Source organism: Equus quagga, chromosome 13, assembly GCF_021613505.1.
Source record: "Equus quagga isolate Etosha38 chromosome 13, UCLA_HA_Equagga_1.0, whole genome shotgun sequence".
Classification (NCBI taxonomy): Eukaryota; Metazoa; Chordata; class Mammalia; order Perissodactyla; family Equidae; genus Equus; species Equus quagga.
In genome coordinates, this window is record NC_060279.1 from 44,534,634 (window position 1) to 44,597,102 (window position 62,469).

At 48.8% G+C, this 62,469-nt stretch overlaps 2 protein-coding genes across 5 annotated transcripts in view; one reads left to right on the forward strand and one right to left on the reverse strand.

The window, feature by feature from the left end:
- Nucleotides 1–3,368: 3,368 nt before the first annotated feature.
- On the forward strand, nt 3,369–37,289 carry GPT2 (glutamic--pyruvic transaminase 2). Of its 4 annotated transcripts, none has more exons than XM_046682938.1 (12): nt 3,369–3,556; nt 3,916–4,180; nt 11,248–11,337; nt 13,546–13,654; nt 18,040–18,173; nt 20,254–20,497; nt 24,269–24,348; nt 26,329–26,465; nt 29,980–30,154; nt 31,694–31,849; nt 32,901–33,013; nt 34,815–37,289. In XM_046682938.1, exons 2-12 carry the CDS (start codon nt 3,938–3,940, stop codon nt 34,903–34,905), a joined length of 1,572 nt encoding a protein of 523 aa, XP_046538894.1. In that variant the 5' UTR covers nt 3,369–3,556; nt 3,916–3,937; the 3' UTR covers nt 34,906–37,289. The 4 variants fall into 4 exon arrangements, with proteins under 4 accessions (XP_046538894.1, XP_046538893.1, XP_046538892.1 ...); XM_046682937.1 differs by lacking the exon at nt 3,369–3,556 and adding an exon at nt 3,558–3,691; XM_046682940.1 differs by lacking the exon at nt 3,369–3,556 and adding an exon at nt 8,556–8,641 and having other exon boundaries at nt 4,049–4,180.
- Nucleotides 37,290–49,327: 12,038 nt separating this feature from the next.
- The window catches only part of DNAJA2 (DnaJ heat shock protein family (Hsp40) member A2), a 13,883-nt gene continuing 741 nt past the window's right edge, over nt 49,328–62,469 (reverse strand). Inside the window, exons 2-9 of the mRNA XM_046682780.1 lie at nt 61,634–61,693; nt 61,109–61,332; nt 58,214–58,294; nt 57,831–57,964; nt 57,155–57,351; nt 51,953–52,097; nt 51,696–51,823; nt 49,328–51,104 (exon numbers count right to left, since the gene is read on the reverse strand). Of these exons, the coding sequence (XP_046538736.1) occupies nt 50,913–51,104; nt 51,696–51,823; nt 51,953–52,097; nt 57,155–57,351; nt 57,831–57,964; nt 58,214–58,294; nt 61,109–61,332; nt 61,634–61,693 (1,161 nt within the window). The 3' untranslated portion in view covers nt 49,328–50,912. The remainder of the gene's footprint in view (nt 51,105–51,695; nt 51,824–51,952; nt 52,098–57,154; nt 57,352–57,830; nt 57,965–58,213; nt 58,295–61,108; nt 61,333–61,633; nt 61,694–62,469) is intronic.

Here is a 62,469-nt window from a genome sequence, read left to right on the forward strand (position 1 = left end):
CCTCATATACTCCAATATATCCTATTGCTTGCCAGTTTTATTTGTCACAGGTAATATGCTAGGTCCTGGGGATGCAGAAGAGCCCTCCCGTTTCTTGTCACCCACACCCTGGTCCAGGCCAACAGTGGACCTTGTTGGTGCTCCAGTTCATCCTCCTGTACCTTCCATTGCCCTCCTCCAATCCATCCTCCATGAAGCAGAAGTTTAAACATAAATATGATCATATCACTCCCCTACCTTAAGACTTCCAGAGGCTTCTCATTGTTCTTAGGATGAAAACCAAAATTCTTCCATTTAGGACCTGCCCTGCGCGTCCTAACATTGCTCACCTCTGACCCCTGTCTTCGAGCCTTGTCCCTCTTCACTGGGTGCCTATAGTCTCTAGACTAGCCTTCTTCGAGTTCCTCAGACCTGTAGGCCTTCAGTGGTCCCTGGCCTGGCATGCTGTCCGCCTCACCAGTGACACTGAGATAGAGTGAGGTACAAGACGGATATTAGGGATCCACTCCTGTAAGAAGAAGTGGGAGGAGGGAAGATCAGGCAGAGAAAGAAAAACTGTGATGCAGGCCTGCCAAAGCCTCAGCCAACCTCCTAGGGAAACCCTGGAGCAAACACTGCCCCAGCACCTCCCGAGTCTGGCTCAGTCACTGGGGATGGGCTTCTCCCCCAGGGCGTGGCAGCAAGGCAGCTCTGGGCAGGTGAGGCAGACCCCCGCGGCACTGACAGGAGGAGGCCGTCTGCTGACCACACCCTCTTGGTGGAAAGCAAGTTCTCCCTTGATGAGTGAGGGCACATCTCCGTGTCCACCACACCTGCCAGTACTGCTATCTCTTACGTCCTGCCAGGGCCCTTCCTCTGGGAAACCTTTGCTCAGATCTCTGGGCTGGAAGTGCTCATAAAACTTTGTCCTTTTTCTCCTCAGCAGTTAACACAGTTTGTAGTCACATTTATGTGTGCGACTATCTAACTGATATCTGCCTTCCCAGGAAACTGTATGTTCTGTGCAGGCAGGGGCCATCTGTGTGACTCACTGTCGTCCCAGAGCTCATGCCAGTCCCTGGTACATGGCAGGTGCCCCGGTAGAACTCGCCGAGTAAGGAATGAAGAGTAGTACCATGTCTTGCCAACACACGACTCTCCCAACTGTGTGAGTCATCAAGAGTTTGCTGTGTATTGAAGCTCTCCTCCAGCTGACAGGGAGGGCATTCATGATCATTTCAATCCAGTTTTATCTTTAATATTTAGGAGGCTGCTCCTGCCTCACCCCAATCTGATCTAGAGGGCAAAATTAAGGCAAAGTTCACACTATTACCACCGTCATCATCACACCTACCACCCAGAGCCTTATAAGGGCTGCGTGTGGTGTGTTGCAAGGGGCAGCTCAAATTTCCAAACCCAGAGAGCGGCACTGGGTTAGGAATCACAGCTCCTGCTCTACACTTAACTGTGCCACCGGAACAAGTCACTTAACCTCTCTGAGGCTCATCTGTAAAATGGGGATGATGTCTATCAGTTTCAATGCAGTGATAAGCAAGAAAGTGCTTTGCAAACTATAAATTGTGTTGCACAAGAAAGCAAGGGAGCTTCCTCCTTGTGCAATCATGACAGGTTGGGAAAGGACATATTTGGGACACTAACTTGTTTTCTACAATGATGACGTGGGAGCCCACGTAGATGGGCTGTGTTCTGCGCACTGTTTTTCCCAGTTGTGCAAGTGGATTTGTGTTTACCTCTCTAAGCCCACCCTCCTTCCCAGCTCCTGTCGCTTCTGATCAGGAGCAGAGACAGCAGGAAGTACACCAACTCTGGGTGAACAGTGAGGGACTGTGTTTACATCATATGCAGGTCAAGGTTAAGTGTGTTTTGGCAGTGGAGGGGAGTGTGAGGGGTGTGTATCTTCCCAACTGGACAGAGAGGGTAAGAATGTGACACTGAAGGCAGCGGAATCCTGAGGGAAGCTAAGCTCCCTGGGGGAGAATCTTTTACCTGGAGACTGAGTACCTGGCCACCGAGACAGAGGTTGACGAGGAGCTAGTGTAGACACAGGTGCTGGGGGTGGAACCAGTGATAAGAAGCCCAAATAACTTTCCAGGGCCCTCGGTGGGTCAAACCAGTTCGCTAACCCGGGAACACTCAGAGAGGTCTTTGGTTTCCCTTGTTCTCCCCATCCTCTTTTTCCCTTTATCGGTAGTCAATTTATTTAATCAAAGTACATGGCATTCTCTTGACAAGGATGAATGAGAGCAACCCACACAAGAGGCTCCAAACTCGGCTTTTACACAGCTCCCTCAGTGAACTTTCTCCCCAGCGCCAGAACATACATATGTTACCACATTTTACAGGTGGCAAAACTAGGCTTAGAAAGGCTAAGTAACATGATGAAACCTAGATTTTCCAGTACTTTCTCCCCTACGCTGCTGTTTTTTAAGTGCCTCCTGCCCCCTACTCTCATAAATCTAATGTGAGTGTATTTGTTGGGGTCAGGGAGCCCTGGGCTGTTTTTCTGCCTGAATACACCTAGACACAATTTCCAAGATGGGAAGGGACCTTGGAGGTCATTTAATCCAACTTATTTTGCAGATAGAGAATCCGAGGTCCAGAGAGGGAGAGTGACTTCCCCACATCCTGCCGGCCTGGGGTCTTCCAAGCCTAAGCTTGCCTGCTCCTGCTCTGGCTGAGCCACAGTGCCTTTGTCTGGAGACAGCTTTGCCAAAAATAACAGCCACCCTGTGCTGAGCATTCTATCTTCAACAAATACTTACTGACTGCCTACTACGTGCCGGGAGCCTGAGGCGCTGTGAGTACGAGGAGCAGGAATAACGCTGTCCCTGCCCTCTGGAGCTTATATGGTTCATGGGGGAGGTAGACCACAAGCCAGTAAAAAGTATCCAAACAAGATAATTTCAGATGCTTGTAAAGAAATAAAAAGAGGTAATGGAGGTGAGGGAGGGCTTCAGATGGAGTCGTCAGGAAAAGCCTGACCACTTGGGGTACGCCAGGTGCTGGTCCTTTAATTCTCACAGCGACCCTTAGAGACTGGGCAGATCTCCGTTTTGCTGACAAGGAAATCGATGTTCAAAGGGTTAAGGGTGGCAGCCAAGTCCCAAACTCCTGATCCCTACTTCCTACCAGCCCCCGTTGAGCGGCCGCTGCCGCCGTCAGGCCCTGGATGATGAAACTCGGCGCGAGGACTGCACCATCTCGCAGCCTGCGTCCTTGCAGGTGTGGGGGGCGGGGGGCGGGGGAGGGAGTGTGGGGAGGCGGGAGGTGCCTCCAGGGAGAAGCTGCAAATAGCTCGAACTCCTCAGCAAGGCTGAGCGGACAGCCCCAGCCCGGCCCCCACCTGGCTCTCCAGCCCCTCTGCCGGGACAAAGAGCCCGCCCAGCCCGGGCAGAGCCAAACCACCGCTCCCGCCTCTTGCCCGGCCCGGAGCGGGTCAGCGCGGGGCACTATCGGACTTGTAGTTCGGCCACCTCTCCACCCCTGCTCCGGAAACAGACTGGGGAACTACAAGGCCCAGGAGCCAGCGGGCAGGCGCGGGGCGGACTCGCCGGCGGTGGGTGTGCGAGCTCAGGGGGCCAGGCGGTGCGGGCTCCGGGTGCTGAGATGCGACTGGGGGCGCCGGAGCCCGGGAGCAGCTCCAGGCGTGCGCGCTAGTCGGGCGCGGTGAGGAGCGGCCGGGCGGCTACAGGCACGTAGCGTGCATGCACTGGGCGCAGCCTTTGCAAAACTCGGTTGTGCAGCGCTTTGGCTCTGCAGTGGCGCGGTGGCGTGTCTGAGGCGCCGGGGGAGGGGCGCCCAGCCCCGAGCCAGGCTGGCACCGCTTGCTGAAAGAGCCCTTGGCTGGGCTTGGGGGACAGGTGCCGGCTTTGGGCTGTGCGCGACGTGTTTGTTCTCTTTCTCTTTTTGTGCCAGGGTTTCTCTGGGCGGGCGCGCTATGCAGCGGGCAGCGGCGCTGGTCCGGCGGGGCTGCTGCCCGGGGACCCCCGGACCCTGGGGCCGTAGTCAGAGCAGCGCGGCCGCCGAGGCCTCCGCGGTGCTCAAGGTGCGGCCCCAGCGGAGCCGGCGCGAGCGCATCCTTACCCTCGAGTCCATGAACCCGCAGGTGAAGGCGGTGGAGTACGCGGTGCGGGGACCCATCGTGCTCAAGGCCGTCGAGCTCGAGCTCGAGCTGCAGCGGGTGAGCGCAGGCGCCGGGACCGCCGGGTGGGAGGGCCACGGGGGATCAGGGGACGCTGATGGGAAAAGCAACAGCTGTCCCCTTCTGGGGTCCGCCCGCGGGACTGCCTTCCACCCCCGTGGCCAGCTTTCTTTCGGCCAAGCTTGGCTAAAACAGGAGAACGCCCTCCTCCCATCCCTTCACCCACTAGTGCCCGGCACCTGGGACGAAGTAAGGTCCTCAGATACGGTTCACTTGTTGAATTGAATTCATCAATTTTAATTGAGCGGCCCATAGTGCCAGGCACTGCTTGTTATGTGCCCATCCTACCCGCGTGGAACCGAGATCCACTGGGCGGGGGGAACAGCCACAAGCAATGAAGAAATTAACAAGAGAATTTCAGATAGTGGGTGAGTGCTTCGAAGGAAGTAAAATGGAGGAGCCGTGAAATGGGGGTGCTGGAGGGCTGTGGTGGGAAGGAGACCGCTGTAGGTAGGAGGGGAGGGAGGAAGCCTCTGAGGAGAGTTGGGTTTGTTCCCGAAGCTTTTTCGCTCTCTGTCTGAGACCTTTTGGGTCATTCTGTTAGTAAAGAGTGGGGATTTGGAGCGGGATCCTGCTGATTCCTTCCTTTAGGCCTTCTCTGGAACCTTGACTGACAGCCACATTTTGTTCTCTGTCTGAGGACGCAGTCACCCCCAGTGGGTAGTCAGAGGCTTGGGCCTTTTGGCCTTGGTAGGGTGGCCCTGGGACTTTTTTCGTCTTGGTGGCTGGCTGGCTGGCTGGGATCTTGGCTTGAGTTCACAGCTGTGTGTAAGGTGACCACACACCCAGAGGTGATTTCTGCCCCCTGCGACCAAGGTGGCTGGGGGTGTAAGAGATGCCCCTGTAGGATATCAGAGTTATAACCTCAGTGGGATTCAGGAGGCAGAGTCAAGGCAGAAATGTGAAAAAAGTCAGTACTCCTAAGATTTGTAAGAACTGGTGAAATAGTCACCCAGCTGCTTGCTCAAGATAGTTCTGACCCACAAAGGGGGTGGGGGAGGGTTCCTTGATCTTGCCCTCAGAGGCATCAGAATTGGTCTCAGGGGCGAACTGGTCACTTAGTGTCCCTTGAATGCATGGGAGGAAGTCATGGTGGGACCATGACACTTGGTCCCCATTCCCACGGGGACTTTAGGAGTTTGATGAGCTCATGGCCTGCTGAGACCTCAGTGGGACAACCAGTTCTGCTGACTCAGGGAGCTAGACAAGTCAGAGTCCAGTGTCTCCCTCTGACTTCTTGCAGGGCTAAGTTTAAAGTTTGACCCGCAGAAGGCTGGCTGGGTTTCTGTGCCTTCCTGGCCCAGTGGTGGTCCATGGGCAGAGAACACTGGTTTTTGCTGGTTTGCTCCTTGTTGATATCTGGCAGACTACAGTGGGCCCTCCTTGAGACAACAGTCTCCCTGTGAAAACAAAGCTGAGATTAAATTGTTCCCGGGTTATCACTTTACAGCTGATTTCTCAGGTTCTGGGAATTATCTCTACATTTTGCTAAATAGCAACTTGGGTGTAGGGCTCTGTGAAGTATGAGGATGACTAGGACAGAAAGGGGCACTATCTTTGCCTTCAGGGAGTTGACTGCCATCTTTTGCTCTGGGCCTGAGCCTTTTTTCCCCCAATTCTTTAAAGATTGGTGGGGTTTTTTTTAGCAAGCAGAGAAAATGTGAGAGCAATCCAGGTTGGAGCAAGACTGTGAGCAAAGACAGGAGGTTGGGAAGTTCCAGGCCTTTGTGGAAAGGGGCTGGTGCTGTCTGGAGAGTAGTGGCAGGGCATGTGGGAGACAGTGAGATGGAAAAAGTGGACTGGAGTCTTGTGTGCCAGGCTCAGGACTTGATGGTGCAAAGTTTTGGTATGGAGTGGAGAACAAGGAAGGATTTCCGGCAGGGTATGGCCCGATGATTGAGGAAGACAAATTTCTTGATCATTTGGGCCGGAAACCCCCTGTGATTTTTGAGACACATGCCCCACACTCCCGTATCCTGGCCCTGAGTCAGTTGAGACATTCTTTTTGTCCACCTGCATTCTCTGGTGCTTTCACTCAATCTCATGCCTTCTTCTCTTCTCGCTTGTTGAGTCTCAGTTGCCCGGCTCTAGGTGCTGGAGATATGGCTCCAGCCAGGCCGGCAGAGCCTCACTTAAACCTTTCATTCTTAGGAGACAGCCGCTCTCCACTCTGCAAACTTAAACAGTGCCCCTCTCAGAGGGCTATATTTTCCCAGTCATTTCTTTCTTTTTTTTTTTGGCTTGGCTTGACTTTGCACAACTTCAGTTTTTCTACCTCTCTTTTGAATTGTGTTGATCAAAATGACTGATATCATAAAGGCTTTGATTTGGTTAGAGATGGGCTGGGCAAGGATTTGTAGGGAGTAGGGTGACTTGGAGTGAGTCTCATATCCTCCTGAACTTTGATTTCCCTAGTGTATAAAAGGAGGGAGGTGGCCTGGTGGGCCCAGGGTCCCCCCTGCCATGACTTTTGTGCCTCCTTGTCCATCTGAAGGTGTCCTGAGGAACCTGGGATGGCCCCCAGTGGTACCAAGACCTTTATGCTGCCTTATGGAATCATTTTGCCAGGTGCTCTGAAAATAGTACCGGCTGTTTGGCTGGACACGTGGCTCTGGTGTTTGACTTTGGGGTGGCTTGCTAGGCGAGTCCCATCCTTCTTGCTTCTGTGGGAGGAGTGGAGAATGCTCAGGAGAGCCTGAAGGAGGAGGGGAAGTTGGGTAAGTAGGTGTGAAAGGGGCCATCCCCGGGGGCCTCCTGCAGCCTGGTCTGCGTGCTCTCAGGGAAGCCCTCTTTCTCCCTGACCACAGCTCCAAAAGGGAGAACTGATCAGCTTTTCAGCCCTGATGTTCATTGGGAGCAGTACTTAAAAATAAGCTGCAATTTAGTAGGAGTCTGGAAAAGATCTGTCAGTTCTCCCTCAACCTACTTCTTTTTCCCTGGCTTTACTGGGGCAGGGGAGGAGGTTGGCACAAGTGGAGACAGAGGGATGACTTTATTTCTGTTTGTGAAAGTACACCCTGTCAGAGCAAACATTCATAAATAGGAAAAACTGGTTACTACAGTCATGTGCTGCATAACCACCTTTCGGTCAAGGACGGACTGCATATGTGACAGGTCCTGTAAGGTTAGTACCACAGCCTAGGTGTGCAGCAGGCTATACCATCTAGGTTTGTGTAAGTGCACGCTATGGTGTTTGCACAATGATGTAATCACCTAACAGTGCATTTCTCAGAATGTATCCCTGTCGTTAAGCAACACGTGGCTGTCCGGTTAACATCAGTGTGTGCTGCCTCTAAACACAGGAAAAAACAGGATACTAGAGCTCCTGGTTCCGGTTAGCCAAGAGCCAAGACTGGGAACCCTGGGTGTGCTGAACACAGGCAGTGAAAGCTCATTGGTCGTTTTCTTTAGAATTTAGATGCTGCTTTAAAATAAAGCAATTTGTAGTGTAGGCTTCCAATGGGATGAACCTCCCACCTGCCCAGGTCACCATGGACCTTCGCCCTGAGCTTCGCCTTCATGTGCTGTGGGCCTCAGACAAGTTGTTCAGAGCACCTTGGCCTCAGTTTATTCCTCTGCAAAATGGGGCCAATTTCTCTCTCCTAAAGACTAGTTTGAGATGTTAGCGATGATGCAGCTGGAAGCCAATTAGAACTCTTAAGAGTCTGTTCTCAAGTGAATGAGCGTTCCTTGGGGAGAAGCGCTGAGGGCCCCCTTCCCTGGCCTTCCTCCTGCGTCCTGGGTCTGGGGACACGCTCCACGGAGTTGGCTCTCCTGCCTGGGCCTTAGCCTTGCTGTCGTGAGTTATCCTGTTGGGAGCTCATTCGAGGTCATCCCTGCTTCTGCAGATGTCAGCTTCCACGGCTGACCCTCCCACGGACCCCTCGAGCCCAGGGGCGACACCCAGCCTTCCCTGCTACGCTGGTTGGGAACTCAGCCCTGGGAGCTCCCACCTCATTTCTTAAGCCTGGGATCGGGTTCTACCAGCTTTGCTTGTCTTTCCGTGTGGTCGGGGCCAGGCCCTGTGCGCAGTCTCGGTTTCCTCAGCTGTGTAATGTGCCAGTTTGCGGGGACCGTGAAGACTAGTTGGAGTTTGTCTCTGGGCCCTCACTCTGGAGCTCTCTGTAGGACTTCTGCCTACCCCAGTCCCGTCCATTGCCTTGGGGTCTTTTCACATGGGGCCCTCTCTCCGTCCCCTGTGCCCTGCCTGGGCTCTGAAGGGGGATGGCCCCTCCTATCTCACTCCTGTCACGGGGCATGGGTAATCCATAAGTATTTGTTGAATGAGAGGGAGGTTCTCTGGGGAGTAACCCTCCTACCAGACCTTCCCCCCACTTGTCACATGTAATGACAGGAGCCGTCTCTTGCTCAAAACTGCCTGTGCCTATTAGAATCATCCACCACCTCTTGACTCTCATGGTGATCCTGGGGAAGACGATGGTAAGTCTTTTTTCCTTCTCCCCAGTAATACTTTCTGAAATATGCCATCCCCAGAGCCCGGGGACCTATTGCCCTGATCGCTACTTGAGCCAAATGGTGGGAAGGGAGCCACCCCTGGTTAGGACTTCATCTCTGCCCCACAGGGAGGCAGCTCTGGGTGGGATGTGTGCCAGTGGATTAGATAGGAGAGCTCTAGGATGCTGTGAGAGGGAACTAGGATGCTATGTGCTGACCTGGCAGGCTCCTAGGGGTTGTGTTGAGGCAAGGTCACCGTTGGGTGTGCCTGCCAGGCCTGGATGAGTCACGGTAGGCAGGAGTCTGCCTCTGGCTCCTTGGTATTTCCCAGCCCACATAGACCTCAAGTGCCTAGATGCAGGAGTCTGCCCAGAACAGCCTCCTCTGTATGGTGGCCTTTGGCTGGGTAGACTGGTCCCCTGCCCATTCAAGGGAGCTATTTTCCCACCCCCACAGCTCGTCCATCAGAGCAGTGTCTGGGGTCTGCGGGCGTCCAGATCCAAGAAAGGGGATGTTCAGCGTTCCCAGGCTCCTTGTCAGCAGGTCCTGGGTTGGTTGAGTCATGCAGGGGGAGGGCACGGGAAGGAACACCTAGGGCTCCGTTCCAGGCATCATTCTCTCCCTGCACTGAGCTAGCCGAGGGCCCCCAGCTGTATGTTGGTTCCTGACCCTCGACTGTGACAGACTTACTCCCTACTGAAGAATGGACTGTGTCACGCCTTGGAAATCACCTGTGTTCAGCTGGCCAGTCCTGCGGGGCTGTTGTGGTTCAGTCAGGCTAACAGAGGGTTCCATGCCAGGAGCCTGGGCCACTGTCAAGGGGTGGGTCAGTCTGTCCCTTTGTACACAGTGGCCTGGGTCACTCCCACATCCCAGCCTTCTTGGCTGTTGCCTTTGAGATGAGCCCTGAGGCCACATACCCCACAGCCTGTCTACAGGGTGCCTGCTCTGACTCCAGGCCTAGCCCCGGAGCAGTGGGAGCACTGGCCCTCTGGATGCCAGCGGCTTCACGGGGCCCCCAGGGACCTCTTTCCACGTTGGCCAGCCCTGAAGAGCTTGGTAGGAGGGGCAGAAGGGAATTAAAAGGCCTCTTTTCCCCCCAGGAATAGCTTTTGGAGACTTAGGCCCTGTTTGTGGAGGTGCAGGGCCATTTCTGGGGTGCCCCCCTCAGCCCCCAGGTCTCCTGGCTGCAGAAGCAGCTGAAGAGCTTCTGTGCGGAGGGACGGAGGGGACACACGAGGGCAGGGGGCCTGTCTGGCAGCTGCTCTCTTCCCTTAAGCCACTTAAGGTGTATATTACTGATTTAAAAACGATAAAGTTTTCTAAAGTTGCTTTTATTCACACATTGTGTGAAATGGAGAAAAAGACAAATGTCAAAACCATAGAATTGTATCTTTAAAACTTATACTTAGGGTGCCTTTGGGGAAGGGGCAGCTGGAGACGGGAAGGTAGTTGGGCCTTCTACCCGGGCCACTGTTGGCACTGCCGCCTGCTCGCCCCACTGCCTTCCTCCACCGTGACCCTGTGACCTCCTTCCTCGTGTGGGTTTGTCAGTTGGTGACATTTGTACTCTGCCAAGCACTTCCATACTGTTTGTCTCAGATCATCCTTTCAGCTGCCCTGGGACGTCCTTGAACCCGCTGTTGCTTCTGACTCTGCCAGTGGCTAATGCTGGATTTATCAGGCAGCTGTGTGGAATTCCCACATTTCCAGATCCCCACAATCCTCCATCCAAACAGCGTCTTCTCATTTGCAGCAGCCAGGGTGTCCTTCAGTCACCTCCACAGTGACGCTGTCTCCAGGGTCTCTGAGTTCCTCCTCTCCCTGTCATCTCTTTTTTGTGCTAAACACAGTACTCAGATAGTGACCTCAATTTTACTCTTCAGCCAGTCTTTTCATCCCGTATGCTTTTTTTTAAGAAAATGTGAAAATCAGCCCACATTCTTCAAAGCCAAGGTTGCAAGGGAATGACTGAGAGGTCCCTGCTGATGTATCTTCTGGAGGGAATAGTGACCACAGTGCCCTTAGCCGTTTCCTTAGGCCATCAAGTGGAGCTGCCCTTCGGGGTGGTGGCAGGGGGTGTGGGACCCTCTCCCTGACAGCTGGCTTCTGCTGACCCCTCCTCTCTCCCACCACATTTGCAGCAGGGCCCCCCTTTAGATACCCCTGTGAGGCAGCGGTCAGGCTGTGGACCTGCAGCTGCCTCAGGGTGCCCTAGCGGCCTGGGGAAGTTCCTCTAGCCTTTTCAGAAAGTGGGAGACGGTGGGGCATAGTGGTTAAGAAGAGTGATCTTGGATTCTGGCTTCAAATCTCCAGTACTTGTATTTATCAATTATGTGACTTTGGACAAGTTTCTTAACCTTTTGAAGCCTCAATTTCCTCATCTGTAAACAAGATTAAAATTGGTTCTTCCTCATGGGGTAGTTGGGAAGGTTAAATGCAGTCAGGCATGTTAAGGGTTTGGCACTATGTCTGACACCTGATAAGGCTCAAAATAGGGTTGCTTATTAATATCCCGTGGGAGCATTGCATGACCTCTGGAATCCAGGGTCTGAGAGTCTCTAACCACCTGTTGCCTTCTGTCTGCACAGGGTATCAAAAAACCGTTCACTGAGGTCATCCGTGCCAACATTGGGGACGCCCAGGCCATGGGCCAGCAGCCAATCACCTTCCTCCGACAGGTAAGCTGGCCCTTGGGAGCAGTGGCTGCTGGGAGAGCACGGAGCCGGAGGTGGTAGGGCCAGCCATCTCCTCTCACCTTTGCCTCCTTGCCTGTCAGGCCGCCTCAGGACACAGCAGGCACCAGAATCCCAAAGGGAGGTGCCATTGAGGTAGCAGACCCCTCCCAGTGCCTGGTGTCCCCTGGTTCTCTCTCTTGGCCTCCTCCCCTTCCAAAGTTGTCCTAAATCCACTTTGGGGCTGCTCTAGTGTACAAGGCCCAGGGATGGTCTTCCACGGTGCATGGTCCTGGATGCTACCTTCAGAGCTTGGCTGGTGAGGGCACCAGAGAGGTAGGCAGGAGAAGTAGAGGCCCAGTGGGCTGGGAGCTGGTGTATGGAGGTCCAGATACAGATTCCCAAGTGAGACACCCCAAGTTTGAGTGTTGGCTCTGTTGCTTACCCGCTGGGTGGCTTTGAACAAGTGGCATCACCAGAGCACGGCTTCAGAGCACTGCTGGGGGCCTCATGAGATGGTGAGCCTAAAGGCCTTGCCCGTGGCCAGCAGGAGAGTATGCATGGGCAGCCACTGGCAGCTGCTGCTCTCCAGGCTGCCTGCCAACGTGACCCAGCTCACCCGCGAGGTCTCCAGGAGGCAGATTTCAGTGTTTCAGTTTGAGTACCAACTACAAGGATGCCGCATGGGCTGACACTGTGGGATTGGTGGACTGGAGGGGAAAAACAAAAGGCTGGAAAAACGCCTTAGGGCTGCCTGAACAGAGGCTGGAGACTAGCTATGGGGAAAGCTTGTTCCGGTAGAAGGTAGAGGCCCGTTTTGGAGAGAAATATGGTTCTTGTATGTGGCTCAGGTTCTTAGGCCGGGCCAGCAGGGAAGCTGAGCACCCCAGCCCCCTTTTCCCTGCCCGTGTCTCCTGCTGCAGAGGCTGGCACAAAGGAGGGGTGACCGTGCCCCACTGTTTGGGCGGGGGGTGTCGGGGGGCCGAGGCCTCAGTCTGCAGCCCCTCGGGGAGTTCACACAGGGTCTGGGGGAGAAGAACTGAGGCCAGCACTGACCTGAGGAACGCCCACCGTGCCTCACTCCCGTGGCCACTGCTGCTGACCTCAGGAGCAGGCCGGCTCCCCTGAATATCAGAGGCCCCAGGCTGGGCCCAGGGTGGGGAAATGCGTCAGAGCAAACAGAGAAAAGGAGACCAAACAGAGGGGTTCTGCCAGCGAAGTAGAGGCGGGAGAAGGTCGGGGGGGCCTTGGCTGTCCTGGAAGCACAGAGCTTTTGAGGGAGAGGCCGAAAGTGGCCTCTCAGCCACATGTGCCTGGCCTCGGACGAGCAGGCTCCTGTTGCCTCAGCCCCTTCTGACTGGCTGGCGCATTCCCAAATCCAGTCCCGTGACTGGCCGCCGCAGGCGCAGCCTCTCCACCTGGTGCTGGCCTCCTCCAGCCTTCACCATCTCCTCTGACCTGCGCAAGTGCCCCTGGGAGGAGGGCAGGCCAGGTCACCGCCCATTGTCCAGATGAAGAAAAGATGGGCTCCAAGAAGCCAGCACCTGCCCAATGGCACCAAGCTGATGTCAGAGCCATGAGTCCAGCCCCCACTCAGTGCCCTGGCACAGCTCCTAAGCTGCCAGCTTAGACTTGCCCGGTGAGCTGGGCTTTACCAGCACTTTTGCAAACATTTCCTTGCTTAATCCTCTTAATTTGTGAGGTTAGGGTGATTTTCTCTGTTACAGAGATAAGAACGGTGACAGGGTCTGACCAGGAAAGGGGGTGATGGTGAGGAAAGAGGAGGCGGGCCGGGGGTGCAGGGAGGGAGCTCGGGTGTGAGTAAGGAGGGGCTCTGTGCAGTCCTGCTCCTGTCAGCTGGGGAGTCACCTTCCTGCTCAGCCCTGGGCCCTGCTGCCTTGGGTGTGTGAGCTGCTGTCCTTTGTGGAATAGTTGGGGCCAGGGGCTGAACAGCCAGCCTCCTGCTCCCTGGGTCCTCTTCTGGCAGCCCACCCGTGGGCTTCAAGCCCAGGTCATGATGTACCCCACCTCTCCCCATCTCCCCATCTGCTGCAGAAAGCCCACTGTCCTCCTCCCCGCCCACCCCATGGTCCTCCAGCACTGTCCCTAAGAGTCGCCATCTTCATGCCATCTCCCGACCAGTGTCCTCGTGCTCCTCCTGGGACTCTGGGGTGGGGAGCGCTGGGAGTCCAGCCTGCACCTCTGTTCCCCCAGGTGATGGCACTTTGCACCTACCCAAACCTGTTGGACAGCCCCAGCTTTCCAGAAGATGCTAAGAAACGAGCCCGGCGGATCCTACAGGCTTGTGGCGGGAACAGCCTAGGTGAGGCCCTGACTTGCCAGGGCTTGACGGCGTGAAACAAACTTGTGTTCTCAGTCTGGGCCCCGGCCCCCGCTGTTGCAGAGGGTTATGCCTGTGAGTGAGTGTGCGAATGTGTGTGGGGCGGCTGACATGCAGAGTAGATGAGAAATAGTGTTCCTCTCCTGGCCCGAGCTCTGTTAGCCTCCTGTTTGCTGAGCTGATGAGGAAGGTGCCATCTTTCGGTGAGTTAGGGCACTTCAGGTGCAAGTGCCTGCATTTGGCTGGGTCTTGGTTATGCCTGAGAGCCAGCTTCAACAGCCGAGCCTTCCGTCAGAGCAGAAGCTTTAACCCAGTGACTGGCCTTGGCCACAGGAGGCCGAGTGGAAGCGCAGTGCCCAGCTTTGTCCAGCCTTCTTGCCTCTCTGTGGCCCCCAGCTCCAAACACATGCCCACATTGTCTGGTGGCGGTCAGCTGCTGGGGAGGGCAAGCACCGCAAGATGCCTCTGAGCCCTGTGGGTGGCCTCCTGCGTTCCGCCTGTGCCGTCCACCCTCCTTTTCATTGTGTTGCTCCTCTCTGCTGGGAGCCCACACCCCACCTCTGCCTCCTACGGTGGGAGCACACCCAGCGCCGGAGGGCTCCGTGGAGGGAGGCCCCAGGATCTGGCCTTAGATGTGAAAACGGTATGCTCTCCCCTTCTCTGCTGAGATGGATTTCCAGCCTCTGGGTCTCGTGCTCTTTGTTCTCCTTTCATGTTCTTTTCTGTTTACTTTACAGAGGCGATCCAGCTTCCCTTGCCCAGAGGAAAACAGTTTTTCTTAGAGCTTTTTAGGACACACACCTGAATGTTCTGGAATGTGGCACAGGGATTCTTGTGGCTTTCTCAGCAGGGGATCAGCCACCCTTGGCCTCTCTGTCGTCTCCCTGCCTCTCCCCTCCCCTTTTTTTCCTCTGTCCCTTTATCAAGAGCATTATGCTTACTTTCCTGGCTGTGGTCACCCCACCAGCCCCCTGTCCGAGTCTGGGCTCTGTCCTGAGTGGCGTCCCTCTCAGGAAAGGGCCAGCCGCCCCTTGCTTTCCTGCCTGCCACCCTGGATGGGGTGTGGGCCAACACCTTGTGTGGCAAGGCCTAAACCACAAGCTGGCAGACAGCAGCCCAATAGCCCAGAGGCCTGGCCTCCAGGCTCCTTTCCTCCTGCACCCTCTGCCCAGCCCTGAGAACAAAGGTGCTTCTCAAAACCCAGTGGCTCTGGGCCTGAGACTCCTGGAAGCCTCAGCTGAGAGGGGGAGAGAGGGCGGTTGCCGCCTGCGTGTCTGACGTGACCGTCTGGAGAAGGGGGAGGGGATCTTTGTTCCACCTATGAAGCCTCATCAACAAGCTTGTGAAACTCGGTGTCAGCCAGTGCTGCGGGAGGAGGGCTGGGAGGCCATGTCCATGAGCCCCTCTGGGTGTTGTAGCAAGAGGACTATTTGCCTTTGGGGTTTGGGGCCCGCACTGAGTTCTCAGGAGCTCCTGAGGACAGTGAGGTAGGTGCTCTCTGGGCCTCTCTCCTCGTCCTTGAACTAGGAGGACTTTGTCCTCACCTCCTGGGCTTGTGAGGAAGGTTGGCCTGTGCTGAAGCCCCTTGTCAAATATGGAGAAGCCCCGCCCAGGGGTCACTACCAGGCCCTGCCCATTGCCGGGACAGTGGGAGCTGGTGTTCTGTGCCAGCTAAGCCTTGGGCAGCCTGAACACCTGCCCGTCAAAGGAAAGGAAATAGAAAATGTCATCGTGCCTCAGGGCCACCCTGACCCAAGTGGGGATTGTTAAATGAGTGCACGAAGTCTCAGAGCTCACCCAGATGTGTTTTTATCATGCCCTTTAAAACTATTTATTTCCGGGCCTTCATTTATTTTCTGTTTGAAAATGGGTAGTTCAGTTATCAGGTGTTGAGGTAAAACTTAGACACACCTGCAGGAGGTGTGAGATCTGTGACCTCATCCAGCCCCTCCCTGATCACACACTCTGTCCCAGCACTGCAGGACACTTCCCAAACAAGGCAGATGGAGTTCCTGTGCTCGCAAAGCTCTCTGTCAGATCTGGGAGAAACAAACATTAAAAAGAATTCACACAAAAACATAACCCCTAGTTTTCATGAGTTCTTGGGGAAAGAGTAGAGAGTTGTGGGGTTATAACAAGGGATTCTAATGTAGAGGGAGGGTTTAAGGAGAAAGTGGTATTCAAATTCATGTGGCAGATGAGTAACAGAGAACCTGCAAATGCTTTCCAGATCGAGGAAATGGTGTGTGCAAAGGCCCTGAGGTTTAAGAACTGAGTGTGATAGAGTGAAGGGGTCTGGGTGTGGTGGTATGCAGTGAGGCTAGGGAGTTTGGAGGTGGTGATGATGCCACTTTGTAGGCTGTGGGAGGGAGGCAGGCTGCCATCAGTCTTGGGGCATTGGGTCCTAACCCAGAGGGGTGGATGGGGCCCAGCAGGGAGATAGATGCTATAGCAGAGATGCACAGAAGAAATAGATAATGGTCCTTGCCTTCAAGGAACTTACATTCAACATGGGGAGGCAGGGCTTCATCTGTATAAAATAAAATAAGTGGAGAGAGGCTGGGCTGGGGCAGTGTCTTGAGGATAAGCCCTCTGCAGAGAGACCACATCTGAGCTCTGAAGGATCAGTGTGGTCTGGAGCAAACAGAAGATCTAAGGGAAAAGGGGGGAAGGTCTGCAGCCTGCAGGAGCAGGGAGCTTGCCTGGGGGAAGGCTTCGAGTGAGTGAGAGGCGGGAAGAAGAGGAGGCTCAGCAGGCCCAGCATTCGCACCTCCCACTTTGTAAATTTACAAACTATTTCAAACGTGTTGGAGATATGTAGCACGAGACTGCACCCGCCACCCAGACTTGATACACTTAATGTTTGTCATTTGACCCTTAGAGAACGGGTCCAGCCCGCCCATTTTACAGCTGTCCTGGGGCAGGGCGAGCCCAGTGCTGTGCAGAGGCTGAGGCAGAGCCCGGCTGGCGCTTCTGCAGGGGGAGCCTTAACTGTGCGCCTCCTGGTGCAGGGCCAGGACTGACCTGCGCTGAGACCCGGAGAAAATGGTCTCCTTTCCAGAGCCCCAGCTTGCCTCCTGGTGGTGTTTCGCAGTAGCCTTAGAAGGAACGGGCCAGTTTTCTTTATTTTTTTTAAACATTTTATTTTTTTCCTTTTTCTCCCCAAAGCACCCTGGTGCATAGTTGGATATTCTTAGTTGTGAGTCCTTCTAGTTGTGGCATGTGGGACGCTGCCTCAGCGTGGCTTGATGAGCAGTGCCATGTCCATGCCCAGGATTCGAACCAACGAAACACTGGGCTGCCTGCAGCAGAGCGCGTGAACTTAACCACTCGGCCACGGGGCCAGCTCCCAGTTTTCTTTAAATGTGGGATAAAAGTCAACGGTGTAGAAGGATATCGAGTAAAACATCTGCCTTCCTCCTCTGACCCCGGCCTGCTGGTGCGCTTCCCTGGAGAATTCGCCTCCCCAGTTTGTCTTCTTCCAGAGAGATTTTGTGCAGGCGTGAGGACCTATTTTGAATTTCTTTCTGAAAACATAGTGGCCTGACATTTAAAAAAACATTTTATCGAAACAGTAAAATGCACATATATGAATGTACAGCTTGAATAATTTTTGCACACACCTGTGTAACCCTGACCCAGATCCAGATGTTGAACATCCCCAGCACTGCAGGGGCCCCTGTGTGCCCTTGATAGTCCCCCACCCCCTCAACGGCCACCACTGTTCTACCTGCCAGCACTGTAAATTAGCTTTGCCTTTTTCTTGAACTTCATGAAAATGGTGGTCTGGATTTTAATCCTAAATGGCAGCCTGAGGATATTGTTGACATGGGGTGGGAGTAGGGGGTCATGCCCAGCAGGTCCAGGGATGTGTGGTTAGTGCTGGTCGGGGCTGGCAGATGGTGCCGTTTTGGGTTGACCCATTCTCTCAAGTTCTGTGGACCCCTGTGGAGGCAATGGTGATAAAAGCATAGCAAGCCCAGCTTTAATGATTTCTACTGTCAAGCCCGTGTATAAGTCCCAAGAGGGGGTAAAATAGCGACGGGCACCATTTAACTAATTAGAAGCCAGGGCCTAGGATACTGCTTGACGTATAGTAGGTTCTCAGTAAATACTGGGTGGATGGATGGATGGGCGGTGGATGAACAGATGGGCGGATGGATGGTGAGTAGGTAGGTAAGAAGGTGGATGGATGGATGAGAGGATGGGCGGATGAAGCCGGACATGTGGTTAAGCAGCTTGCCACAATTCCAGAGCCCTATCCGAGACCTCCCCAACTCCCTCCCCCAGTTAATTATATGGATATCACAGACCCTATGGAGCCAGACACCCTGCCTCTAGTCACTATCTTGCTGGCTGTCTTACAGGGTCTTACAGTGCTAGCCAGGGTGTCAACTGCATCCGTGAAGATGTGGCTGCCTATATCACCAGGAGAGATGGCGGCGTGCCTGCAGACCCAGACAACATTTACCTGACCACCGGAGCTAGTGACGGCATTTCTGTACGTGAGAGGGTGGCTCATTGTTGTCCAGTGATCACTCACACGGCGAACAGCCTTGCATGTTAGGGCCAAGCGTGCAAGCCCACTGGCAGGGAGACAGGCCTGGGAGGAGGGATTGGCCACCCTTTGGTCCCTGCTGTCCGCCCCATCCTGGTAGCCTGCTGCCCTTACCGCATTCACTCTTCATGAACCTGGATATGACTGTAGCCTTAGTGTCCTCCCAGAGTGCACACCAACAGGTCCAGCTGAGGGCACATGAGGGTGCCCGTCTTTCTGGCGTCACTGGCCTTTCCATCACTCATCACGTACTGCTGTTCCTCCTCTGCCAGGCACTGTGCCAGGTGCTGGGAGACCGTGGGGAACCAAACATGTTTGACCTCTGCTCACACACTAGTGCTGGATCAGACTGGCATTGATGTCATATAACTAAGTGTCACATCACAAGCTTTCCGTTCCTCTTCTGGGTGAAGAGGACAAAGTGCTACGAGACAGAGCAGCAGGGACTCTGACCTGGGGGCAGGGGCAGAGGGTTTCTCCAGGGGAGGCTGAGCAGATGGAGATCCGGCAGATCGGCAAGGCGGGGGCAGGAGTGCAGTGGGGAGGCCTTGAGCTGGAGGGAGGCCGCCTGTTTGGAAATGGAGGGTGAGGGCCCGTTACCAGGAATGGGCTGGAGAGGTGGATGGGCCTTAGAGGCCACACTGAGGATTTGGGTTGTCCTCGTAAGAGCAGTAGGGAGCCACTGAAGGATTTGAAGCGGGGGGCACATAATTAGATTTATGTTCTTAAGTCTTAACTATGGTGGGGGGGGTGCATAGTAGATGTGAGGGAGTATTGGAGGCGAGAGAAGAGGTGGCTGGGGCAGGTGTCAGCTGTGGATGGGGTGAAGAGGGGCTGGTAGCAGTGGTTACTTAGTAGAAGGAGTCTGAAACCCTGGGTCTGAGAGCTGCCTTCCGTCCCCAGCCCGTATGCTCTCCCCAGCGCCTCGGCGGTGCCAGGTGCCCTCAGCTCACTTACTCACCCTACTCGGGAGCGTGTGCTGTCTGAGCCCTTCCTTTAATGGGGTTATCTTTGTCTTTGTCGCATGGCCTCCAGTGCTGCTATTTTTGACACTTGTTGAGGGCTTTAATCCTTCCCCAAAGCCTTTCAGATGCATTAAACTCTTCTTGGAGCCCGTGAGGACACTGAGGCCCAGAGACATTAAGTGGTCTGCCTGCTCTAAGTCAGCATCTTGTGGCATTTGGGATTCTAGTGTTGGAGCTCAGGCCCCCCAACCATGGCACATCCCATGGTGTTCTGCTGTCGTGGCCCCTCTCGATTGCTCGAGCAGCCCAGGTACAGACAGAGGTCCTGGAGGAGGGGAGGGAGGTGCCCTCAAGATTTAATGAAAAGAATGAAGTCATGGTGCTTTTGAATACAGTGGCGTTCTTGCAGCAAGGCACTGAGTCTGAGAAATGACTTAAGTCCCTGGTGGGGACTCGCCAAAAAGAGGGTTTAGCTTATTAAGTCAATGAATTACTGCCACCTCCACCAGTACCCCACAGGGTTCCCGTGGCTGGTTTCCCAGGAACCCTGCGGATGTGGAGCCCACGCAGTTTTGGAAACAGCTAGGTTGAAGCGCCACCTGGTGGTAGTAGATGGGTATTTTATCCCATTTCAACAACCCCTTCCTTGTCCGGCCTCAGCCCCTGACAAGACAGACTCCTGGCCCCACCCCAGACATACAGAATGAGTTTCAGGGCTGAGGTCAGAATAATTCTGAGCCAGGGCCAGTTTGCAGACTATTGCCTTAAAAGACCTCTAAAAAATACTCACTAGCATCAATCAAGTCTTTCACTACGGGCCATGCACTGTGCTGAGAACTGTAAAGCATTTTATTTTGCCTGTTCCTCACAGCACCCTCATTCTACAGATGAGGAAAGCGAGGCGCGGGGAAGTTGAGTGACTCACATGGGGTTGCACTGGAAGCAGGCAGTGGGTGGCTGGGGAAAGGCTGGAGTTGGGGCCTTCCGGAGTTGTCTGCCCGTCCGCCCCGCGGGATGGGAGTGGCCATGCCCTGTGAGATGTGACTTCTTGGTTGCAGACAATCCTGAAGATCCTGGTCTCCGGGGGCGGCAAGTCACGGACGGGTGTGCTGATCCCCATCCCGCAGTACCCCCTCTACTCGGCAGTCATCTCCGAGCTCGATGCCGTCCAGGTGAACTATTACCTGGATGAGGAGAACTGCTGGGCCCTGAATGTGAACGAGCTCCGGCGGGCCGTGCGGGAGGCCAAAGAGCACTGTGACCCCAAGGTGCTGTGCATCATCAACCCCGGGAACCCCACAGGTCTGCGCTTCATTTCCTCGCCAGTTTCTTGGGCGGGCGGGCAGAGCCCCTGGTGTACTGGATGTCTGGACTCGAAAGAGTTAAGAAATAACACGGAGTCCTCTTTGCTCCCAGTTTCCCCATCCAATTCCAGATTTGCTAACGTAAGGCTGTAAAATTTGCCACAGGCCACTTAGGAGGTGAGCAAATGCAGGCGTTTTCTTGGGCAGGGTTGTATTATTATTAAGACCAGTTTTTTTCCTGTTTTTGTATTTGCGAAGAATCTCCTCCTTGAGGTTACACACAAACCATTACCAGTAATCAGAGGCCTCATTTTACCTTTCCTCCTAAACCAGTTTTCAGAATGCTGGCCTGTGCGTTTTTGTTTTCTTTGACACAGCATTGCCATGTATTTTGAGGCCTGGAAAGGAAATGCTGTATTAAAAACAAAAGCAAACAAACCAAAAAACCTATTTCCAGAAGTTGAAAAGCCCTCCTAATTTTGCATATTTTTCTTTAAAAAGAAAAAGGGGGGGCACAGTCCTGCCTGTTTTGATCTTTCCAGGCCGCTGGCTTTATATGCTCACAGTGCTGTTGGGATGCTGAGAACAAGAGCTCCTCTCTCCTCCTTTGTTGAGATAAATTGGGTCAGGGCCAAAATGCCTTGGAGTTGATTATAGAATCTGCTTCTTGGGAACATCAAATGATGCTTCAGTCAGCTGGAAGCACCGCTTGAATTCCCAAATGCAGAAAATGGGTGCAGCTGGCTGTGACACTGGTTTGTTTACACCAGCTGCTTGGGGGAAGGGGTGAAGATTCTAACCATGATACAGTAGGAAAATGACAGAGCTGTGTTCTCAATCCTGGTTGCACGTTGGAATCTCAAAGGGAGCTTTTAACAATGCCAAAGGCCAGGCCACATCCCAGAATCTGAGGATGGGGCCCAGGCGTCAATATTCTGTGCAGCTAAAGATGAGAAGCACTGCCCCAGGACAGAGGCTCTCAAACTCTAGCTTGTTAATATACAACTGCTGGGCCCCACTCCCAGATAATTCAAATGTAATTGGGCTGGGGGAGGGCTCGAGAGTTTGCATTTCCAGCAAGCTCCTAGGTGATGCTGATGCTGCTGTCCCACACTTGGAGGAGGAAGTCTGCCATCTTAGGAGATACTCTGCATGCTTACTTTATATCAGAGTTGGTGACTTCTCAGCCAGGTGTTTACATAAATCTTTTCACTTGGCTGTCTGGGAAGAAAGAACCGCACCAGAGACTTTCTGTTTTAGGCAAAGCATTCATGAGAGTGCATATTAATATAATTCATTTTTAAAGAGTAACTTGATGAGGGGGCAGCTGGTTTTGCTCTGTCTTAATGTGTAAAATTGAGTCAGCTACTAGAAGATGGGGCATAGAAAATAGAAACTGACCTGTGGTGACCACGTACCTTGTCTGGACCACTCACTGACCACTTTGGCTAAAAGGTGTCAATATGGACTGGTATGTTAAGCCCGGGCTCTTTGGGTTTCAAGACAGAAACCCAGCTCAAGGCTGAAGGGAGTGGCTCATGGAACTGTACAGTCCCAGGGGCAAAGCAGCACACCTGAATCAGTGTCATTGTCGCTAGGAACCTCAGTCCATTTCCCTGCTCCCTTCTCAGGAAGCATCCGTCCTTGGAGTGGCCTTCGGCAGCTCCAGCACTGCCCATCAGCTGAACATCCCCAGCAGAGAGCCTCTCATGGTTTCAACAGAAGTCCCAGGCCAGATTCTTTTTGGCTCAAGTCTTGTCACCTGCCCATCCCTGAACCAGTCAAATCACTGAGACTCTGGCTGGGTCTGTGTCCCTTGCCCCATGCTGGAGCGCAGAGAGAGGGAGTTCCCCATAGGACGGCTGAGCTCTGTCACTCCAGGGGAGCCTGCTGGGCAGGCAAAAGCAACAGATGTTCTGGCTAGTTTGCAGGAAATTCCTTTGGCCCAGCCTCTGGTGAGAGGCTCCTGGGAGACCCCTCTCCAGCCTTCAGGGCCTGTAGCAAAGCCACCTCTCTCTGAGGTGGTCTCCTGTCTCCCCCTGCTGGGCACAGCTGTGCCCTGGCCCCTCTAAAGCCATATATGACTCTCCCTTCTACACCACTGCATATGCTGTCCATCATTGGCTCAGCAGGCGTGTTCTGAGTGACTGCTACGTCCCAGGCACTGCCGAGAAATAAGCTCTGTCCTTGTCCCCAAGCTTGCATTGCACACATCAGTGAAATTAGCTGTGTACAGTGGGTCTCATTCCCTCTACCGTGCTGCTGGCTTTCTGAGGCTCTGGGCCCTGCTCGTTTCCTCTTTGCACTCCCCCTGACATCATGTGCACATGGCTTTGATGTTCTCGGTGCTCCAGTCTGTGCTTTCATTCTGACAAGATATAGTTTGTGGGATCACAGGCATGGAAGGGCAAGACCAGGAGCGTTTGCAGGCAGGCTCTGCCCTCTGGGTAGCCACCCCGTGTCTGTCTATGGGAACAGAGGCTGATTCCTTGTAGAATCCAGGGCTACTGCCCTTCCGGAATCCAAGAACCTGAGCTTGCTTCCTGGGGAGCCTGGCTAGTGCTTGAACGGCAGGAGAAAAGTTGATCCCTTTGTAAAGGAATTGGTTCATTGCTTGGATAGTTCAAGTCTGAGATCCTGGCTGAATCGTACCATGCTCTTAGAAGACACTTCTATATATTTTTTTTCACGCATTCTTGATATTCTTGCCTAGACAAGAATATAGGTGTTTTAATTTTTAACAAAAAGGTAACATACTTTACATACTGCTCTGCATAAAGATGTGTATATATGTATATATAAATAATACGTGTGCATATATATACACACGTGGACATGTGTAATGTCCCTAGATACACGTATACCTGTAGGAAAGAAACAGCCTTTATGAGGAGGTCAGCCAGCCTGACTGTAGTGGTGCTTTTCCAGAGCACATGCGAGCTCCTCAGACATCTCCAGGGCCACGCTGACACAGTCTCAGGAAATACTGGGCAAAGGCTCCATTTCCACCTGTTTGCATTTGTTCCTTTCCCCATCTAAACCCGTGGCATTTCCTGTGAACTGATGGATTAATATTTTGCTATTTACACTCGTTTCTCTGACATGGGTGGTGAGTGTTTCCACTGTCTGTGTTGAGTCACCGTCAAGGGGGAGCCCCTGAAAGGGAAACTGCAGACACAGCCGCTGGCAGCCCCCCGAGCTGGTGTGCAGGCTCATTCATGTAGCCCGGCAGGGCTTGTGCTGCAAATGTTTACTGAGCACCTGCTGAGCACTGGCTGTGAGGGCAGCCCGTGGGCTGTGCCGGCCTTGTCCCTGCCTTGCCGAGCCGTGTGCCTCTCTGGGGAGACGCGGCCCTCCCTCGGCAGTTACCGGTGTGTGGGAAGAGGGGAGCTGAGCTGATCGATGGCACTCCTCTGGTTTTACTGGCCTGCTCTTTAGGGTGCTTCGCTGCCTTCTTCTCCTCCAGGACGACAGACAGACAAACACACCCTTCTCCCCACACACCTCTCATAAGAATGACAAGGAAGTTGGGTGGGAAACACTACTCTCTCCGCCTACCTGGCTTTAGTGAGGCAGAAGGAGGGGGCTGACCCTCCAGCTATCCCTGGAGGTTAACTACACCCCCTCAGGCACAGCAGCTAGGGAGGGTGGGCCCTTAGGGTCATGAGGGAACACAGGACACCTGAGTGATTCTGGGTGGGATTCTTGCCTGGGGACAATTTAAACAGCATTACAACCTGCATTCTGGTTTTGTTTGGGGATTTTCTAGGTCAGGTGCAAAGCAGGAAGTGCATAGAAGACGTGATTCACTTCGCCTGGGAGGAGAAGCTCTTTCTCCTGGCCGACGAGGTAAGAGCAGCCCAGCCTTCAGAGAGGGCGCGCTTTCTCTTCCAGGGGAGAGGCCAGGCCTGACTGTTCTGGCCAGAGAGCTTTCTAGGTGTTGGAGGAGAGATTCTAAGTGAGGACGAGGATGTTCAGTGTTACAGCCTATGAGACTGTGGCCTAAATCATCCCCATATTGGTTTAGGCTCTTGGTTATAAATTTCAGAAATCTAACCCAAACCACTTTAAACTTAAAAAGAAAAAAGGTGGTGGGCTGGGGCCAGCCCGGTGGCACAGCGGTTAAATGTACATGTTCTGCTTCAGCGGCCCAGGGTTCGCCGGTTTGGATCCTGGGTGTGGATATGGCACCGCTTGGCAAGCCATGCTGTGGTAGGCATCCCATGTATAGAGTAGAGGAAGACGGGCACAGATGTTAGCTCAGGGCCAGTCTTCCTCAGCAAAAAGAGGAGGATTGGCAGCAGATGTTAGCTCAGGGCTAATCTTCCTCAAAAAAAAAAAAAGTGGTGGGCTCACAGGTGTGGGGCTGGACCCAGGGCCTCAAACAGTATCTTCCAGATTCTATCTCGTTCCATCCTGCTGCACTGGCGTCATGCACAGGCCTACCAGCTGCCCAGCCTAGAAAGAACATTTCTTCTTGGGAGTTCCGGCAGAAGTCTCAGAGTTGGGCCTCGTTGGTGCAGCTTGGGTCAAGCTCCCACTGCTGAACCAATCACTGTAGCCTGGTGGCTGCAATATGCAAACTGGCCCTGAGCAAGGGGTGGGGTCTCTGCCCTTCCATCCCAAACCTGGGGACAGAGAGCAGGGGAGGGGTGCTCCCTGAGGGCAAGTCAAGGGGCTCTTAAGAAGGGAGGGGGTGCTGGATGGGCACAGTGCTGTGATCCTGTGTCCCCTTGTGCTTCCATAACCATCGTCTCATTTAGTTCTCACAGCAGCCTGTGAGGAAGGGGATCTTAATTAACCCCATAGCTGCTGCTGCTGCTTGAACCCCAGTTCTGGAGCCAAGGTCTGCCCTTTCTTTTCCTGCTTTGCAAGGAAGAAATTGAAGACCTGTCAAATCCCATTTTCATCTCATCTTCTGCGTGATTTCTGGTTAGCCGTAGCTTCTGGCACACTACCTTTCTTTGCTCCTTAGCACCCCCCTACTCACTCACTCACACAGATACACACACACACCCTTACCCAGCAAAGTGTTGTCATAATTACCAGCAGATGGGCCTAAAATCTTCATTTCTGGAGGAGAGAAGGGGCAGCAGAGTGACCCAGGGTTTTCCTCCTGACCTGGGCAAGCCCCTCCCCTCTAGGTCTGGGAAGGGGAGGAGGAGCTGGACTCCTCCTGGCTTATTGAAGTGGGCGCTGGGCTGACCCTCCTGCAGCCCCACGGTGCCCCAGAGAGCCTCGGCCCTGATCCCCGTGGGGTGGGAGGCTCATCTCCAGGGCAGAGCAGGGCGCTGCCTGCTGCGTGTGTGCCATGTAGCCAGGGAGGAGCATGTCCACAGTGGTGGGAGAGACTGACAGTGAGAGCAGACAGAGGACGAAGGAGTCCCAACCGGGCAGGTGTCCCCAGGGCTGAGAGCCACACGCTGGCTCGTCAGGTAGGGAGGCCAGAGCACAGGTGCAGGAACTGCCTTCCTCACTCCTCTTGAAGGAGGTGAAGCCTGCACTTCAGGAAGAACACTCACTCTGGCAGCTGGGAGTCCTTGACAGTCGCTGGTCAGATGAAGTAGAAAAGAGATCTGGAGACTGGGTGGGGTGAATGTGGGAGAAATCAAGTGGACGTCCGGCCCAAGTCCTTTCCTCCTCACTTGTTCTGGAAAGTTTCTTCGGGCACATTCTGGCTCGTGCCTGGAAGCGTCCTCAGAAGCTGGGCTTCACACGATGCAGCCTGACTGCAGGTTGGCCCTGAGCACTGTGCCTCCCGCGGAAGCGCCTGCGTGGCTCAGCCTCTGAGGGCCTTTGGGCCTGTCCCCGTCCTGTCCTCTCCTGCAGGTATACCAGGACAACGTGTACTCTCCCGGCTGCAGGTTCCACTCCTTTAAGAAGGTGCTTCACGAGATGGGGCCCGAGTACTCCAGCAACGTGGAGCTCGCCTCCTTCCACTCCACCTCCAAGGGCTACATGGGCGAGTATGTCCGCTTCCACTCCCTCCCACTGCCTCTGGGTCTGCTGGTCCTAGTGCTCCTCTGCCCCGCCCCACAGGCGACCCACTGGACAGAGAAGGCCACCCTTATCTGTGGCCTCTGCTGATCTAAGAAGCAGGAGGAGCGAGGCCGCCCCTCCCCGAGGGGAGCCCAGTGGGGTGAGGACAGCCCTCGTGCAAGGGCTCAAATAAAATAAGGTGAAGCTTGGAGGAAATCAGACTGTGGATAAACGATGAAATGAAAAGAGGACCTCAAAGCAGCTTCCGGCACTAGTGTTTTCTGCCAGCCCTGTCACTCTGACGTTGACTGAAGTGGCCAAAGAAGGCAGGTTGAGCAGACAAGTGCTGTCAGGCCAGTGAGCCAAGCTCTGTGCAAAAGCTCTGTGCATACCCTTTAGCCCTGCATGACCACAGGGGCCAAAGAGTCAGCTTCCATCCTAGATTGTTCACTCAGCTAAGGTTTGTTGAGCTCCTGCAATGAGTCCAGCACTCATCTGATCACTGAGGTCGTAGCAGTGAGCAAACCACAGCAGACTTGCCCTTACACGGCTTATGTTCTGGTCAGGAGAGAGAGGCAATAGACAGATTAGAAAAATCGGGTGTCAGGTGGACAAAAATAATTAGAGAACAGATGGGAATGGCAGAAGCTGGGGGTGGGCTTACTGAGTTGGCTTTTGAGGTAAGACCTGAAGGAGCTGAGGGAGGGGGCTATGCAGATATCTGAGGGAAGAGCATTCTAACAGAGGGAAGAGCATTCTAACAGAGGGAACAGCATGTGTGAAGGCCCTGAGGTAGAAGCATGCATGGCATGTTCAAGGAGCAGCAAGGGGACTGGAGAGGAGTGAGTGAGGGGGTAAGTGGAATAACTTAAGACCAAAGAAGTCGTAGGAGGTCAGATCACCTGGGTTACTTGGGTTATTTTTTACTTTTGCTCAGAGTGAGATGGGAGCCATTGGAGGGTGTTAATAGGGTCATGATCTCACCTGACTTATGTTTTACTACACCCTCTCTGATTGCCGTGGAATGGGGACGGAAGTGGGAACCCAGTCAGGAGACTATTACAATCCAGGCAAGGTATCGTGGCCAGGGTAGAGATGGGGAGAAGACGTTGGATCCTGGATATATTTGAAGATAGAGTTGACAGGAGCTGCTTGATGGAAAAGATGGATGTGAGAGAGAGGAGTCAAGGATGATTCTCAAGTTTTTTGTCTGTACGACAGGAAGGCTGGAGTTGCCATCAGTAGACGAAGGCTGGGAGGGAAGGGACTCTGAGGAGCTGGTTTGGGACATGGTAATGTTGCAAGTGCCCGTTGATGTCCAGACAGAGATGGATGTGTGAGTCTCTGCTCAGAGCTGATATCCAGCTGGAGATTTAAGTTTGGGAGATGTCGGTGTATGAGTTGTTAGAAAGTTCTCTAAGCCTAGATGTCGTGCAAGGAGTGGTTATAGGTAGAGAAGAGGTCCAAGGGCTGGGCCTGGGTCCTCACTGCTCAGAAACTGGAGGAGGAAAGGAGGAACCTGCAAAGGAGACCGAGAAGGAAAAACCAGTGCATTCCCAGCTAAGAGCGTTCCTTCCTCACCTTTGTTGGGGTGCTGCCCTGTGCTGGGCATCAGGCTGGGGGAGGGTCCGGCTTGTTAAGCTGGAGGCCAGTGTAATTGAAGCTGTAAGAGGAGCTGTTGAGGTTGAGGGAGCTGCCCCTTGGGATGATTGCCCAACTGTTCTTGGCTTTATTTGGTGTGGGCAGGGGTTAATTTACGCTGGTCTTTCCGGTCTAGCCTGTAGCAGTGCCGGCTCCTTGCTAGATTTTCATGTACTATGTAACTCTTTTCCTAAACAAAGGTGTTCTCTGTTAACTCACTTTTCAAACTCAAGTGTGTTTATCACGTGCCTATCCATCTCTCCATCTGGGTTATTGATTACTCTTCTAACAGTCCCCTGGACGTTGGTGTCCTGAGTCCTGGCCTGGTGCCCTCAGATCCTGATCACCCAGGATTCGGCTGCTGTGCTCCATTGGATTTTCTGCTCTCAGCAGAGGATTCAGCAGAAAGTTCCTTCTTTCAGTCTTTGTAACGGGAAAGCTTTTGAGATGCCGGAATTTATCTTTCTGCCTTGGAGAGTCCAGTCGTGGGATCACATGGGGATCTGCTTTGCCAGTTTAGTTCGGCGGGCTGACCCCAAAAGTGCTGGATTGAGTGTCTCATCGTGTGAGGTGCTCCGAGCTTCAGGGGGTGGCAGTGTACAGAGGAAGGTGGGACCAGGCTCCCGCCCCAGGGTGCTTGCGTGCCTGCAACTGCTAGTCTGAACGTTGTCCTCACAGCCCAGAGGAGGCCCAGCTCCAGGAAGGGTGGCTGATGGAGCTGATTTGGTTCCGAAAGTTGTTTTTTTAACTCATTGCATGATCTCAGCTTGTTTTCATGTAATTAGAGTCTGTATCAGTCAGGATCCTTTTGGTGGTAAGTAACAGAAACTCAGCTTGAATTGGCCTAGTCAAAGAGGCTTTTGTTTTTTAATCCATATTGGTAAAAGGTCCAGGAGTAAAGTGGAGTCAGGGACTTAAAGATGTGACTGAGTTGGGGGGGGGGCCGGCCCGGTGGCACAGTGGTTAAGTTCATACATTCCACTTCGGTGGCCCGGGATTCATCGGCCCGGATCCTGGGTGCAGACATGGCACTGCGTGGCACACCATGCTGTGGTAGGCATCCCACATATAAAGCAGAGGAAGATAGGCAGGGATGTCAGCTCAGGGCCAGTCTTCCTCAGCAAAAAGAGGAGGATTGGCAGCAGATGTTAGCTCAGGGCTAATCTTCCTAAAAAAAAAAAAGTCACTGGGATGCTGTCTCTGCTTTCTTGCTTTTTCTCATTTTCTTTCTCAGCTGTGCTCTCCTTTGCGTTGGCTTTGTTTTCAGGCAGCAAAAAGTTCCAGCAAAAGTCCTCAGGCTGACGCTCTTTAACACGTGTGAATCGTGTGCCCACCCCTGGAGCCTGTGCAGGGGAATGCCCGGCCTGAGTCATGTGCCTCTTTGGAGCGGGGGCTAGTGTAGTAGGTATGGTTTGGGCTAAGCTGCTATAACAAACAGAGCCAAAAGTACAGTGGCTCAGACAGGATGGAAGTGTGTCTCTCTTTGATACAACAGTTCAAAGGCAGGGGAAGTCCAGGGCAGGCTCTGCTCCGCAGGGTCATTCAAAGAGTGGGGCTGGTGGGGTGGCTCTGTCTTCTCAACATATGGCATCCCTCTCTAGCGCCGAGGCTGCTGCTCCAGTTCTCCAGTTCTCAGGAAGTGGGGGAAAAGGAAGGGGAGAGCATGCTTTCTCCTTGTGAGGATGTCATGTAGGATGTCCACATATCCCTCCATTTGCCTTCCGCTGGCAAGAACTCAGCCACACCTGGCTGCTCAGTGTTGGGCATGGAGATGGTTAGAGAAGATTCCGGCCAGCTGCACTGCACTTAGCTGAGGTTCTCCGTAACTAGTGGGTCCTTTCCCCCTCTTCAACCTGACAGGTGTGGCTACAGAGGAGGCTACATGGAGGTGATCAATCTGCACCCTGAGATCAAGGGCCAGCTAGTGAAGCTACTCTCGGTACGTCTCTGCCCACCAGTGTCGGGGCAGGCCGCCATGGACATCGTCGTGAACCCCCCGGTGCCAGGAGAGGAGTCCTTCGAGCAGTTCAGGAGGGTGAGTCTGCTGTTTCCTGCGGCCTGTCTGCATTACTGCTCCAGCCAGGGTCACGAGTGTTCGTGATATATTCAGGGTTGCCATGGCCAGTCTGTCTCCAGATGGCCTCCAGGAAGCGCTCATGGTTCCTCTTAGTGCCTGAGCCACCCCTCTGCGTTTCAGTCTGCAGAAGCCGCTGGGCTGTGTTTTGAAGTGGGAGGACTGTGCCTGTGTGTGATGGGGGCCCTTCCTCTTCCTCACCTGTGAGCACCGTGGATGATCAGGCACCCAGGGGGTAGGGCCTTGTGTCCCCAGAACACCTCGGGGGGTTCTGTTACTAAACTAAAGAGGGGAAATGCGTAGGCGCCACACTGATTCTGGGCCGTGGGCCTGGCTCTGGCCTAACGGGACGTCCCCGCAGCACAGAGTGGTCCAGCCAGACCCTTTCGGTTGCAAGTGACAAAAACTCGACTCTAACTAGTTTAAACAAAAAAGGAATTTATGGGTCATATAGCCAAGAAGTCAGTTCCTACCTGTTCCAGGCTCATAGGTTCACATCTTTTCTTTTTATTGTGGTAAAATACATAGAACATAAAATTTACCATTTTAACCATTTTTAACTGTACAGTTTAGTGCATAAAGTACATTCATATCACTACCGCCCATCTCCAGGACTTTCTCATCATCCCAGACTGAAACTCTGTCCCCATTGAACACTAGCTGCCCCTCCCCTCTTCCCCCCACCCCGGTCACCTCTATTTTGCTTTCCGTCTCTATGAATTTGACTACTCCAGGTACCTCATGTAAGTGGAATCAGACAGTATTTGCCTTTTTGTGATTGGTTTATTTCACTTAGCGTAATGTCTTCAAGGTTCATCTATGTTGTAGAGGGTGTCAGTACTCCATTCCTTTTTAAGGCTGAAGAATATTCCATTATATGCATATGGCACATTTTCTTTATCTATTCACCTGAAGGCCACACCTTTTTGCTCCCTTTTCCCAGCAGTACTTGCAAAACTCCTGGACTGACTCTGTTCTAGCTTTGGACACGTGGCCAGCTCTGAGCCAGTCACTAATTTGCTTTGCCCAGGTCACGTGCCCCATGCACACCACATGGATTTTGGGAGGAGTAGCCCCCTAAAATGAAGTGGTGGGGCTGTCCCCTAGAAGCATGTTCTGGGGTGTTCTGTCTGGGGCCGAGTCCATTCAGGCTGCTGGGAAGGGACTGACTTTTCTTGTGTTCAGGAATGACATCCTGGTACTAGAATAGAACCCATGACACAGGCTCCCCAGGACCTACCTGTGGCCTGGAACTCCCTGTGTGCTCGTGCGCCCCACGCCACAGGGCACAATGTAGCCTCTCGCTCTGCCTGTCTGCAGGAAGCTCCTTGCAAGGGCGTGCGGTTCACCCACTGCCCTGGTTCGCTGTGCTCATGTGCACACAAACATGCCTTTCTCATCTGCCCTGTTACCCCAGCATGGAAGGGACAAGTTCTGGTGGCTGAAGCCATTCTGTGATGTCCAGAGATGCTGACTCCTGTGTTCTCTCTGTCTCGTCAGGAGAAGGAGTCCGTGCTGGGTGATCTGGCCAAGAAAGCTAAGCTGACAGAAGACTTGTTCAACCAGGTCCCAGGGGTTCGATGCAACCCATTGCAGGGCGCCATGTACGCCTTTCCTCGCATCTTCCTCCCCGCCAGAGCCGTGGAGGCCGCTCAGGTCTGGGGCGTGGTGGGCCGGCTCTCTCACCAGGGTCACTTGGGACTGTGGAGTTGGGGGCTACTTCAGGCCTTGGGGAGCAAAAGTGCTGGTCCTAGAGGCCCCCTCAGCCAGTTGGTGCTTACTGTGTAAAGATGGCAGGCTCCCGGAGGCCCAGCCCATGTGGTGTGCTGTGCTGAGAGGGCAGACGGGAGGCCGGCCCCAGGGGAGCTGGCTGCACCGAAGGCAGGTGCCCAGTGTGAGGTGATGCATTTAAAGCTGAACGGACTCTGGGGGAGCAGCCAGAGCTGCCTCTGGAGGAGCCAGCCACGTGCCTGAGAGCATCGCTTTGCAAACTTCAGTGGGGCCTCCTGGGGTCTTGTTAAATGGCAGTTATGGTTCAGGAAGCCTGCAGAGCGGCCCAAGATTCATATTTCCAGTAAGTTGTCAGACGGTGCCACGGACTCTACTTTGAGGATCAAGGGCCAGAGCAGTATTTCAACAAGTGTCCTCACACCCCCAGACCTCCTCAATACCTTGTTAAACCTTTGAAATCTGGCCCTGCCCAGACCTACTGAATCAGAATCCCAGGTGCTGGGGACCAAGACTCTGCTTAACAGGCTCCCCGGGTTGTGCAAACCCAGGTGTGAGAAGCATTGTCCACAGTGCCCCTGGGAAGCTGGTGCCCTGACAGCCCCCAGCGGCTGCAGACCTCGGGGCCCCGTTGTTAGAGGGTGATGTGTCTTGGCCTGTAGGAGGCCACTGTCAGTGCTTCTTGAGCCCCTGCTGAGGCTGGGGTACAGAGGAAATAGGCTGATACTTCCAGACAAGAATCAGAAGCCTCCCGCCCGTGGCCACCCTGCAGCAGCCTTTGGGTCCTTGTTCCCTGTACCAGCTCGCAGCAGTGTCCAGCGTCCTGCCTTGGTCCTTGCCGGAAGAGGAGGGGAGGGGAGGAGAGCCTGCCGTGGGAAAGAAGCCACTGTTTCGATTGTATTTGGCTTTGAGGTTTTAATGGTGTGTTTGTGCAGTGCAAAGCCAGGACTGAGTCCTAAGTTCTGCCCTGCTCCCGCAGGCCCACACAATGGCCCCTGACATGTTCTACTGCATGAAGCTCCTAGAGGAGACGGGCATTTGCGTCGTGCCTGGCAGCGGCTTCGGGCAGAGAGAAGGCACCTACCACTTCAGGTACCACTTCCTCTCTGCACAGAGGGCTGGTCCCAGATGTGTCTTGGGAAACTTGGCTTCTTGACATAGAGCGCAGGCTGCTTCAGAGACTGAGGTGTGTGCAGCCCCTGTCCTCCCCTGAGAGACACCCCCACCCATCCCATCCCCCACCCCCATTGTGTCCTGCTGCAGAGCAAAGCTGAGACCCCGTGCCCAGGGGTTCAGGTAAACTGTGTGTGGACTCCAAGCCCATCTCCTTGACCACTCTGTCTCCCCCCGAACTGCCTCTGTCTATCACATACCATCTGAAATGTTCCCAGTGGTGTGTTTTCTTCTTTTTCCCTGTCCTTTTTCAACTCCATAATGGCAGCATACAGCATCCAGGAGCTCAGTAGCGGCACCAAAAGCCTGCCGAGATGCTGCATCCAAAACCCAGTGGAATTAGCTCCACTCACTGTGACACATTTCCCCGGGCATGCTGACTCGGTGCCTTCACACATGGGGACTCTCGGGATGAGTGAGCTGGGCCAGCTCAGCCAGCTTTCCCCACCGAGGCCAGCTCTGTGGAGTACAGCACCTTCTCCGCGCACAGTGCTCTCAGATGTCTCCTGAAGCAGATGCTAAAAAAAGAAATGTCATGAGCTTAGTTAACACCTGGAGCCAAGTTTTGACTCAGTCAAGGTCATGAGCAGTGTGCCCTGGATGGACAAACGTGGGTGGCCTTTCCATTCTAGCTAGGTTCACCTCGGTGACTCCTGGCTCATTCAGAAAACAGTTTAAACCTCAAGGGCAGCCCTTAGGGTTGCAAAGCATGTTGACAGTATTGGAGGGAGGGGTTAGTTACCATGGTAACTTGGGAATTCCTTTGGAGGGAGAGTTGTGACTGGAGGCTCTCACTACAAGAGACTGACTAGTGGAGATAAAAAAGGCCCATCTAGTAGGAGTGAAGTCTCGCTCTGTGTCTGCAGGCAATACTGACAGTCATGATCTAGAGAAAGTTCTCTTTATTTATTTATTTATTTTTGAGGAAGATCAGCCTTGAACTAACTGCTGCCAATCCTCCTCTTTTCACTGAGGAAGACTGGCCCTGAGCTAGCATCCGTGCCCATCTTCCTCTACTTTATATGTGGGACGCCTACCACAGCATGGCTTGCCAAGCAGTGTCATGTCCACACCCGGGATCCGAACCGGCGAACCCCGGGCCGCCGAAATGGAACGTGCGAACTTAACCGCTGCGCCACCGGGCCGGCCCTGAAAGTTCTCTTTTTTAAAAAATTTTTTCTTCTCCCCAAATTCCCCGAGTACATAGTTGTGTATTTTTGGTTGTGGGTCCCTCTAGTTGTGGCATGTGAGACGCCACCTCAGTATGGCTTGATGAGCGGTGTCATGTCCGTGCCCAGGATCTGAACCAGTGAAACCCTGGGCTGCAGAAGCGAAGTGTGCGAACTTAACCACTCGGCCATGGGGCAGCCCCTAGAGAAAGTTCTCTTCACTGGTCAGAATGTTGTGCAGGCCTGCTGCGATAATGGGTGGTGTGTCTTAGCCTAAAGGCTGCCACCAGCTTATTGCTTTTGTTCACATGAATTACTAGGGTAAAAAAGAAATGTATGAATGGGGGGAAAAGTGGTTCAACAAGTGCCAGATGCCGCCCAGGGGCTGGAGCTATCCTAGCGGCCAAGACAGGCCCGCCCTCCCCCAAGCAAGTTGCCCACACCTTCTTGTCTCTGCAACTACAGGTGAAGGAATGAGCTGCTGGGTTCATTCCTCTCCCCTCTTGCAGAGCAACTTGTGCCCAGGCTGACGCTGTTGTCTTTCCTGACAGAATGACCATTCTCCCTCCAGTGGAGAAGCTGAGGACAGTTCTACAGAAGGTGAAAGAGTTTCACATAAAGTTCCTGGAGAAGTATGCGTGAGGACTCCTCAGGCCTCAGAGGGAGACTGGTCCTCGGGCCTTCCTCCTGACGCCCACCCAGACCGGACTGAACTCGCCTTCCCCAGCGACTCCGCCTCAGGCCTCACACAGGTCACTGGTCGCTTTCATGGTCATTTTGCCCCAGGAGGCTTCTTTCTTTTGTGCCTTGATGTGGGACCACTTCTCTTCTGAGCAAATGTGAATTGGGGATGTCTCAGAAGCCTTGTTTTTTTGATGCAACCAAAGTAGAGGGGACTTGCTCAGCATATGTGGCTGGCGTTCTCTGAGTCTCTTATCGTTGCTTTTGGAAAGTTCATTTGGGGTTTAAAATAACCAGGGTGTATTGGGTGAGATGTTTCAGATCTGGAGAAACACGAGAGTATCGGGAAATGTATGATTTAACCATGGTGAGGACTGGAAATCTCAAACTCACCATGTGATCTGTAAAATAAAACCCTTAGTGTTGTAAAAATCTATTCCTTCCACCAGGAGAGCCTGGAAGTCCACTGGAGGCTCAGAGGGGGCCCACCCTCTGGCTTGGAGGCAGACAGCCTGTCCCTTAAAGACTGGTGAGGGCAGCAGCACGCGAGTTAGACTGGATGCCAGGCTGGGTTGTGGCAGGCACTAGGGGCTGCAGCAAGGTCAGAGGGTCCCACAGGGGAGACTGGTGTCAGCCAGGCTCCAGGTGAGGCAGGTCTGCTCCTGGGAGCAGGCGGCAAGGAGTGAGGACTTTGTGCACACGTGAGGGCTCTAGGAGGAGGGCTCTCCCAAGCATGCGTAGGTTGCGACCCCCATCTGAGATGCCTCCCTGGACTCCAGGGACTCAGGGTACAGCCCAAGAATATCCCAGTCAATGTGGAGGGATCCTGCCTGGTGACATGTGGCTCCATCCCACTGTTACCCAGCTACTGGTCTCTCCCAAGAGCTTGATTGAACACACAACACCCCCAGATGGCGACAGCAGGGACAAGGAAACACTGAAAACGTCCTAGTGAAGGAGGGGCATCCTCAAGGACTTGACGGTGAAAATGCCCCCCACCGTCCTCCTGTAGTGTCTGTGGAGTTTTTCAACCTGCATTTGGTCCGTTTTCCAGCTCTTAATTGGTCACAGTACTTGGTGGCTCGGCTGCTATGGAAAAGTACATGTGATCTGAGTCAACTTTTATAGAAGTGTTTTCACTTAATGCCAAGTGTTTTGCTTCCACATTTGCTGCTAGTCGCCCTCCTGGAGTCTGCAGGCTCTCCTGTGGCATCAGTCGCCTCTCCAGACCAGAGGGGCATGGTCCTCCAAGCCTGCGGCTACCCTGGCATTAGCAAACCTGGGTGGGGGCCTTACCCACAGTCCCAGAAACTGGGTGCTACAGGCAGCAGCAGGCTGAGTGCCCTCTTATCCTCCACCAAGAGCCCCCTCCTGCCATTGGCCTTCCCCAGGGGCAGCTAGGGAAGCCAAGGCCAGGTCAGGAGTCTAGGGTCCCAGCGAGTCCCAGGGAATACTGAAGGAGCTGAAGCGAGAAAGCTGAAGAAGCTGCAGGTGTGAGCTCTGACAGCGGCCTCCCGTGCTGTAGTATCCACACTGGGCTCGTGCAGGGGACGCAAGAGGAAGCTTCACACTGTCCCCACTCGCTAGCATTGCCGTCCCTGTGAAGTAAGCAGCCTCAAATAACAAAGGGAATGTTTTGGAACTTTTCCTTCCTTAAAAAGTGGAGAGAATTGCACGTGTGCTTGGTGACGGTGGATGAACCAGGATGTGTCCCAGAGTCGTGAGATTTCTGGTGGGAAGGTTAAGTCGTAGAAGCTAGTTTATTTTTTATATTTTTATAACAACTGCTTTTTTCATGGGGGGAGACAGGGTTAGTATTTGTAGTCTTAACAAGTCCAGTAGTTTTTCTATAAATCTCTTAGATTATAAATAACCCCTAAAACCTTTGCAAACGTTTACATGAGTTTTTAAAAGACGCCATATACAATTGGTTTGCTTTTAGAATAAATGACTAAAAACATGATAAGGTCAGCTGGTTTGGGGGCTGGGTTCCTTCAGGCAGGAATGCTCATCACGACCACTGTGCTGTTCTTCAGATTCTATTCTGATAGCTCATTTGGGCCGCCAGAGAAAGCCGTTTGTCGTTTGGGTCGCACTTCAAATCTACAGTTAAGGGGTTTTCTGTCGTTCATCTGATCCACGCCTGAGGGCTGGTGGCCCATCACCTCGCACCTCCAGGCCAGGCTGGTTGTTGTCCAATGGTGTGTGGATTTGCGGGAAGAGCTGCCAGGCCCACCTGTGGCTGTTTTCCAATCTAGGTTCTCATAGGCATCTCTTGACAGAGGTACTTAATGATGGCTCTGCTGGAAATTTCTAAACAATAAAGTACATGTCCAAAATGCTAACTGTGTTTAACTTTTGTACTTTAGATCTAAACATCACGCGGACTTCACTGATTGTACATCTTCACTCTTTGTAACTTGTATTCCTAACACAATAGTGAACCTTTCCCCCCAAATACTGTAAACCCTCATAAGTGTCGCTCTGTCATTAAAATGTGGGCACCCTCCAGGAAGGTGCGGTCTTGCCGGGTCAAGGAGGACTGGAGGTGCCGCGGGATTTCTCTCTCTGAAATGACCTCTGGGTTGCAAGTCCCCAAAGAGGAGCTTTCGCTCAGCTTCCCTGAGGGGAAAGAGGGTGGAGAGTGGGACTCTAGTCTTGGGGACACCAGCAAACCACAGCGGGAACCCACCCAGGCATCCCAGAGGGCCCCACACCACTGAACCCTACAGTGACTCTGGGCCTCTACCCTCTCCGCCACCACCCAGGCCCACGCAGCCACCCTACCGGCCGCCTGCCCCTCTCTCCTTCCCTTGCCTCCGGGATGGATGCCCAGGAGTCCCCTGGGAGCCTTCCCACACTGGGAGGGGGTGCCAAGCCCACTGGGAAGGGGCTTGGTCCCTAGGCCTGCTTCTCTCTGAAACGGGGCACAGCTTCTCAGTTTCTATTTCTTTTTAGGTGCCAACTCCAATGACCCTGAGCTGCTTTTTGTCGCTGAGGTGGGAAGACTTTGTGGATTCATTGAAATGGAATGTTGTTAAAATGAACACAGACCTTGGCTTTCTCATGGAGGTGAAATCAGAACTAACAGCTGCTTCATGGGGGAGGGGAGCGGAGAAGCAGCCCTGGGGCCAGTGGGGAGGGGGACGTCACCTATGCAGGGATTGCGTTCATTTTCCCCAGGCTTTCCCAGACGCACATCAGTTTTCGCGTAGGGTTTTGGAATTCAAAACTGTACTTTTCACCTAAAACTAAAATTTTTGAGAAAGTTTTTAAAGAAAATTTGGAAAATATAAAAAGAAGAAAGGACTGTTTCAGTTGGAAGAAATGGAAACCTACTCAAAGTAGCTTAAGTAGAAACGAAGAATTTATTGCCTTGTGTAAGAGGAATTTATTGAAGTCCTGGGGGGAAACTGGCTTCAAGCTGGCTTTAGCTCTCCTGTTCCCTCTGTTAAATGCAAAGCCACATTGTCCAGCTCCACATCGAAGATCCCAAGGAACGACCTTGATTGGCTGCCTTGGTCCATATGCCCTTCCCTCACCCGGTCTCTGTGGCCCGTAAGAATAGAGTCCTTTGGTTGGCCCTGTGTGCAGAGTGGGAGGGAGAAAGGGGGCTTAGAATCACCAGCCACATCAGCGCTATTGGAGGGAAAGCTGTTCCCTGTAGGAAAGGGGGGTGGAGGTGGGGCTGCATCAGCAAACCTCCTTTACCACAGGTGGCTCTTTAGAGAGGGATGAGGGGGGGAATGCGGTGTTCAAGGTGGGTTGAGTCGTTACTGTTGATAATCTGAGGGGACTGGAGTTGCTCTCTGCATCCTCCCTGACAGTGCACGCACACATGGGAACATACACATCTTGTCTGGGAGCTAAACTTGGTGTAGTTTATTATATATGGAGTTAATTAAGTAGGTGGGGTTTGAGAAAGAGTTGTTATTCTAGATTATTTTTGGTATAGGCTTTTCTGTAACACATCTAGAAAGACTTCAGCAAATATTAATAAGGACCCAATATGAGCCATGAACTTTTGGGGGATGGGGAGTCAAGAGATGTGATCACTGCCCTCAAAAAACTTAGATGGAGGGGCTGGCCCCATGGCTGAGTGGTTACGTTCGTGCGCTCCGCTGCAGGCGGCCCAGTGTTTCTTCAGCTCGAATCCTGGGCACGGACATGGCACCACTCATCAAACCACGCTGAGGTGGTGTCCCACATGCCACAACTAGACGGACCCACAACGAAGAATATACAACTATGTACCGGGGGGCTTTGGGGAGAAAAAGGAAAAAAAATCTTTAAAAAACAAAAAACTTAGATGGAATGGCCACGAGACAATTCAGTGCTCAAATCCTGTGCGCGCAGTGGTGCTGGGCTTCAGAGAAGTCTGGGTGAGGCACCAGAGGAAGGCAGTGATGCTCTTCTCTACCAAGTTGTGGGGAGTGCACCCACCCACCTCTTCTCACTGCCCTCTGAGGGCTACCAGATGTCTTGCCTTTGGCCTTTATCCTGCCCCTGAGCCAGGGGATCCCCCTCCCCAGGAAAAAGGAAGATGAAACTTACTACCAGACACCCACCCAGCTCTCTTGAGAGTCCTGAGTCAGCTAGAGTTTCACACTGAGATTTCATTGTCCTACTTAAAAAAAAACCGACATATTTTTTGTCTCCTCCTCAGTTTCGTCTGCCTTTCCTCTGAATGCAAATATTGGGGCATCCCCTCGAAGTCCTTTTGAAGATATTAAATTTCAAAACTTTAAAGACATCCAGAATCCTAGAGATACTTAGAACAAGGTCAGAGCACAAGTGCACATTACACAAAAGTGTAAAATACAAACAATATTATCAAAGTAAGCATGTTCATGTGGAAAAGCTAGAAAATAAAAGTCTAGAGAATTTGAAATCCCCTGTAGTCCTCCAACCAGAGTAAATCAGGCCTAACATTCTGGGAGATCGTCTCCTTTTCCTGAGAATACTTTTAATGGTGGAGATGTGTGTGTGTGTGGTTTGGATCCTAACTTACGCCCCTTCTACATTTGAACATGGTGGTAAAGGTGCCTGGTGAGCAGTGTGGACGGCTACTCCATGAGTTCTCCGGGTGAACAGTTGTGTAGTTAACTGCACTTAAGCTTTTGGATTGTAAACGGTTCTTGGTTTTTAAGGATAATGCCACATAAGAAACATCCTTACATAAGGAGAGTGTTCCCCTCCCTCCCCCTTGAGTGCAGGCTCGTGTGGAACATTCTTAGGAGTATTTTCCGTAACCTTCAAGGGACTCATCCTCAGGTCAGAGTCCAAAGTCGGGCAGACCATGGTGCCAGCTGTAGGATCACTGAGCCTCAGGGCTTATCATCTGTAAGATGGAGCTAATAATACCCACTCGTGGAATAATAGGATCATTATAGGCATTAAATGGGGGGGAAATGTGCATATGTGTAACTTAGCATAGCTCCTGGCAAGGATCCTCATTTGCTGAGCACTTTCTGTGATTCTCTCTGATTTAGAGCAGTGTGGATATGCGATGCAGGTTCAATAAACATTGAAACTGAAGGGAAGACTGCCTTCAATATGCTGGATATAATATGAGTGACATTTTCAGGTAGTGAGAACCATTTCCCAACACTTCTGAACATACTCTGCTCGGCAAAGCACATTGGTTATTTTTTTTGTCAGTGGTAACTTTTTTGTCACAGTTTCTAAAAAATGCATGGGTCCAGTTATGCTAGAGTCTTTATGAGGTAGGTCCAACTTAAAAATCACTTTTCACAACTTTGGTGTAAATGGATGTTTGGTTTTGGTGCAGGTCCATCTTGACCCACTGGTGCTGGTTAGGAACTTGGATCATTTGGACTCACTGGTATTTACATGGGATCATGTCCTTCCCCATAGAGGACCTTTGTGGGCCTTTGTCCCTTTGTGGTTAAGATGAGCTGTTGTTTGCCATTTCTGACTTAAAACTTTAAAAACAAGATGCCCCCAATGATATACCTTGGGTGCCAAAACTCCACTCAAGGAAGTAGAGTGTAAAGTTAGGATTCCTTTGATTGTACGTGATAGAAAACCAAACCTGAGAAGTCAAGAAGAATTAGCTAAATCAGACCTACACTTCCCAGCCTCCCTTGCAGCTATGTGTGGCCATAAATTTAATGGGACATAAATAGTGTCATGTGGCAGTTGCTGGGAACTTCCCTTAGAAGAAACCTACCCTGTCTCCTTTTTCTTCCTTGTCCTCTCCTCTAGCTGTTTGGAACACAGCTGCCATGGGAGGCATCTGAACCATGACAACAAAGATCACATGCTTGCGCACAGTAAACACTGTAAGATTTAGCTGTTATTTTTGTTGTTGTTAGCACTCCAACATAATCCCAAGGACGCAGTCTTTTGGGCTTGCAGGAACATTTGCCTCGAGTTTAGATTGATCATCTCAAACTCGTTACCTACAAGGCGGCTTAATAAGTGTTGGCAACATTCGTGGATGTGTGAAAGCCTCTTGTCGTTCGTTCAGCCCTGGCTGAGCAGCTGCGTGCCAGGCACAGTGCCCAGTGATGGGGAAACAGCAGTGAATCAGACATGGTCCCACAAGTTATAAGGCTGATAATGCCCCATGCTAGTAAGAGTGGGGAAACCAACACTGACACACTGTTGGTAGGGGTGTGAATTTGTACAATCTTTTGGGAGGGCATTTTGGCACTGCCAACATTAAATATACACACGCCTACTTTAAGACTACAGTAATCGAGATAGTATGGTATTGCTGAAAGGACAGACAGCAGAACAGAGCTCAGAAACAGACTCATATCCATTTGGCATTTTGGCATAAAATAGACTACACACACATACACACACACACATATATACATACACATCTTCAACACACCTGTATTGACCAAATAATTTTTGACAAGCATGCCAATACAATACAATGGGAAAGGAAAGTCTTTAACAAATGATGCTGCAACACCTGGACATCCACATGGGGAAAAAGATGAACTTCAACTACTCCTTCCTCGCACATATGCAAAATCTGAGATGGATGACAGACCTGAAATGTGAGAGCTAAAACTGTAAATCTTCTAGAAGAAAACATAAGAGACTATCTTTGTGACTTTGAGGTAGGAAAATATTTCTCAGGACAAAATGGCACTAATTATAAAAGAAAAAAGTGATAAATTGAACTACATCAAAATTAAGAACTTCTCCTTTTTAAAGGATACCATTAAGAAATGAAAGGACTGGAGCTGGCCCGGTGGTACAGCGGTTAAGCCTGCACATTCCGCTTCAGTGGCCCGGGGTTCGGCGGTTCGGATCCCAGGTGCGGACATGGCACAGCTTGGCAAGTCATGCTGTGGCAGGCGTGCCACATATAAAGTAGAGGAAGATGGGCATGGATGTTAGCTCAGGGCCAGTCTTCCTCAGCAAAAAGAGGAGGATTGGTGGCAGATGTTAGCTCAGAGCTAATCTTCCTCAAAAAAAAAAGAAATGAAAGGACAAGCCAGAGACGGGGAGAAAACATTGGGCGTTACCAAATGGTGACGATACACCTGGGATTTTCTGGGAAATTCTCGAATATTTGATCCTGTTGACAGAAAACAAACGGCAGCTTCTGGTCAAAGGAACATAGTTCCTGTACATCTGTGATGAGAGTGGACCCTTGCTCTGGACATGTGTTTTAAGCCATGTCAGGAGACACAGTCATTTGTGCTGGGGCACCCTTGTGCTAGGTAGGACTCAACTTGTTACCAAGTGAAAGAAAACCCAACTCCAACTGGCTGTAATTCAAAAGAACTGAGAGTAAGGAAGGTGGGGGTTCCTTGGAGCAGAAGTATCCAAATTTTTCCTGAAAAGGGCCAGATGGTAAATATTTTAGGCCTTGCTGGTCTCTACTGTAACTACTTAACCCTGCCAATGAAACATGAAAGCAGTGTAGAAAATACGTAAAAGAATGAGCCTCGCTGTGTTCCAAAAACCTTTATTTACAAAAACAGGTGGTAGGCTAGATTTGACCCGGGGGACTGGAATTTGCTGACCCCTGGCAACCAGAGGATAAGTACGCAAAGAGAGGGGATTGAATGAAGGTAGTCAAAATACAAAAGATGCCCATTATAAGCCCCTAACACGCCTGACATAGTCTGTTTTTTCTGTCCTCTTCAAGCAAGCAAATGAAGTCACTAGCCTGGACCAAGGATCCTGTCTATGTGGCTGGAACAGAGAGAGGTTCTTTCTTTTTGTGGATTTGCTATACCAGGAGTTCAAACTCAGGACCTTAAAGAAGGACGTGCTGCATGCTGGGGAGCTAGTGTGCTGAGGTTCTGCTTCTTATTTTTTTTTTCCCCCTTCTTCTTCTCCCCTCAGCCCCCTAGTACATAGATGTATATTCTAGTTGTAGGATCTTCTGGTTGTGCTATGCGGGATGCCGCCTCAGCATGGCCTGATGAGCGACGCTAGGTCTGCGCCCAGGATCCGAACCGGGGGAACCCTGGGCTGCCGAAGTGGAGCACAAGAACTTAACCACTCAGCCACAGGGCTGGCCCCGAGGTTTTACTTCTTTATAAGCTGATTTCCTTCGTGCCAACTCTAATTTCTTTCTTTTTTTCTTTCTTTTTGAGGAAGATTAGCCCTGAGCTAACCTCCGCCACCAATCCTCCTCTTTTTGCTGAGGAAGACTGGCCCTGACCTAACATCTGTGCCCATCTTCCTCTCCTGTATATGTGGGATGCCTACCAAGGCATGACTTGATGAGTGTGTAGGCCCATGCTCAGGATCCCAACCAGCAAACCTTGGGCCTCCGAAGTGGAGTGCCCGAACTTAACCGCTATGCCACCAGGCTGGCCCTCCAACTGTAACTTCTTAGGCAGACCTCTGGACCCATGATTGTCCATGGATCAAGACTCTTGGACTTTCAATGATACTAGATAACGTATTATGGACTACTCCCCCTTCAGATGTGCCTCACTTCTTCTTATGAATTCTGGTGTATTTTTGTTAATTGTAATCCCAAGATGTCTTAGACTGGTCAGTGTTAGCAGAACGTTAATCAACCACTATGTACTCATGCTTTAGAATGTCTTGGTCAGATAAAAAATGTATACCAATTGCAAAGGCATTCTAAAGATTTTATGTGGACTGAATATTAAATAGTTTGAGGAATCTTATGTTGAACAAATTTAGTCAATAGTCCTCTTGAGTAAATATGACGAAGAACAAGGAAACTCTGTGGACAAACTCTTTGAGATCAAAGCCATCCTAAAAATAAGAAGCCAGAGGATTTCTAAAGGAGTGATGGCAGAGCTGGCCCGTGGAGCACTGCTTCTCTATCCTTGAAGTCTTGGAACTTTCTCACCTCTGAAGCATCAGCTATGACAAGAGCCTAACCAATAATTGAATCTCTTCTTTGATAGCAAAAAATGAAATATTCAAAGCATAAATTTTCATAGTGAGCCCACTACAGTGGACATCTCTAGCCTGCGAGGATGCACAGGGGAGATCCAACAGTGTCTGTCTTTCCTAGGATGATGATCTGGGTATCTAGCTACTGACTGATATCTAGGATCAAGCCAGAGAGGACCTAAGGAGCTTTAGCTGTAAGACATTCCTGGATCAATGAGGTGAGAAAGAAAATGCGATGAGGTGTCACCACGTTGTCCTGGACCCTGGTCATCGAGAGGGTTGGAGACAGAGGATTAGCTATGGCCTTGAAGGAATAGCTCAACCCTCCTGGTGAGCTCTGAAGAGTCCACCTTTACTTGCCTGAACAAAGCCAGAAGCTTGGAGACTTGAGCCCAGCTGACATCAGTTCCCATGAGGGAAGCTCAGTTCCCAGTGACATCAGGGTTAGTACATGAGGCTGGGTACTGGGCTGTCTTTAGTTGGGTGCTTCACTGCAAAAGTACCTGCAGTGTCTTAGGAGGTGGTCTGCAAGGACATTCTCCTTGACTGAATCTTGTGTCTTCCGAAGTTAAGTAGACTACTTTCAACATAGATCCCCATTTTATGGCTTTGGTTCTACTGTGAGTTATGTCATAGCTTTCAGGACTGAAAATTGTGGCTCAATAAAGTAAAAATGTAAGCACAGTCTTGCGCCGCATAACGATGTTTCGATCAACGATGAACCACATATACGACTGTGTTCCTATAAAATTATAGCCTAGGTGTGTAGTAGGCTACACCATCTAGGTTTGTGTAAGCATTGTAGGGGAGGAAGAAATTTTCCTCTACCCTTCTAGGTTCTTCTGGCTGGTCTAAGACTTAAAGTGACATGAGACAGATTAACAGGAGGAAATCAAACAAAAGTTACTAATGTGCATACATGGGAGAAACCCAGGAAAACTGAGTAACTCATCGATATAGCTGAAGCCCTCACCCTAAATACCATCCTCAGCTAAAGAGAAAAGATGTTGGGGGCGGGGAGAGTGAGGGACTTCAAAGGGAAGGAAGGCAGTTCACAGGTAGATGAAAAGGAGCAAACATTTGGAAAACAAGCGTTTGTTTGGTCACAGAAACAGAAGACACAGAGGGGAGCCCACAAACAGGCTTTTCTAGGTCCCTCCCTGTTACCACCCGGTTCACATCATGCTAAGGTGACAGCTCACTTCCTGAGACAGGTTTTTTATCTGAATTCTTTTAGGCAATTAAGGGGGAAGTAACAAGAAAAACTTTCTGAGTCTTTTGTTTCTTAAAAATAATCAGCCTAAAATAATCCTCATGTTAAGGAGACACATTTTGGGGTGGCTAATTTTATACCCCTTCAGTACACTCTATGATGTTCACACAATGACAAAATTGCCTAACGAGACATTCCTCGGAACGTAGCACCATTGTTAAGTGATGAATGATTGTAATCATAACTTGTTTGGCAAGCAAAATATTTCATCATGTGGTCCTTGGTGGTAAAGAGGTTGAGAAATCACTGGTGTCTAACTGTTGGACTATGTTCATTTTAAACACGTTTTGGTTCCGTCCCTCGATTCTGGTATACTAATAGGCATATATGATGTATGTACGTAGAGTTCCTGTTCAGGGATACAGGTCATTATTTCAGACCCTCCAGATCTTACAGTTGGATGATCAGGAGGTACTTCTTTCATTCAATAAATATTTATTTATTTTCTACTATGTGCCAGTGTTCTGTGCATTAGAAGCTTAACATTGTAATCTGTGCATTGTGTACAAACGCACAAAGACATATTTGTGAAGATGTTATCCATTTCTTTGTTCATAATAAGAAATAATTGGAAACAATCCAAATATCAATAGAAGATTGAACAATGGTTCATCCAAACAGAGCTTTGAGATCATTAAAAAGAAGACATTGATCTTTGAGTATCAGTCTGCGAAGATGGCAAAGGAATAACAAAACCAAAGAAAAACTGTAGAATAAGTTGTATCCTAGTTTTACACACCCACACATGAGAAATTGGTAAAAACAAATCTGTTCTTCTTGATAGACTCATAAGTGTGAGATTTCAGGGAGAATGGATTATTCATTTCTCCAAGTCATATAGTTCCGTTTGGTTTTTTAATGACCATGTACTGCCTTCCTAACAGAAAAAATAATTTGTAGATCACAAGAGGGGATTAGCTGTTCACGCAGACTGGTAAAATGCATCACGGATTGAAGCTTCTCACCCTACCACTGCCAAAGAGCTTTCTCGGGTCCTTTTCTTCCTATGGCTGAGAAGTCAGGTCTTCCAGTGTTTTCAGCCAGACTCATGGTGGTTGGTCTGGTTGGTCCACTTTGACCAGAGATTTAACTGAACTTTCAGAAATTAATGACAAACAAGAATCATACTATCAATGTTCTTATAAGTCTGTGCCAGATTATGTGGGCTTCAGAATTTTATCAAATCCCTTGCAACTGGAGATGAGTTAATCACAACACTTTTAGAGTAGTTATTAGATTATACGCAAACTCCAGCTATTTATATTAATACAAAATGTGTTTACTTAACACTGAAAGAATATAAAGCTTCCAAGGTGGCATGCTAGAAAAAGGAAGTCTAGGTTTATGGATCTAACTTCATGTGGCATAAGTAAACGGTTGGCAAGGAGAGGCAAGAAAACGAGTGGGTATAATCAATACTTGGGGCAAAATACACAAGACCTCACTGATAGAATTGTTGAACAGTAACTTCATGTGGGCTTCCCAAGGAAATTATCAGTTGCCAGATGGCATCAGATACCAGACACCATGTCCTATCTACTCCCAGAGCCAATGACTGCTGTACGTAAAGCAGTTACTACACCACAGTGAGCACTGCAGGTCATCTCCCATGTTACAAATTTTGGTTAAAATTCTTCATATGACACCAAAAGCACAGGTAACAAAAGCAAAAATAGATAAATTGGACTTAATCAAAATTAACAATCCTTGTGCTTCAGTGGACACTGTAAAGAAAGTGAAGACAACCCATGGAATAGGAAAAAATATTTGCAAATCAGATGTCTTGTAGGAGATAAACAACCCGTGGTGCATACATACAATGGAATTTAATTCAGCAATAATAAGAAATGAGCTATCAAACCAGGAAAACATATGGATGAATCTTAAATACATACTGCAAGAGAAAGCCATTCTGAAAAGGTTACATACTACATGACTCCAATTATATGAAATTCTAGAATAGGCAGAACACTAAGAAGCAGTTGTCACAGGTTCAGGAGGGGACAAGGGAGGAGTTGAATAGGTGAGGCACAAGTGATTTTTTTTAGGTGGTGAGACTATTCTGTATGACACTGTAATAGATACACGACACTACGCATTTGTCAAAACAGACTGATGTTACAGCACAGTGACCCTTAATTATGAATATTTTAAAAGCCATTGGGGGGGATGTCCTAGGATGGAATGTGGAGTGCAACAACACAATCTATCACAGACATATGAAACAATCTCACTGAAGGTGGTGAGGGAAAAGGTGCTGAGCTCTGTGACTTTGGAAATGGAGTCTGTACAATTAAAGGAAGAGAAACTATATACAGCACTGCACTCTGGTTGGTAACATTGCTTCCCACGTGGGCCTGGGTTAACAATTCTGATGCCACTGCACATGGATACTGGAACCGAACAACTAAGCGGATGGTTGGCAGATGGCGGGAGCCAGGTTTCTCAATGTTTCACTGAAATAACACTATACTGATTCATTAATGTAAGTGGGAACGTTAGAAGCAACTTTTATACATGTGCCTTTGTGGTTTTTAACATGCTGCATGTGTGCTGAAGTGTTTCACTGAAATAACACTGTGATACTGTGATAGATAGAATAATGAATATGTATTTGGTCTGCGTCCCAGTTCCTGGCACAGAGCTCCTAAAACCCTAGGGATTTCCAGAATGATGGGGTGCGAGGAGTGTCTTTTTTAATTCATAATAAGCCCTTTTCAACTATATCTGAGTTTATACTAGTGGGATGACTCTTGGAGGATGGGGACTGGTTACCAGAGGAATCAACCAAGGGATAAGAGAGTTGAAACTTCCAGCCCCAGCCCTCCACCTCCAGGAAGGGGGGAGGGGCTGAGAATGAGGCCAATCCCCAGTGGCCAATGATTTAATTAACCATGCCTATGTAAAGGAACTCCCATAAAAACCCTAAACGATGAGGTTTGGAGAGCTTCCGGGTAGGTGAACAGCTCAAGGTGCTGGGAGAGTGACCTGGTAGGGGGCTTGGAAGCTCTGCATCCCTTCCCCCCCGCCCCGTACCTTGCCCTATGCACCTCTTCCATTTGGCTGTTCTTGAGTCTTATCCTTTACTAAAAAATTGGCAATCTAGTAATTAAAGTATTTTCCTGAGTTTTATGAGCTACTCTAGTAAATTATTAAATCTGACAAGGGGTTGCGGGTACCCCTGATTTATAACCGGTTGGTTTTAGTACAGGAGACAGCCTGGGGCTTGTGATTGGTGTCTGAAGTTGGGGCATCTTGCGGGACTAAGCAAGCCCTTCACCTGTGGGGCCTGTGTTAACTCCACGTCGTGTCAGACTGTTGAGCAGAGGAAACGTTTTTCTTTTAAACATTATACTGGTTCATTCCTGTAACTAGTACTGTTAGAAACAACTTCGACACGTGTAATACCCAGAGGGACATTCTGCAAAATATGACCAGTATTCCTCAAAATCATCCAAGTCATCAAAATCTGAGAACTGTCACAGCCAAGAGGAACATTTTTAAGAAGGCAGATTTAATAGTATATGAATATTTCAATAAAGCTGTTATATAAGATTGTGATTCTACTAAATATGCCTATTCTCTACAGACAGGGGCTCTATTAAGTAGAGCAAGTAGACTGAATGAAGCGACAGATCTTCTCAAGGTTTTACTCCCCTTCCATACGGTTCTCTTTGCTACAGTAAAAAAAACCTGGGTAGAAGGACTGAAAGAAAAGACTACACTGAACAACTCTCATGTTTCAGAAACCTTTATTGGAAAGGTTACAAACTTTGTATCGCCACTGCATCTCTTACGCTCAAAGTGGTTGTGGGGCAGTAACCATGGAGACAAAGCTACTCTGCTGCTGAATTTTGCCCAGGCTGGTTGTCAACTACTTTTCATACAATGGAGGTAGAGTGGACAGGGCAAGGATTCAAACCTCAGGCCTGGGTTAATGCCAGGACACCCTTTTTTTCCATTCAGGTTCTGGGAGACCTAGAAATAAACTACAAGAATTATATTTAGGCTCAGGGACGGCATAATCCATTTTCAGTTTTTAGTTTTCAGTTTCCCCCGATTTGTTCTTTTACAACTGAGGTCTCTTTTCCCTAAAATTAAAGTGTGTTCTAAAAATACCCTGGGAATGAAAAGAAGATAATAGAAGATGGAAAGAAGTGCAACACAACATCCTTTTCATAGTAGTTTTACCTGATTTTTTTCCTATCAGCCTGTCTTACTTTTCTACAAAACATAAGTAATAATCAATGCTTCCCCCAATCTCAAATATTGAACTTAATGGAGACAGAGAATCTTTAACTTAACATTTAATGAAAACAGAGCATTTTAACAGGTTCTATGCAAACATGGTTCTCATGTTGATTTGCTGTTACCTTATTTTTAAAGGGTGGTGGGGATACAGAGGCTAGATTAACCTGGCCCAAACGCTCAGGATCCTAACTTACGAGTATATGGCTCACATGTCCTTGACTCTACAAGCATCAATTGAAGCCAATAAAGCCTGTTTCTACCAACATATCAAACTTTCTTTTGCCTTTTAAAACTACAGAACGGGCATGTGCCTGCAGCATAAGCTTCAGGCCAATGGGTTTTTAAGGGCTGTTCAAGAACCAGAACTAAGGATACATTCTTCTGCTTAAGGATACATTTTACAGTTCAAAATATGCCTTCTTCTAAAAATGTGACACAAAGAATAATTTACACCAACTGCTTTTTATTATCGAGTTTCAGAAACCTTTCACAAGATGGTAAAAAAAAAAAAAAGAAAAGGAAAGAAAAAGAAAGCTTACAACCACAGCTAATGTTATTTTTTTTCCATTGTTCCCAGTCAGCTCCAAACCCATTGTGTGCAAAGCCCATTTTTCCATGCATCTAAATGATAGATACAGGCTATGAAATTCTTTATTCTATTTGTAGCAGCTTATGCAGGTGCAGCCAAACACAAAGCTTCAGGACAAATTGTACACAAACTTTACAATGTGGGATTTGAATTTAAAATATGAAACATAAAATCTACACAAAACTGATAAAAATCAAGCACAGATACCAGGACTGAAACTTATAACCCACGTGTGAAAGGGAGTCTTGTTTCCTTTCAAGTGCTTTATTCTGCTACAGAACAGTCGAAATGAAGATGTAAAGCTTTGTGGTTAGTTTAAATTATACACTCTGTAGATACTATACCAATTTTAAAAGTTACACACAGACCAACAGATGTCCATCAGTTCATCTGGATTGACCAGACACTCCAGCTGGACGGCTGGAGACAAACCAGGCAAACGTGGAAAGAAAATCCACCTGTGCAATTCGTTTGTAGAGTTTACTGATGGGCACATTGCACTCCTGGTCCATGATGGCTGCTGCTTTCTTCATCAGAGCTATCGTTATAGGCTTCACGCCTCTGACCACTTCCTGAGCCCCGAGTGCTATCAAATTCCTGAAGCTCTACCTCCTCTGTGTCTCCAATGATGTTTGGAACTTCTGGTCTAGATGGCAGAAGGTCTTCTAGTTCCTTCATGAAAACAAACAAAAACAAGCCTAGTTGTAAGATATCTTCATCAACTCCCCTTTTGATACAATTGAAGGTGTATGCTTCCTCGAGAGTTTAAATAGATAAGTCTGCACTTTAAGCCAGAGATCACAAACAGATGACCCACAGGCAAAATCTGCAGACATCTTTTATGCAACCCATCTAGTACTCAGAACACAAAAAAACTGGGGTTAGTTGCCAATATTTAAACATTGGAAAATTTCACAGAAGACATGCCTTCTTGCATGGAACAACCAGGACATGCTAGGCTGGGGAGTCGCCCTGATCTTCAGGTGAGGGATCTGTTCTCCAGGGTGTCCCAATCCTCCCACACCCAGTCCACTGCACTCCTTTTTTTACATGCCCTATTTGGCCCTATAAACATTTATACCAGCAATCCTCATCTTAGTTAAGAACCAGGACAGCCCATTAACCACTCAAATACTAGAAAAGCAAAATGTTATAAATTGTGTGGTCTGATCTCAGCACCAAAAACAAACGGAAAAATGACAAAGAAACACAACCATTATGAAACCTGAAGTCTTCCGCTGCTCAAACTTAGGGAATGCTTACAGAAAGCTTATCTGGGTTGATCCAGTTGTTCTCAGGAAACTGCACATCAAACTTGATGTAAAGATCACCTTTTTCAAAGGGATTACGATACTGTGGCATTCCTTCACCTCGAACTACACGGACACATCCTATTAAGTAAAGAGAAAACTATTAAGAATTTTACCCAAGAAGAAAGATGCTCGATAATATTGAGAGTCGCCTACTATAAAAAATTACAAATTGTAAAAGTCCTGAATCAGACAAAAATCAAGATTTACCTGGTTCAATTACTTTGCCAGGGGGGTATTTCACCACAATCTGACGTCCATCAAGGTGCTTAAATGTGAACTGAAATCCACAGAGTGCTTCAACAAGTCCTATCTTATATGTCATGTGCAAATCATTGCCATCTCTCTGGAACACCTACAAATCAAGCACACAAAAACTTTTTTTTTTTTTAATTATGGAGCCATATTCTTTTGTGCTGTGTTCCCTGAATCAATTTCCAAACCTTAATTCTACCATTCATTGCAAAAGCCAAACTGCCACCACCCTTAATTCTCTAAATTTATGTAAGGAAACCTAGCTAATCTCAAGTAATATGCTAGAAACTTCCATCAGAAAAGCAAGGGAATTGGGAAAACAATGGCTCATAAGGCACAGCTGAGGCTCCAAAAACAGAACGAGGTATATTCTGCAATTAAGGCCCATTTCCTGACCCTGCCTCTGAGCAAAAACGTGTAGCAGGCCAGTGGGATTCCGTAGGTCAGGTTCATCTTAGAGTGCTCCCCAGACATGGTCTTAACAGGGGAAGGGGAGGGTCCAAGTTCAACATAAAAAGCTCAATCAGTAATACTAAGCCAGTAAAAGCTATAATAATTTCTGAAAAACAAAAGTATAGATATAGAGGAGGGACTAACATCACCAAATATTGTGCTTCTCTGCTGTACAAATGCACAATGGTAGCCAGATCACCAAAACACGCACACAGCTGTACTGAAAGATGCATACACATTAAGACACACCACTCTCAAAAGTGAATGTTTTTAGACCAGAAGATTTAGACCAGCACCCACCCTAATCTCATGGCCTCACAATTCCTTCACAAGCACAAGTGTTGGGATTAAAAAAAAAAAAAAAAGCCAAAAACAAAATAACAAGCTTTTTCATGAACTAGTTCAAACTAGTTAAGTTTTCTTCAGAGGATTAATATTTTCAGTGGTATAAATTAAATAAGATGCCTAAATTTCATCTCGGGCTCAAATTTATTTTACTGGTCATAACAAAACCAAGGAGCAACCCTTGACCTCTTACTAGATGAACTTCCATTCTAACCTTTACTATCTTCTATTTTCTACTTTAGACAACCAGTTACATTTGCTGTCTGTTGGAAATTCCATGTAATTCCACTGCTGCCAACAATTTTAAGAGATGACTTACTTTCAAATGCCTCCCCACAGCCCCAGAAAGAAAAGCAGCTTATTCATTCTCTTATTTGATTCTACAATATCCTTCCAAGGGAGGACCACCTTTGTTTTTAGCAAGTAAACCTAAGCCCAAGGAGGCCAAAGCTAGAGAGTCACAACTTAAGTCCCTTGTCTCCAAATCCAGTGGTCTTTATTTTGAAAATCTCAATTTAATTATATGGCAACATTAAAGACTGAACTGAGTGGTTAAAAAAGGTTTCACCATCAGTTTGATGTACCAACAACTCAAAAACGTCATCTCTACTCTCCTCCAAATAAGCATTACTTCTTAACTTCCTCACTACCCTCCCTCTGCTGCACTGCCAGACATCATTTGATTACTATCCTCAAACTGTTTCAATGATAGATCAATGAAAACACTCACATCCTGTTTATACCATCTTACAATATATTTTACTCTATACTTGAGCAGATTATAAACGTCTCAATTACTTGGTTGTCTATCTTTCTGCCTTTTATGCCTTGTACAGTATTGTACATGGAAGACAAGATTAAACATAGAAAGAAGTGGCTAAAATGCCAGTTAATAGAAAATCTTGTAAGGAGTTACAAATATTTCAACCTACAAGACCCCAAGACAGAATTCTAGAAATTACTCCTATTTTTTTTTAGCAATTTAGGAGACCCTTGCCATTTGTAGCTTCGGCAACATCTGCAAAGAGCCAAGATACACACAATAATTTATAGCTTTGCTAAGGCAAGAAATTTGACTAGTATACCCTGAGAAAAGCTACTGTAGGAGAGCAAGTCACAACCCAGTGAGGGAATGAATCTAATCAAATTGCCAGAATCTACATCTCAATATGGTTTTATTCTCTATTGGATAATTGAAGTGATTTTTAAAATTCACTTTATTTGTAGAAATCATCATCAAATGGGAGAAAATTTTAATGTAAACTAAAAAAGTGGTTGACTTGTGATGTAAACACTTTCAGAGGAACCTGAGTCAATGCGATCAAGTACAAAGCAGAACTCTGCCAAATGCTTCTCTATTCAAGAATCCGGGTGATTATACTACAGGGTTGTTTCGTGAAGAGCTCCAGATACATCCTTCATGAATAAAGATCTACAGTATATTATACAGCACATTAAAAATAGAGGTGCAATGGTATAAGCAAAATAACATACCTTAGACCACATAGTCAGACCAGTTCATTCTGCCTTGTACATAACAGATACAATACGTATTCATCAGAAATTTAAAAAATAAAATTTTTTTTTAACTGTAGAAGATTTTCTTTCAAGAAAAGCTCACCTGGATGTCTAATATGTAAAATAAATCAACAGAGCAGCACTGAGGACTAAAGCCCTGTCCACTTAGCACCCATCAAAGGATTTTCACAGTGAAAAATGAGGGGCCTTAGATGGCCTGGTCCAACGCCCTCACTTTCATGAACAAGGAAACTGGGATAGAGTCAACGGGACGACTTAAGCTTCCAGTGCAATGGCTGAGCTGTGACCAAAAGTGACTGCTTCTACAGTGCTTCTGACTGCACCTACCTTGTTGATCCACAGGCATACCTTGCTTCACTGCACTTCGATTTATTGCAATTGAAGGTTTGTGGCAACCCTGCCTTGAGCAAGTCTCTTGGTGCCATTTTTCCAACAGCGTTTGCTCATTTCACATCTGTGTCACAGTTTGGTAATTCTTGCAATATTTCAAACTTTTTATTATTCTATTTGTTACGGTGATCTGTGATCAGTGATCTTTGATGTTACTACTGTAATTGTTTTGGGGCGCCACAAACTGTGCCCATTTAAGACAGTGAACTTAAACCAATAAGTGTTGTGTGTGTTGTGACTGCTCCACCAACCCAGCCAAACTGGCCATTCTCGTCTTTCTCCCTCTCCTTGGGCCTTATTCCGAGACATAAAAATACTGAAATTAGGTCAATTAATAACCCTACAATGTTCTCTAAGTGTTCAAGTGAAAGGAAGAGTCCAACGTCTCTCACTTTAAATCAAAAGCTAGAAATGATTAAGCTTAGTGAGGAAGGCATGTTGAGAGGTGAGACATGCCAAAAGCTGGATGTCTTGTGCCAGTCAGCCAAGTTGTGAGTGTAAAGGAAAAGTTCCTAAAGGAAATGAAAAGTGCCACTCCAGTGAACACACAAATGATGAGAAACAAAACAGTCTTATTACTGATATGGACAAAGTTTTAGTGGTCTGGCTAGAAGATTGAACCAGCCACAACATTCCCTTAAGCCAAAGCTTAATCCAGCGCAAGGCCTTCACTCTCTTCAATTCTACGAAGGCTGAGAGAGGTGAGGAAGCTGCAGAAGAAAAACTTGAAGCTGGTAGAGGTTGGTTCATGAGGTTTATGGAAAGAAGCCATCTCCATAACATAGGAGTGCAAGGGGAAGCAGCAAGTTCTCCAGAAGACCTGGCTAAGATCATTAACGAAGGGGCTACACTAAACAGCAGAGTTTCATTGTAGATGAAGCAGCCTTATATTGGAAAAAGATGCCACCTACGACTTTCACAGCTGGAGAGAAATCAACGCCTGGCTTCAAACTTTCAAAGGACAGGCCGACTCTCTTGTTAGGGGCTAATGCAGCTGGTGACTTTAAATTGAAGCCAATGCTCATTTACCATTCTGAAAATCTTAGGGCCCTTAAAAATTATGCTAAATCTACTCTGCCTGTGCTTTATACATGGAACAAGAAAGCCTGGATGACAGCACATCTGTTTAAAACATGGTTGACGGAATACTTCCAGCCCACTGTTGAGACCTACTGCTCAGAGAAAAAGATTCCTTTCAAAATATTTCTGCTCAATGACAATGCACCTGGCCACCCAAGCAAGAGCTCTGATGGAGATGGACAATGAGATTAACGTTGTTTTCATGCCTGCTAACACAGCATCCATTCTGCAGCCCATGGATCAAGCAGTAATTTCAACTTTCAAGTCTTATTATTTAAAAAATATATTTTGTAAGGCTACAGCTGCCACAGATAGTGATTCCTCTGGCGGAGATGGGCAAAATAAATTGAAAACCTTCTGGAAAGGAGTCACCATTCTAGATGCCACTAAGAACATTTATGATTCATGAGAAGAGGTCAAAATATGAATATTAACAAGAGTTTGGAAGGAGCTGATTCCAACCCTCATGGATGACTTTGAGGGGTTCAAGACTTCAGTGCAGGAGGTAACTGCAGCTGTGGTGGAAAGAGCCAGGGAACTAGAATTACAAGTGGAGCCTGAAGATGCGACTGAATTGCTGCAAGCTCTTGATAAAATTTTTAACAGGTGAGGAGTTGCTTCTCATGGATGAGCAAAGAAAGTGGTTTCTTGAGATGGAATCTAGTCCTGGTGAAGATGCTACAAAGACTTTGTAATGACAACAAACGATTTGGAATATTACATAAACCAGGGTTTGAGGGAGAGAAGCGATTCCAATTTTGAAAGAAGTTCTACTGTGGGTAAAATGCTATCAAACAGCATCAAATGTTCCAGAGAAACTGTTTGTGAAAGCAAGAATCAATCAATGTGGCAAACTTCACTGCTGTCTTATTTTAAGAAATTGCCACAGCCACCCCAACCTCCAGCAACCACCACCCTGATCAGTCAGTAGCCATTAACACTGAAGCAAGACTCTCCACCAGCAAAAAGATTACGACTTGCTGAAGGCTCAAATGATGGTTAACATTTTTTAACAATAAAGTATTTTTAAATTAAAATACGTACATTGTTTTCTTACACATAATGCTATTGCATACTTAATAAACTACGGTATAGTGTAAACATAACTTTTATATGCACCAGGAAACCAAACAATTCGTGTGACTCACTTTGTTGCAGTGGTCTGGCACCGAACCTGCGTTATCTCTGAAAAAGCCTTGTACTAAATTAACAAGACAATTCTCATGAACTCAGCCCAACTACTTGACAGCTTCATCTATGTCCAGTGTTACTGCATGGAACCCAAAAGATCTAGCCTTAATCTTGCATGCAAGACCTATTTCTGAATAAAACAAACAAAAAGGAAATTACCTCATGTTCTTTCTCTTGTAGCAAAAGAACAATGTCCCCTGGTTCCACTCCTGGGGCCTGGTCTGCTTCCCCAGTGAATGTAATTCTCTGTCCATGTTTCATTCCTTTGTCTACGTGGACTTCAAGAATCTTGACTTCTTTAATCACCTTCTTCCCTTCACATTTTTTACAGCGGTCCTTTTCATTAATTACCTCTCCTGGAAAGAGACGTCATTCAAACTTTCAGCAAGAGTACCATACCGCAGTCTTAAATAAGATAGGTCTTGATAAGGCCTTTATTCATTAAATAAACTTTCTGAACTTCTTTTATTTTTCATTTTTTTGAGGAAGATTAGCCCTGAGCTAACTACTGCCAATCCTCCTCTTTTTGCTGAGGAAGACTGGCCCTGAGCTAACATCCGTTCCCATCTTACTCTATTTTATATGTGGGAAGCCTATCACAGTGTGGCTTGATAAGCAGTGCTAGGTCTGTACCCGGGATCCAAACTGGTGAACCCCAGGCCGCTGAAGCAAACTGTGTGAACTTAACCGCTACACCACTGGGCCAGCCCCTGGACATTTTTCTTTAATAAAGTGAATACAAACACACTTTAAAAAAGAAAAATTGTAAGCCTCTCCAATTTCTGCATTCCCAATCCATTTCAACATAGAACCAGAGAAGTACTGGCATGCATACCTTCTCCATTACAGTCAGAACACACAGACTGCATCTGTTGTACCATTCCTGGAGCCAGCTGTCTGATCATGATGCGTACACCTCGACCTCGACAAGCACTACACTTCTGAACAGCTCCAGACTTTCCACCTTGGCTAAAGCAATCAAAAGCATAAATTAGATTTTGCCCATAGACCATTCCAAGAAGCCATGACAAACAGGAATTGTGCTTTTCACCTTCGTTTTCAACTCAATGAATGGTACTTAAACTGGCTTTCAGAGGTATCACAAAATGTTCTTTGCTGGGTAGTTAGTTCTAAATCATGAACAATTTTCACCTGGTATAGACTAAATGTGCCACTGAAAGAACAGATAAAATTTATATCATAAACCAAAACACTTACCCATTGCATGCACTACAGAGTACATTCTTGCTAAGTTGTAGTTTCGTTGTTTTGCCATTATACAGATCTTCTAAAGATACTCTGGGGGAAAAAAGAATGAGGTTCAATCACACTTTGCCAAGTTCTCTTAAATACAAAACATAAATGACAGCTGATACAGCAATTTCACTATAATCTGCTAAAACAAAGAATTAAAAAACACCTTATACTGTCAACTTGACTAAGGTTTTATTTTGTGGCTCAAATCAGCAGAAACATTTCATGGCTACGGACAGCATATATGGTGCTCAAAGCCAGAACCTACAGGATCAGGCCAACAATTTGCTGTACTACATTTTCTGACAAAGCTGATAATTGCACAAATTCAAGCTTCACAATCTTCTTCTCGCCTCAGGCAGGAGCCCTCCACGTAATCCAACCCTCTGAAAAAGGTACAATTATTATCCCCATTTTACAAGACAAAACTGAGCATAGGGAGGTTAAGTAACTTGCTCAAGATCACACAGGCTTCTGGCTCCAGAGTCCATGCTCTATGAGGCCCTGCTCTCTCCAAGGACAATTTAGAAAGGCCACAAAGTTATATTACAAGTATAGGAGGCATTTAGATTGCATACGTCTCAAAAACAAGTGGCCTTGTCTACAGTATGACAGAGAGGAGGAAAAGAACAGGTTTTCAATAACAAGCATACAATAAGTTTTAGATGTCTGAAGAACTCACTGAATTATAAGCAAAATTGTCTACCTGAACAACTTTTACCAAATTTTCAAAGGGGTTTATGACCCAAAAAGATTGAGTTAAAAAGCCTATTAAACATATACAACTGATAAAACCCAACTCACCTTTATTCATATAACATATCTGAATTACAGGACCAATCATTTCCAAACTAACCTCAAAAAAGATCTATGCCTATCAAAAGTCTCACAAATACTATTCATTCAAGATCTCGCAGCAACGTATTTAATTTGGTTTTACCCTTCTCATTGTGTTTTAAAATCTTCTTTAGTAGTAAAATTTTACTTTAAAATAGAGAAACAAAAAATAGTTAAAAGTATTTTGCAAACCCACTATTTTGTAATATTCAAACTTTCTCAAAATTGTTATTTTAAGCTAAAACTTTTATACATTCTAGGTATCATAAGAACAAGAACACTTATGGACAAAACATTACCAACATTTCCAAATAATGACATATCAACAGTTTAACCTTAGACAAAAACAATTGGTTGCATCTGTCTTTTATACTCCTAGTAAGAACCTTTAACCAAATCATTTACAGAAAATACCTAAGTCTTTTACCATTTACATACTAAATTACAACTAGTATGCAAAAGCATTATCTAAGAGGCCAGAAAAATCCTCATTTCAACAAACATGGCCAAGGGAGGAAAAATGAGGTGAACAGTCTGGCAAAGCTGGCATTCTTCACCAGTGGGGCTAAACTGGCACAATACTCTACAAGGCAATTTAGTTGTATTTATCGGCCTTAAAACACTGATGCCTGCCTGAGAATCTCTGCTAAGAAGAGACAAAACTGGATATAAAGATACTCAAAGCAGCAATATTACAGAAAAAAACTGGCAACATCAGAAGCACACAGAAAAGGTGAATGATTAAATAAATCATGGAATGGAATACTGTAAAGCCACCCAAAATGAAAGGCAACAACAGGGAAATTTTAAATAATGTTAAAAAGAAACCTTATTTACTGTACCCTATGAAACAACTTTTAAGGAGAACATGAAGAATTACAAGGTACAGCAAACACTCTCTCAATCCTATTTACTTCTTAGACCATTTCCATATCAAAGAAAAACAAAAGAACTAACCCACACAGCATGAGTACCACTCTTGGAATGATATCCAAATGATAATTTATTTCTGAGGGTAAACTCTTAAAATACAAATTTAAGAATGTGACTCAAACAATGTAACTAACATTATGCTTTAGGTTCCTCTAATCTCAAATGTATAAACTAGATAATAGGAAATTATTTTAAATAGACACTTGATCTTCAGTCTTTGGCATTTGCTAGTAAAATCATCATTGGTTCATGAAAAAATTAACAGGATAAAAGACCTCACAAATTTTGCAAAGTGAAATAGCTATTTTCATATTGTAGAGGGCTCAGGGGTTTGCAGTCTAAGATCAAGGTCAGATGCTACTCATATGTTGGCAGGTTCACGTCAGGCTTGAAGCCAGCAAGCTCCATGGAAACCAATTTAGGAGAGTTCACATTGAGGATCAAGTAATGACTGACTGTAACACGTAAACAAACTAGCCCGACAGTCGCTCGCTCTCTAAGTTTTTAAATAAAAAGTAACTAGCAGGACCTGCCCAGCGGTGCAGCAGTTGCCTTCGCACATTCCACTTCAGTGGCCCAACCCAAGGTTTGCCAGTTTGGATGGGGGGTGGGGTGGGCAGACCTCGCACGGCTTGACAAGCCATGCTGTGGTAGGTGTCCCACATATAAAGTAGAGGAAGATGGGCACGGACGTTCCTTGGACCAGTCTTCCTCAGCAAAAAGAGGAGGATTGGCAGTAGACGTTAGCTCAGGGCTGATCTTCCTCAAAAATAAAATAATGTGGAAGATTTAAACACGTCAAAGAAAATAAACTTCATAAATGAAATTTTAAATCAAATGGTAACAAGTAGCCTCAGAAGCATATAACAAAACCATCTTCCTACTTAGCAAAAATGCCAATAATCTTTCAAGATCTGCAGCAAAATACAAACATCAAATTCAACTTAGTCACCCAATGAGGACAGTAAGACAAACAGAAGATTTTTTCCTCTGAAGAATAGAACATTGTTAATGTCCTTCTCTTTTACTGAGTATTACTACTTGAAAACACAGTACTTAGTATTTTTTAAAAAAGACAAAGATATTTACTTGAGTGGATGCATCATGTCTTCCCCTCTTCTTCTGCCATTTCGACTTCTACTCTGATTGCCCATGAAGCCAAACAATCCCCCACCAAAAATGTGAGAGAAAATATCATCCATGCCACCACCGCCGCCGCTACCTTCCCGAAGACCTTGCTCTCCATATCTGTCATATAACTCGCGCTTCTCAGGATTTGACAGTACTTCATACGCAAAACTTATTTCTTTAAACTATAAAGAAAAAGGAAAAAAGAAAACACCTGAATTTTCAAATAAAAAAGCGTGAGGAAAGGCTACAAGCATCTAGAATCCACTTAATTCCAATGAAAGCTACAAGCTCCCTTTGGTTTGATTCTGCTTATTTCCCACCCACCAGCGCCCAGAATGTCAGTATTCCCATCACAAGACCAAAATAATCTTGACATAAACATTTGGCTCTGTGCACAGAGATAGACTTTTCTCAGAGTTCTTTTTTCAAGGAGGGCAATTTAAGTTGAAACCTGAAACTTCATGGAAAAAAATCTCAACTTACTTTGTCACCAGCATTTGGATTCTTATCAGGGTGGTATTCCTTGGCTAACTTCCTGTAGGCCTGTAGGAACGATGATAAGAAAAGGTTAGATACAAAGACCGGCTTAGAGATCTGAGAGTACTAACCGAACCTCCACTTTTCTCAGCAGCAGTATTCTAAAATCATAACCTTCCAAAGATACCTTTTATTCCCTGCGATTGGCATCCTTCCATCTCAATACTGTTTGCTCACTACTTTAATATAATAAGGCAGACAGCAGTTACACTTGAAAATTGGTTACATTCAAATCCGATACAAACAACGTAACAGTTTTCTCTGTGGAAACATTGACACATTCCGCATCTTCACCATCGTCCAAGGTTTCCGACCGCCAGCAACTAGACCAAGACGGCGCCACGAGCTCCGAGGAAGCGGCTGCAGCTTCGCAGAGCGCCGAGCCTTCCCACCCACACGGAGCGCAGGGCCCCTCGCCGCGCGGGACCGCCCCTGCACGCCCGCTGACTGCGCCATCGGGCCGCACGACAAGCCCCAGGCCGGTTCCGAGTGCACACGGCGGGCGACCCGCGCCGGCAGCCGCGGCCCCGGGCCGCGCGGCGCTCGCGGACACGCCGATTGCATAAGGCGGCCCCGCACTTCCGGCCGGCTCACAGGAAGTCCACCGCACGCTCGGCCGCCCGGCCCGCCGCCCGGGGAGCGCGCTCGTTCCTCTCACTTTCGAACCCGGGTCAGCCGAGCGCCGGGAGGACGCTGGGGCTCGGCCGGCCGCCTCCAGCGCTCCGAAGCCCGAGCCTAGAGAGGCGCAGCGCGGCGGGCAGCCAGGCCGGGCCGCCGTGCTC

Coding starts and splice junctions, on each gene's coding strand:
- GPT2 (XM_046682938.1), top strand. CDS start 3,938: ATGCAGCGGGCAGCGGCGCTGGTCCGGCGGGGCTGCTGCCCGGGGACC. Junction 4,181..11,247: donor TCGAGCTCGAGCTGCAGCGG/GTGAGCGCAGGC, acceptor CTGTCTGCACAG/GGTATCAAAAAACCGTTCAC. Junction 11,338..13,545: donor CAATCACCTTCCTCCGACAG/GTAAGCTGGCCC, acceptor CTGTTCCCCCAG/GTGATGGCACTTTGCACCTA.